General features: G+C 35.6%; 5 protein-coding genes, 1 long non-coding RNA gene and 1 pseudogene across 11 annotated transcripts; 6 read left to right on the top strand and 1 right to left on the bottom strand.

The window, feature by feature from the left end:
• The first annotated feature begins 3,089 nt into the window (after positions 1-3,089).
• LOC132618500 (high mobility group B protein 6-like) lies at positions 3,090-6,421 on the top strand. Of its 2 annotated transcripts, none has more exons than XM_060333535.1 (4): positions 3,090-3,755; positions 4,054-4,480; positions 4,869-5,243; positions 5,604-6,421. In XM_060333535.1, exons 2-4 carry the CDS (start codon positions 4,063-4,065, stop codon positions 5,642-5,644), a joined length of 834 nt encoding a protein of 277 aa, XP_060189518.1. In that variant the 5' UTR covers positions 3,090-3,755; positions 4,054-4,062; the 3' UTR covers positions 5,645-6,421. The 2 variants fall into 2 exon arrangements, with proteins under 2 accessions (XP_060189518.1, XP_060189519.1); XM_060333536.1 differs by having other exon boundaries at positions 3,094-3,755; positions 4,070-4,480.
• LOC132619755 (high mobility group B protein 2-like) lies at positions 5,722-6,024 on the top strand. Its single transcript, XM_060334562.1, has one exon. It carries the CDS (start codon positions 5,722-5,724, stop codon positions 6,022-6,024), a length of 303 nt encoding a protein of 100 aa, XP_060190545.1.
• A 1,180-nt stretch (positions 6,422-7,601) lies between the features above and the next one.
• LOC132619756 (protein FAR1-RELATED SEQUENCE 5-like) lies at positions 7,602-9,730 on the top strand (annotated as a pseudogene).
• Positions 9,731-9,784: 54 nt separating this feature from the next.
• On the top strand, positions 9,785-11,688 carry LOC132618839 (uncharacterized). The gene is made up of 3 exons (XR_009574353.1): positions 9,785-10,438; positions 10,516-10,755; positions 10,847-11,688. It is a non-coding gene; the product is annotated as an uncharacterized LOC132618839 (long non-coding RNA).
• A 3,471-nt stretch (positions 11,689-15,159) lies between these two features.
• LOC132617119 (uncharacterized) lies at positions 15,160-20,732 on the top strand. 4 transcript variants are annotated; one of them, XM_060332039.1, is made up of 11 exons: positions 15,160-15,385; positions 15,480-15,536; positions 15,629-15,680; positions 15,917-15,990; positions 16,070-16,200; positions 16,400-16,511; positions 16,873-18,290; positions 18,419-19,366; positions 19,640-19,756; positions 20,198-20,280; positions 20,371-20,732. In XM_060332039.1, exons 1-11 carry the CDS (start codon positions 15,361-15,363, stop codon positions 20,474-20,476), a joined length of 3,123 nt encoding a protein of 1,040 aa, XP_060188022.1. In that variant the 5' UTR covers positions 15,160-15,360; the 3' UTR covers positions 20,477-20,732. The 4 variants fall into 4 exon arrangements, with proteins under 4 accessions (XP_060188022.1, XP_060188020.1, XP_060188021.1 ...); XM_060332037.1 differs by having other exon boundaries at positions 15,162-15,385; positions 18,416-19,366; XM_060332038.1 differs by having other exon boundaries at positions 15,162-15,385; positions 18,416-19,366; positions 20,198-20,265; positions 20,356-20,732.
• Positions 20,733-31,384: 10,652 nt separating this feature from the next.
• On the top strand, positions 31,385-35,837 carry LOC132617872 (protein HEAT STRESS TOLERANT DWD 1). Of its 2 annotated transcripts, none has more exons than XM_060332942.1 (12): positions 31,385-31,559; positions 31,969-32,132; positions 32,675-32,753; positions 33,153-33,326; positions 33,418-33,516; positions 33,963-34,131; positions 34,238-34,344; positions 34,461-34,600; positions 34,686-34,758; positions 35,065-35,180; positions 35,328-35,445; positions 35,534-35,837. In XM_060332942.1, the coding sequence occupies exons 1-12, from the start codon at positions 31,512-31,514 to the stop codon at positions 35,666-35,668; spliced, it is 1,422 nt and encodes a 473-aa protein (XP_060188925.1). In that variant the 5' UTR covers positions 31,385-31,511; the 3' UTR covers positions 35,669-35,837. The 2 variants fall into 2 exon arrangements, with proteins under 2 accessions (XP_060188925.1, XP_060188926.1); XM_060332943.1 differs by having other exon boundaries at positions 31,386-31,559; positions 31,972-32,132.
• Positions 35,838-36,923: 1,086 nt separating this feature from the next.
• LOC132616772 (enhanced ethylene response protein 5) lies at positions 36,924-44,539 on the bottom strand. The gene is made up of 9 exons (XM_060331422.1): positions 44,180-44,539; positions 42,757-42,893; positions 42,579-42,672; positions 42,137-42,501; positions 41,830-41,917; positions 39,271-39,347; positions 39,122-39,196; positions 37,619-37,724; positions 36,924-37,487 (listed from the first exon to the last, which is right to left on the bottom strand). Exons 1-9 carry the CDS (start codon positions 44,354-44,356, stop codon positions 37,356-37,358), a joined length of 1,251 nt encoding a protein of 416 aa, XP_060187405.1. The 5' UTR covers positions 44,357-44,539; the 3' UTR covers positions 36,924-37,355.
• Between the last annotated feature and the right edge of the window lie 26,270 nt (positions 44,540-70,809).

Consider the following 70,809-nt stretch of genomic DNA (forward strand, 5'->3'; position numbering starts at 1 on the left):
TTGTTTAGGCTCAAACACCAATTTTCAGGTTAAGTTGTGTTCGGATCAAGAACTATGGGATGCAATCCTTTGATTCTTGAATTTTTCTCTTCTTTTTGCTTTTATTAAATACCAGGAAAAATTAAATAGGAACCAAGCATTTTCAGTCACTTCTAATTTTTATGGAGGAGAAAAAGGAAAATGAAAGGCTCCCTCAAAATAATAAACATAATAAAAGACAACCCAGTACACAAAGCGAATGCGTTAGCAGGTTCGGGGAAGGGTTGCACCCCAAAGGGTGTGAATATTAGGGGTGGCAAACGGGCGGGTCGAGTCTGATATGGGTCGGGTCGAAAATGGGTTGATAAAAAACGGATCAACTATCCAACCCGCCCATATTTAACATGGTTAAAAAATGGGTTACCCAACGGATAATATGGATATCCATATTATCCAAAGCTACTTCAAAGATGTTGGCTTCATGTAGCCAATATGGAGAAGATTAATTTACCATTTTGTCCACAAATCCAATCCCTAGTACATAGTTGCGCCTCAACATTTGTGGGAAGAATAGAACTTCGAACCTTTTCAACGACACAACCTCAAAAAAAAATCTTTTCTGGAAGGCTTAATACCTAGATGGACCCTTAAACTTGGCATGTTTTGTAAGATAGGCATATAAACTTATAAGGTGACCAGATAGACACTTAAACTTACTCAAAGTGTATTTTTCAAGTTTTTCAGTTGTTTTGAAAACAAAAACTATATTTTTCAAACACTCACAATTTTCATGGCCAAACAAGCCCTAAATATATCACAATTTTTATTTTTTTTTAAAATGCAAAAATAAGGCAAACGCATATACATGAGACTATAAATGTGCACTTAAACCAATAAATACTCGCTAATCGCAATTTTGCAGCTTTCAATTAACTCGATTTTTTTTTTACACTTGAATAATTAAAAAACAATAACTTTAACCAATAAAAATCCTTAAAAAAAAAAAATCAAATTAAGAAATTTCTAAGTTCAGTATTTCAAGTGTAAAAGAAATTTCAAATTAAGAAAACTGTAAAGCCGAGAAGAAAATCCTTAAAAAAAAGAAATTTCTTAATTTGAAATTTCTTTTTTTAAGGATTTTTATTGGTTAAAGTTATTGTTTTTTAATTATTCAAGTGTAAAAAAAAACTGAGTTAATTGAAAGCTGCAAAATTGCGATTAGCGAGTATTTATTGTTTAAGTGCACATTTATAGTCTCATGTATATGCGTTTGCCTTATTTTTGCATTTTAAAAAAAATATTTTGTGATATATTTAGGGCTTGTTTGGCCATGAAAATTGTGAGTGTTTGAAAAATATAGTTTTTGTTTTCAAAACAACTGAAAAACTTGAAAAATACACTTTGAGTAAGTTTAAGTGTCTATCTGGTCACCTTATAAGTTTATATGTCTATCTTACAAAACATGCCAAGTTTAAGGATCCATCTATGTATTAAGCCTTTCTGGAAACTATCCACCCAACCCCACCCCCCAACACCCACTCCCCAACCAAATCCCTGCCCCACCCAACGACCACCCTCAAACGCACTTCATCTTCACCTACCCACACCAACTCCACCCCATCCCACACCACCGCTCTACCCAACCCTCACCCACCCCCCTCCCAAAGCGTCTATTTCATATATGACTACTTTGCACTTTGAAGACAACCCCAAAAAGTGCTTGTTTGTAAACTAGCCATTTGTTAAAAGTGACACAAAATTGGCTATTTTTGTAAATTGATCATTTCTGAAAAGTGACATAAAATGGTTATTTTTGCAAAAATATATTTCTTGCAAAACGACCAACAACAACAACAACATACCCAGCGAAATCCCATAATGTGGGGTGGGGAGGGTAAAGTGTACACATACCTTACTCTTATCTCGGAAGATTCTTGCAAAACGACCGAAAATGCAAATTTGTAAAAATAGCAACTTTTTTTGTCATTTTTCAAAAAATGGCCACTTTACAAAAGTAGCCATTTTCGTGTCACTTTACAAAATTTACCACTATCTTAGAAATGGCACATTGCAAAAATGGTTATTTTAATACTTTCACAAAGAGGCTATTTTAAAAAATGGCTATTTGGCAAAGTAGTTAATTTTTAAAGTAACTACTTTCACAAAATGACTATTCATGAAAATTAACTACTTTCAAAAGTGACTATTTTTAAAAAGTATCTACTTTCACAAAGTGACTATTTTCTAAAAGTGACTACTTTTACAAAGTGACTATTTTCTTAAGTGACTACTTTTGCAAAATGACTATTTTTGAAAATTAGCTACTTTTCGCAAGTAATATTCTTGAAAAAGCGGCTACTTTTGTAATGTTATTACTTTGTAAAGTTGCTATTTTTGAAATTTGCTATTTTTAAAAGTTACTACTTTCACAAAATGTCTAGTTTTGCAAAGTTCAGAGATAGGGGTGGTGGTAGGGAGGTGAGAGGTAGGGGTTGGGGTAGGTGGTGATAGGTGTATGGGGTGGGGTAGGTGGTTATAGGGGTGGGGAGGGAGGTACTGGGGGTGGTGGTAGGAGGGGTGGTTAAGGAACTTGTTTTCCTAGAGAAAATGTTTTCCAAAACATTTTAACCAACCAAACATGAAAAAATTGAAAAACATTTCCTCCATACCAAACACACACAATATGTTGTGAGTTTTATCCATTTTACCCATTAATTTACCCATAATTTAAGTGAATAATATGGGTTGACTCATATTGGACCCATATTAAATGAGTTGGGTAGCCAACCCATTTAAAATGGATTGGATCGAGTGGATAACCATAATTTTTACTCATTTTGCCACCTCCGTATGATGTAGAGTATAATGTTTATCTTAAACGTTTCGAAGAATTCAAAGAAATGAATTGTAAAAAATAACAAGATCAGTGAGATTAATTGGAAGGAAAACAATAGAGAAGAAACATTTACAACTTCTAACTTTAATATCTATCCTCTCACCCTTAGGGCTTAGCTTGGCAAAGGTTGAGGGATATGATGCGTAGGTCACAAGTTCGAACCCTACGTCAAACGAACTAAACCTAGTATTTTTTTAATTTAAAAAAAAAAAAAAAAAAACTTTCCATCCTCTCAAAAGCATCTATTTTTCGTATGTAACACATCCAATTATAGCTCATGTAAGTTTAAATTCGGATCTGACTCTCTCTGCCCTGCCCTGTTGAAAATTTTGTTGTATTGTCCCTGCCCCGCCTTCTCAGTTTAAGCTTTTCCTCTGCCCTGCCCTGCCCTGCCCTGCCCCACCCCATTCCCGTAACTACTTTCAACTGAGTTTTGCTAATCATGAGACTTTGATTTGTTAGCAAATAACGCCTGCTTTCATCAATGAACACAAGAAGATGTTGGCGAAGACCTGCTTACTGCAAACGAATGAAGGGATATTGCGGGAAGCAAAGATAATAAGAGAGAATTCCAATTTCTTCATCTGTGAAGGAGACTGGCTACAGTTTGTGGTGTATCACAAGCTGAGACCTGGGGAAATCTTGCTCTTCTTACTCATTGATAAATCGACGTTCCTTGTGGTGACCTACACCCAGAAAAGTGGTAAAAACCTTCGTGGGTGGTAACCTTTTCAGGAACTCAGCAGTAGCTCGGAAGAGGAAAATGAAGAGGACACGGAACCTTCAAGAAATTCGAAGGAATCATCAGATTCTGAGGAAGAACGCGTTGATCCATCCAGTTGCTCCAAAGATGGGGAAAATCCTAGCTACTCATATTTAGGTAACTTTGCTTCTTTAGACATTTGACGTCATTAGATTATACCAACTATCTGGTGGATAGAGGAGTCATAATGTTGCCTTTATTAAGTTTGCTATATTTGTTATTGTTTTAGTCTAGTTAGAGACATGTATCTTATCCTGACTATAAGGATGAGATAACCGATGAGTCCCTCACCAAAGCTCTACTCGTTACTTCCCTTTCTATGCGCATACACATACCACACCATGCCACGACAAAGCCAGGGATTATCACTTTGTTTTTGTCCCTATGTCTCTCATTCATTTTCTCAATCATAAAGGTTCTTATCATGACAGGAGTTAAATCCAATGTCAAAGATGATGAAATGATCTGCTTGAAGAAGAAAGTTTCGGAACTAGAATTGTCTGTCAGTGATCTTGACAACCCTAAGTGGCCTCTAGGTTCTTTCTTTGTTTTCATGGATGAGTTTAAGAAGTGGTGCCTCGAGGTGAATCCAAACATCAAATCTTTTGATGCTGTCAAGAAAGCTGGCAGAGGCAAGTGGAAACGGATATCAGATGCTGAGAAGGCTCCTTATATAGCAGAGGCAAAGAAAAAGAACGTAGAATATGCTAAGGTCTTGGATTCTTATAACTGGCGAATGGCTGCTGGATATGCTGAAGAAGGGGAATCTGTCAGACCAAGGTCCGAGTTTGATCCATCCAATGGCTCCAAAGATGGAGAAAATCCTTGCTACTCACATTTAGGTAACATCCATCTCCTTGTACTTTTGATATATCTAATTGTTTTCAGTTTATCTGTAGAGCACAATGAATAGAAATGTTGTCGTTAGATCAAACCGACTAATCTGGATTGGGTCCTAATTGCTGTTTTACCTGTATTAAGTTTTCTATATTTGTTATTGTTTTAGTCTATTTAGAGACATGGATGTTATCCTGAATATAAGTATGACATCCCCTTGGAGTCCCTCGCCAAAGCCCTTCTCCCTTCTCATCTCTTCCCTATCAGCCCACTTACACACACCTCACACGCCACAACAAAGCTATGAAATGTCTTTTTGTTTTTCTCTATCTCGTTCATTTTCTCAACAGTAATGTTTCATCATGAAAGGAGATAAATTTAATTTCAACGCAGATAAAATTATCCGTTTGAAGAAGAAAGCTCGAGGACTAGACTGGTCTAGGATGCTTGTCAGGGATCTTGACAACCCTAATAGGCCTTTAAGTGCTTTCTTCGCTTTCATGGAAGAGTTGAAGAAGCAGTTCTTGGAGGTGAATCCAAACATCAAATCTCTTGTCGCTGTTGGGGAAGCTGGTTTAGGCAAGTGGAAACAAATGTCAGATGCTGAGAAAGCTCCTTATATAAGAAGGTCGAATATGCAAAGATCATGGAGGCACAGGCGAATGGCTGCTGGATATGCCGAAGAAGAGGAATCTGACAAGTCAAGGTCCGACGTTAATCCATCCAGTGGCTCCAAATATAGGGAAATTCCCTCTGACACACATTTAGGTAACATAGATATCCTTATACATCTGGTATATTTATTTGTTTTCAGTTTATCTGCAGAACGCAATGAATACAAATGATGTCATTAGATACCGACTAATCTGGATTGAGTCCTTATTGTTGTTGTGCTTATATTAAGTTCGCTATATTTGTTATTGTTTTAGTCTAGTTAGAGGCATGTAGGTTCCTGACTGTAAGTATGAGATCCCCTTGGAATCTGTCACGAAAGCCCTCCTCTTCTCTTCCTTTTCAGTCCACATACACACACCACACCATATCAAAGTTAGGGAATATATATATATAGTATATCTTTGTTTTTCTCTCTCTCGTTCATATTCTCAACCTAAAGTTTTCCTCGTGAAGGAGATAATCTGATGCCGAAGCTAATTATGTATTCCACATGAAGCCGAAAGCTCCGGGACTAAATAATGTAAGAAAGCTTGCCAAACCTAAGAGGCCTGTGAGTGCTTTCTTCATTTTCATGAACGAGTTCAGTAAGCAGTTTCCTGAGATGAATCTAAGCATCGAATCTATCGTCGCTATCGGGAATGCTGGTGAAGGCAGGTGGAAGCAGATGTCAGACACTGAGAGAATTCCTTATATAGCAGAGGAAGAGAAAAGGAAGCTGGAATATGAAAAGAGAACGAATGCTTATAGTAGGCTCGTGGCTGTTGTAGATACCGAAGAAGAGAAATCTGACAAGTCAAGGTCCGAGTTTGATGACAAAGAGGAAAGTGGAGAGGAAGAGGATGACGACGACTTGTGTAATATATCCTATGTATGACATCTTCTTTCCCCATTAAATTTGGGCCTTTCGGCAGTGGCAGAGCCAGGATTTTCGTCTAGGGGGTTCAAAAATTCTAAAAGGTAAATACACGAAGAAGTCAGGGGGTTCAACATCTACTATATATACATAATAAAATAATTTTAACTTTGAAAATACACTGTAATTTTTCGCCGAGGGCCCCCTGGAGCTAACGTGGCTCCGCCCCTGCCTTTCGGTCTTTAGAGGTTTTGTAGAGAAGGAAAAAGATGGAATTTAGAGCAGCTTCTGTCAAAACTCAATGGCTCTTTGTACTGTTTATTTTGATGCTGCTTAATGATAATTCAGCTAGGCATTTGTCTTTCTTGGCTAGTTTATGGATTTCCATTTAATACTATCTCTTTCTAATTGTCTGTTTTATTGGGAAGGTGTTGATTTGCTCTCTTTACATTCCACTTCTCTATGGACCCCAAAAAGAAGTATGAGATTATATTTCCGTTTGGCCATGAGAATTATTCACTTTTTTCAGGAATACTTTTTCACTTTTTTCACTTTATGGTATTTAGTCATAAGTTGTATTTAGAATTTGGAAAACAACCAACACTTGTTTTTCACTGTTTCCATTTTCTGTTTTGGACCTTTACTTTTGTTTTTTTATTTTCAATTTTTACCCAGAAGTTTTTATGTTGCTCAATTTTTACCCTAAAAATTCATACAACTTTTTTCACTGATCAGAGGCAACTTATGTTGCTCAGTTGTTCTTCACTCCAACAACATTGAACATCATGTGCTCAAAAGCCTCTAAAAGAAAAGAAGCAAATGAGAATTTTACAACAAAATCATATTTAGAGACGCTATATTTTTTGTGTACACCAGTAAACCTCCCAGTTACAGCCTTTTGCTGAAAAGAAACCATCAATTTTGAGCATTCCATAAGCTGATTTCAATACTAAATAACTCGTGCATTCTTTTTTCTACACCATCATGTAATTTCTAAGTAAAATGGTAACTTTCTTAAGTTATTACAGTAATTAATAGTACCTTTTAAATATAATTATAATTTAAAAGAAAAAAGACAATAAAGGCAAGTTAGAGTCCTATTGAATGTTTAACCAAAATTAATTCCAGAGTTGTACCCGTACTCAAACTCTTTCCTTTTTCTAATTTCACGTTTTCTATCAACCTCATCGTTCTGATGCTTTTATGGTTTTCTTACCAACATCATCCAAAGCAGTGAAGTTTTTCCCGGCTCATACACTGTGACTCTGTAGGAAGTAATTTTTCAACGCTCAAGATTAATAGAACTTGGGTAGCTTCTTCTGCTTAACCATATGTTATCAAACATTCACTTTCAGATTTTATTTTTTTGGTTTACAATCATCCAATGACTTTTTTATCTCTGCTTTACATGTTGAAGTATTATAACTTTGCATTTATTTTGTATTTAGAGGTATACTAACCTCAGTGCAGTATATAACTTTTGAAGTAAATTAGTAGACTACGTAATTAAAAGATCTAAATTAATGTTGCACATATTAAGATAGATTTTCTATGTTAATCTAACATCCATAATCATATGCTGCAGAACAAATGGGAATTTCAAATTTAGATGAACAAAATATAGGAGCTGGAGATGCATTAGAAGAAATAGAAAGCGATATGGATGGCGCTAGACAAATTGTTCCTTATTTAGGCGCTGAAAATTCAAGAGAGCCTTATATCAAGTATGGAGTTTCGGTCACTTGATGATTCGTTTAGATTTTATCTTGATTATGCTTATCGTAGTGGTTTTAGTGTGCGTCGAGGTCGTATGACTAAATCAAGAAAAGATAAATCAATAATTGGTCAAGAGTTCATTTGTTCAAAGGAAGGATTTCGCTCAAAAAAACATCGGGAAAGTAATAGACCACAAGATGAAACTAGAGAAGGATGCAAAGTGCTGTTATATGTGTCAAAGAAAGAAGAAGAAAAATGGGTTGTTTGTAGACTTGTTTCTAATCACAATCACGAACTTGCTTCTCCATATAGTCAAAAGTTTTTGCGATCAAAAAGGAAAAAGACAGAGGCTCAGAAGAATCTTATTGATTTGCTTGATAACTCTAGAATTCGTCCAGGAAAAATTGCATCAGTATTGATTAATCAAGCTGGGGGTGTTGACCACCTTAATTTGACAGGACAAGATATTCAGAATTATTTGAAAACTAGGAGACAAAAAAATCTTGAAAAAGGAGATGCCCAATTGATGTTGCACTATTTTCAAAAGCGTCAATAGAATCCAGGTTTCTTTTATGCAATCCAGATGGACGTAGAGGGCCGCTTAGCTAATTGTTTTTGGGTCGATACTAGGTCTAGGGTAGCATATAAGAATTTTGGAGAAGTTGTAGTTTTTGATCCGACGTATCTGACAAACAAATATAGGATGCCTTTTGTCCCATTTACCGGGGTTAATAACCACCATCAGTCTATTTTGTTTGGTTGTGCACTACTTTGGGATGAAACTGAAGACACTTTCGAGTGGTTACTTCGTACTTGGAAAGAAGCGATGTTTGGAGTTGCACCTCGTACAATTATAACAGATCAGGATCATGCCATAACAAACGCAATTGCAAAGGTATTCCCTAACAGTATACACCAGTTTTGTATGTGGCACATCGAAAAGAAGATCCCAGAACATTTGAGTCATGTTTACCATCAGTTTGATGATTTCAAGAGCAAGTTTAGTTGGTGTATTCATGTCACGACCACTCCTGAGGAATTTGAAACCACGTGAGCTGAAATAATCAAAACATATAATTTAGAAGAAAATAGCTGGTTGCAGAGGATATATGCAATTCGTGAGAAATGGATTCCAGCATATGTGCGCACTACTTTTTGTGCAGGCATGTCATCAAGTCAAAGAAGTGAAAGTATGAATAAATTTTTCAAAGATTATTTAAATTCTAGTACTCCAATGAGTGTATTTTTGGTGCAATATGATAAGGCTATTGATGCACGATATGACAAAATAAGGGAGAAAGATTATAAGACTAAATGTTCAAGGCCTATCTTGAAAACATTATATCCAATGAAGGATGAAGCAGCAAAGGCATACACCAGAAAAATATTTCGAATTTTCCAAGAAGAATTGATTCAATCACAAAAATATGTCTCTGAAAAGATTGAGGTTAAGGATGAAAAGCACTTTTATAAGGTACATCAGTTTCAAAAACAAAAGCATGCGTACATCGTTACCTTGAATCCTGCATTAAAACATGCGGTTTGTTCGTGCCACAAGTTTGAGTTCATGGGAATTCTATGCAGGCATGTGCTAATGGTATTTATAAAAAAACAGATTCTCTCACTTCCGATATGTTATTTGTTAGATCGGTGGACTAGAAATGCTACCAAAGAAAAAGTTGGGGACTCTCCAAATGAAACCAAAAAGTTGAAACCTTCAAAGTTGAAACCTTCTACTTTATGGTTTAATAACATTATGATGCATTCCATGGGGCTTTCTGAACGAGTAGCACGGTCTGAGAAGCATTATCAATTTGCACATCAAAGATTGTTGCAATTGTGTGAGGAACTTGATGAACTTCCTTGTGAATCTGAGAAAGATGGTGTACCAGACGCTCAAGTTAGTGAGAAAGATTGTGAAATAAACTCATGTGAAAGTCAAGATATTACTCTGCTTGACCCTCCACGAGTGGTAACTAAAGGGCGTCCACAATCTTTCTCACTAACTTGAGCGTCTGGTACACCATCTTTCTCAAATTCATAAGGAAGTTCATCAAGTTCCTCACACAATTGCAACAATCTTTGATGTGCAAATTGATAATGCTTCTCAGACCGTGCTGCTCGTTCAGAAAGCCCCATGGAATGCATCATAATGTTATTAAACCATAAAGTAGAAGGTTTCAACTTTGAAGGTTTCAACTTTTTGGTTTCATTTGGAGAGTCCCCAACTTTTTCTTTGGTAGCATTTCTAGTCCACTGATCTAACAAATAACATATCGGAAGTGAGAGAATCTGTTTTTTTATAAATACCATTAGCACATGCCTGCATAGAATTCCCATGAACTCAAACTTGTGGCACGAACAAACCGCATGTTTTAATGCAGGATTCAAGGTAACGATGTACGCAGGCTTTTGTTTTTGAAACTGATGTACCTTATAAAAGTGCTTTTCATCCTTAACCTCAATCTTTTCTAGAAATTCTAGAAGTTATTACTCTGCTTGACCCTCCACGAGTGGTAACTAGAGGGCGTCCGCAATCTTTGAGAATGCAAGGTGCTCTAGAAGTTACTCAGAAGACCAAAAAAGTTTCTGCTCAGAAGACCAAAAAAGTTTCCGCTCAAAAGACCACAAAAGTTTCCGCTCAAAAGACCACAAAAGTTTCCGCTGAGAAACCAAAAAAGCAAACGAGAAGTACGAAACTGAAGAGAAACGGAACAAGGTAATTTCAGTTTACACAATGCATATTATTTATATTAGGAGTTACTTCTATAATAACTTCTAGAATTTCATATGCAGTTCGAATTCTATTGCCGAAGCCGAACAGGAAAGTACAACAACATCTAACGAGGCTCATACAATGGTAAAAAATATTATAACAACTTTTGTCAGTTGGCTTATTTTAATGTGCCTTTTTCTTCAACTAACAAATGCTTTCAATTTTTTTGTCATTTAATTTATAAGCAATTTCAGCGATATCCAGAATATTATCAAGGATATATTGAGAACACTAATTCTGCATATGCCACCTCATTTATGGTAAAGAACTACTCTTACCTTGATCCTGTCGTTTATACGTTGTTTAAATATGCTGAGGTGCATGCTGATGAATTCTAACTCTTCCTTTCAGGATTTGATGAAAACAGCTTCAACTCCATTCCAACAAAATTATCCTAGTTAGCGAGTAAGAAGATAGAAGATCTGGAGCTTTAGAATACAAAGGAAACAAGGAGAAAAGAGTTATTTACACTTCAATATTAGTTGTTATTTACACTTCAATATTTTTTTTTATATTTTCTTATTTTGAATTCTGAATTGTCCTTTCATTGTTTATTTTAACGTGTATAGTGGTATAGACAGTTTTGGTATTTGAACATAATAAGACTGCTTGTAATGCAGTTTGCAATCTATTTTTGGGTCACAAATATTTGATTTCATATTATTCGTGAAAATAGATGCATTTTGTATCATTAGAAACTGAACATGGTGATGTAAAGATTCCTCTGCAACTTGATAAATATACTGTAAAAATAGCTGATGTGAAAATAGGTGCTCTCAAAGGTTAGTACTCTCGCAAAAAGAGTCTATATTGTCACTTTTTTTTTATAATATATTGCGAGCACATTCACTGCAATGCTTTAAGAGTAAAGCTAGTATAGATTCTTCAGAATATAGAGCTAAAAAGATAAATCAACTTACTTTTTGTTTCTTCCAGATCCCATAGCTTTATCACACCTGATGAAGCTCTAACAAGCACTAGAACTTCTGCTGAGTCAAAAGCTACAGATTCTATTCGACTCGTGTGACCACTTAGGCTCTGCAAAATTGCACAAAACTAGACTATTCAGTCTTAGATGACTAAGTGATTTAAGATAAATAAAAATAAGAACATGTAGGAGTAAACTCTTCAGTCTTCACAACACAATGAGCCAAAAATAATTTCATGATTCATACTTAGATGAATGATCCATCACTTGACACTCGAAAGGTTTACAGTTTCCATATATTTGTATTCTTTGTCATATCACAGGTTGCAAATCAACACATCCACATGTAACCTATTTCGGATCATTTAAAAGAAACCACAGCACTCTGGCAATTTCAAGTAGCAGATCCCAATTGAACTGATAAAGATTCTTCTAAGGCACCAATAAAGAAACAATGGTAATATAACCTCATTTATAACTAAATGGCAGCATAGAAGGCATGATCATAATAGATCACTCGTTTTATCTCATCCCCCTCCCTAACCAGCTGCTAATAGCATCATGAGTCGATGAGTTTCCTCTTCGTTTCTTGGTTTAAAAGATGACAAAACAAGAGATACATGTGATAGAACAATAAATGTATGTGAAATCACATATCAAATAAGTTTTTATAGATAAACAGTACCAAGATGGAATCACAACAAGTACAAAGATCTAGACTTGTATTACATTACATACTTAGATTCTAACAAGTCCAGCAAGTCTTTCATATTCAGAACAAACTTTCGTTTCATACAACAATACAAATTCTAAATACATTTATATTTGAATGCATTAAGCATCTCCTTTTGCTCTTCGAATCATCTCCCGTTCCTTTTACCCCATATAGCATCCGTGTTGCTTAAAAGAATCGATGTAAGATTCTTCTTGTATGTTCTTCAAGCATAACCTGGCCTCCAACTGCTTAGTCGGAAGTAGACTCTTCATTTGGGAATTTACATGACAAAGGGCTAACTTAAACCCTTTCATGTCCCTCTGAACCCTAATTGGCGCAGCAGTTTCCTCCAAAGAGGGATTTGCATATTAAACTCAAAATAGAAAACATACAATTGTGCTCGCTGCGAAGTTCATTCCAACATGCCAACAGCACTGCAAGATACAACACAAAATTAGAGCAAACATCTTAGCTTCAACTGTTTAATCTCAAGAAATAGCTAACACACGCAGCGCAAATAACAACTTGATGAAAATAAGAGAAGATCATACTCCAAATTTTTGTTTTAAAACAGGATCAAAACACATACATGGTTAAAAAAAAAAAACAGACGAAAATTGTGCTTAGCTGATTTAGTTTAATTCAAAAGATCCAACCAAAAAAAAAATTCCTAAATGTATGATACTATAACTTAAAGAATAATCAAATCAATAATTCTTAATCACCATATTAGACATCGAGGTGCCAAATCGACGCACAGAATCACACTTGTAATTCCTTAATGATATAGGAAACCGTAGGCATTATATGCACATTTAAGCAGATTAGGAATTAATCAATTAACCCAAGTAAATGTATCTAAAAAACAACTAATTCTGGACTCTAGTCTTTGTAGTTAAAATAATGTAAAGCATCTAAATGGGGATTTTAATCAAGCATCCAGAAACCTCAGCGACGACCTACATTCAACGCGAAAACTGCCAGAATATATAACAAAAGGTAGCAAACCCCGCCCAAAAGGCAGTCATAGGAAGTAATAATCAAAGCAGTAACTTAAACAAAAAGCTACACCTCGAACAATATATAGCCAGAGGCCGTGATGGGATGTTTTAAATTCACATAGTTTCAGGAACTTCAATAGTAACATTATGGGAGGCCTAAGATGAGAAGCAATTGAAAGTAGAAACAAAAAAATCCTTTTTACCTGGAAATTTGAGACAATAGATCTTCACAGAAGACACTTCATGATGCCATTGAAATCCAGTCTTCGTCGCCACCATTGCCAGTTTTAGACATGGAAATCCGGTTGAGAATCAGAGGTTTACGGTGGTAGAAGTAGGAGAGAGAAAGCGGATCCTATTTTTGATGGATGAAGACGGAGGATTTTAAGGGAAGAGAGAGAGAAGGTGAAAAAAATTAGTTTTTATATATTAAAATAAAAGAATTAGGTGACCTGCTATTGCAGGTTAAAGTTACCGATAGTGTAAAAAAATGTGCACCACCGATAACCAAACTTAAACTCTATTCTTGTATTTCATACTGTAGCATAGAAATATCTTCTGTTAATATTTGTTTCAGCTTTTTCATGTTTATCCATAAGCTCTTCGCCTTGAAAAGAGGATCATTTCGAGTTCCTATGTTTATGATTGGGGGTCCAATGGAATTGTTAAACTTGAGAATATTTCTCTTACAATTACAGCCACAGAGGTCAATCATCGAAGTGAAGTTTCCAAACTTCGTAATGCCAATCTTTTATCAGTAGCTCTAATATTGTATACAAGTAAATTTATCCCGTGCGGTCGTGTAAAACATCAATGAATTTATAAAATAAAATCAATAAATTGACAAAATAATCATTCGTAAGTTTATCTGATATATAAGAGACATTTTTTTTTTACATTTATGCATACAAATTGATTATATAAATTAAATGGATTACAAATATAAATATTTTCATTTAAAATTCTTTGTTATATGATACTAGACAATGTCACCTATTTTCTCGCCAAAATTGGACTCTAAGGAGATTATAGTCTGTAAAGCTTATTTTTCTCCAAAGTTCTTATTTTTTCCAATAAATGCTTATTTTAAAAAAGTGAGATGTTTGGCTAAGCTTTTGAAAGAAAATAAGTACTTCTGCGGAGTAGCAGAAGTTATTTTTCAGAAGTTAAAAAATAGTTTTTGCCTAAAAATATTTTTGAGAAAAATACACTTAAAAACACTTTTTAAAAGCTTGATCAAACATTAATTGTTGCTCAAAAGTGATATTTTTAAATTGATTAGTCAAACATAAACTATTTTTTATCAATAGTACTTTTTAAGAAAACACTTTAAAAAAATATACTTTTCAAAATAACTAAATTTTAAAAGCTTGACCAAATAGACTATTAAACCCTTATGCAGTTCTACTTCTCTACTTTACACTTCCACTTCCCATTTTCTTTCTTTTCCCTTAACAGTAATTTCTAAAGTAAGTGTTCCATAAACTAGGAGAAAATGGGATGGAAGGATTTCTTTTATAATAGATTGATAAAATAAAAGTTCTTATAAACTAGTGGTATTTAACTTGTGATATCAAATTAATTACTCTCTGCATTCCAATTTATATGGTACCGTTTGATTTGATACAACTTTTAAAATTTGTGGTATAAAACAAATTTTAAATATTTGTATACTTATGAATCATTTCATTGTAAGGGTAAAATGAAAATTTTAAATTTAAGTTGTTTTTAATTATAAAAAATTGATATTTATTTTTGGACAAACTAAAATGAAAAGAGTGACACGCAAATTGGGACAAAGACTACCATTTTTATTTGGTACCAATTAATGCTATTCGTAAAAGTTATTTGATTGGATAAACTATTGCATGAAAAATAATTACTACATAAACTCAAGATAAAAGAAAACAAAAAATCTGTTGTATCACACAATGGCGTAATTGCATAAGTGTCAGATCTGAGGTGGTACATATGAGACAAAAATACAGATTTTGTCAGAAGCCTTTGAGGTGTTTAATGGACCCAATCATCTTTCTTAGCTCATCCACATCCGCATTCTGCTGTCCAACCAAAATATTTCTCTTCTATCCAACACAAGTCATAGGTTACACTGTCACTTACAAAAAAAAAAAAAAAAAAAAAGTACCCTTGAATTATGTAGTACCATTGAAGGGATAATATTTTTATTGTCAAACATAGTTTGAGTATCAAATTCTCTCAAATGCCAGGAACTATCCAAGTTTCAGGTACTAAAAGCTTCCCTTTTCCAAATATTTGCATTCCAAATTAGTGAAATGATTTTGGTTGTTTACTTAGTTTGGTCTTATTTGTTCAACACAGTGTTTGATTTCAAGAATACATCATCTTCAGCACCATCTTCCTCAATTTGCTTATGGGGTCAGTATTTTCTTGTTTTAGTTTGTTACTTTTTTTTAGTGTTGTATAGCTGCATTTCGAATTGATTTCGGGTTTAATATGCTTTCTTGTAGTTTCCATGGGGAAGAGAGCGTACCAAACGTGGGACAAGGGAGATTTCTCTTTGTAATAATTCAATCACCTGTCTATATTTATTCTCGAGTTGATTTCTTGTCATTCAGCTAATAGTATTAACTCAAAAAGTCACTTTCTTTGTTAAAGGAAATTGGAATCAAGAAGAAAGATGACTTTCTAATATAATAACTATTAGTTGAGCCATCTGAGTAATCAATCCTTTATTCTTCATGCTTTCAGCACAAAACATGATTAATGAATTTGGGAACTCAATTGTTCTTTTGCAGTCCATTAACGACATTTCGTGAAAATTTGGTTGTTAGACTTCAGGATGCTGAGGGAAATGAGATATCTCGTACAGGTATATCATCTTTGTGTTCCAGAATTCTTGCTAATGAATGTTTACAAAGGTTCGTGACAATAAAGTTTCTATTTGACAGAAGTTAAGACCTTATCAATAGTTGAGAAGGGTTATTGGGATGACTTTTTTCAACTTGAAGGAGGTGATTATGTCCATATGAATTTGCAATTCACTCTAAGTGAAGATGAGCGCAACCGAATCCGCAATGTGGTAATAATATACTGTTCCTCACTAGTTTTATACAGAATTCATACTGACTGATATAGATACCTAACCTCAAACATGTTCCCACCCTGCTGGTACAGTGAGTTTCTATAAGGATTTTAGAAGCTTTTTCTATGCTTTAAATTTTATTAGCCTTGACGATGCTATCAGCCTATGTATAATGATATTTCGCTTGATTTGGTAGAGAGAATCTGCTTTGAGGAAGAAACTAAAAGTTCCAGCGACAAATATTGAATACAAAGGAACTGCAATCCCTGTGCGAGCATCATCTCTGGCCATCAGAAAGGAGTTTTCAGGTTTGATCACACATTCTAAGAACTATATTAAGGGAAGAAAGACACAGGAATAAAATTTAGGACTAAGTAATATTTGAAGTATTTTCTGGTCCTTTTTTTTTTTTTTTTTTTTTGGAAAAGATTCATGGGTGACACTTTTAGTTATAGATTTTTATTATGTAGTAGTAATTCAACAGTAGGAGAACTCCATTAGGGATTTGCAGCTTAATCTAAGGTGGAAGATGAATGATAAGCTCTGTGGTGACCACACAGAGAATGCTTAGTAGCTTGATGGGGTCAAAATTTGCTTTAAGATAAGAATTATAACTGAGTAAATTGCTAAGAGTTTTGATAGTAAATCTGCCTGTTTAGAATGCCACAGATAGAAGTGAAGCAAACTCATCTTCACCTGTGAAAGAAGGGGTTGAAATACAATATTCTGAACCTGACAGACCATCAGCTAAGAAGCTTCAGACTCAGCTAATACCTGTTTATGAGCAAGATGCACAGTCCATCTTGAAGCTGGACGTAACAGGAAAGAAACAGTCTGTGTCCCGAAAGAAGATTGCCGATCCATCAAACAATCCTGAGGATCAAAGTGCGCAATCTATGTTAAAGATGGATGTGTCTCTGTCCCAAAAGAAGCTTGTCGATCCATCTAATAAATCTGAGGATCAAAGTGAGCAGTCTTTGTTGAAGATGGATGTTGCTGCAAAGAAAGAGTTTGTGTCCCAAGAGAAGATTGTTGATCCATCTAATAAACCTGAGGATCAAAGTGTGCAGTCTATGTTAAAGATGGACGTTGCTGCAAGGAAAGCGTTTGTGTCCCAAGAGAAGATTGTTGATCCATCTAATAAACCTGAGGATCAAAGTGTGCAGTCTATGTTAAAGATGGATGTTGCTGCAAAGAAAGGGTTTGTGTCCCAAGAGAAGATTGTTGATCCATCTAATAATCCTGAGGATCAAAGTGCGCAGTCTATGTTCAAGATGGATGTTGCTGCAAGGAAAGCGCTTGTGTCCCAAGAGAAGATTGATCCATCTAATAAACCTGAGGATCAAAGTAAGCAGTCTATGTTAAAGATGGATGTTGTTGCAAAGAAAGAGTTTGTGTCCCAAGACAAGATTGTTGATCCATCTAATAAACCTGAGGATCAAAGTGCAGAGTCTATGTTCAAGATGGATGTTGCTGAAAAGAAAGAGTTTGTGTCGCAAAAAAAGATTGTTGATCCATCAAACAAACCTGAGGATCAAAGTGCACAGTCTATGTTAAAGATGGATGTTGCTGCAAAGAAAGAGTTTGTGTCCCAAGAGAAGATTGTCGATCCATCCAATAAACCTGAGGATCAAAGTGTGCAGTTCATGTTAAAGATGGATGTTGCTGCAAAGAAAGAGTTTGTATCACAAAAGAAGATAGTTGATCCATCTAATAAACCTGAGGATCAAAGTGCCCAGTCTATGTTAAAGATGGATGTTTCTGCAAAGAAAGAGTTTGTATCACAAAAGAAGATAGTTGATCCATCTAATAAACCTGAGGATCAAAGTGCCCAGTCTATGTTAAAGATGGATGTTTCTGCAAAGAAAGAGCCCGTGTCCCAAATGAAGATTGTTGATCCATCTAATAAACCTGAGGGTCAGAGTGCTCAGTCAATGCTGAAGATGGATGTTGCTGCAAATAATGAGTCCATATCCCAAAAGAAAAATGCTGATTCATCTAATAAACCTGAAGATCAAGGTGTATTGGAAAAAACTCCTAGCAGTGTCAGGAAAATGATAAGTGCGTTTGAAACCGGTCTTACTCAGGTACTTCTATACTCTCCAGCTTATTTTAGGGTGAAATATGCCATGTAGGACTTGTTAAACTGATAACCGTTTTTCCTTTTGTTTACATAAAACTTGGAAAATATTGAACTGACTGCATACATCAGAAGAAGGGGAGAAGATCTCTTACAAGAAATCGAGCATCAAAATCCCAACCAAATTTAGTTGGAATCGGAGGCTCCCTAAGAGATCTGGATCCAGAAGACACTGCCAGGCCTAATGAGATGAGTGCACTAAGACTAGAAAGACCTCTTAATACTGTTGACTTTCCAGAGCCTCAAATAAATATTGGCAAAAGAGGAGATAGTAGTTTTCCAGCGCAAGATATTGTTGGTACGGAAGAGCCCGTGTTTCATGAACAGTTGGAGCAGTCAAATGTACACATTGTCCAAGTTAATGAAACAGGCTCAAGTCAGCAGGAGACCTTAAGATCTGCTAAAAAGGAGTCTACTACTGAAGCTACTTCACCTGTATATAGGATGAGAGGAGAAAGTAGTTCTCATGAGCAAGATATTGTTGGTGCGGGACTGCCCGCGTTCCATGAACAGTTGAAGCAGCCCAGTATGCACATTGCCCCATTTAACGAAGCAGGCTCAAGTCAGCAGGAGACCTTCGGATCTGCTACAAAGGAGTCAAATACTGTAGCTGCTTCACCTGTAGGTTTGATGAGATTATCCGACTTACAAACAGCTACTAGTTCCCAAACAACTAATGTGGCTCATCCAGATATGCTGAAAGCTAATGATTTAGCTGCTGATCAAGATCGTTTAAATGGTCCTTCAGTTGCCGAGAAACGAAACAGAGAAGTTAGATCAGAGACTTTACCAGAAGTACATTTTGAAAGGGCTTCAAATGTGAAACCAAAATTAGTAGCTTTCTGCGAAAATGAGCTTTATGACTCAGAAAATTCTGGTGCATGGATATTTCCAGATAACAAAAAGCTCCAATGTATCAAAACTGCTGGCGAAAACATAGTGCATTTATCAGAAGATTTCAGCATTGGAGTAGATGATCATCAAAGCAATGAGAGACCTTCTATGCAAGAAATTACAGGGAAGGTACTTATTATCCTTTCTGATCTCTTTCAAACGTTCAATAGCTTTCCAGAAGTTAGTCCACTATCCTTAGTTGTAAATTTGATGGAAAACTCTGCATGTCTCTAATAACACATCTGTTTGACCAACAGGTTACTAAAATTTCCTCACACTGATCATGTCATCATTGTGTGATAAAGTTAACTGCTAGAACATTTGGTCCTCTAGGAAGATGCTTTTTGTTTGCTTGTACAAGTTTCTGCAAATGTAACTGTTCTATTGTTTTCATGGAAGCAGCGTGGTTTTTTTCATATTATTGACTCCGTGACAAAGAAAGGAAGAGAGAAGCCACAAAAGCCAAGAAATCAGTCTGAGAGCTCTGGCGAAAATGGCTCTTCTGGACCTGTTAGACAGGTCAAACATGCATCTTATTTTGATTCATGCATTTATATATTACTGCCACTTCATTTGTTTGGTCATGTATATAACTGTCACTTGGATGTCTGCTATCTAACTGTAAACTTAGGGAAGAACAGTCTTCTGCAGCATTTAGATGGTTCGATCTGAATATTAGTTTTGCGTCTTTACCTTTAAACTGAACCATACATCTCATTCTCTTCATATCTAGATGCAAAATTTGAATCCTTTATTTTGCTTCAGTTTTATGTAAATATAAGAAATATTATTTTGATGAAAATCATGGATATATAATGCATGCTCCAGACAATCGCTAATAAAACCATCAGAAGTCTATTTGTTGACCAGGAATTGCAACCATCCTCTTTTGCTTTGATCACAAAAGAACATGAATAATTTCAAAGATGACTAATACTTGCTATTGTTCATGTTTCTCAGGTGATAAAAATTGCACTGATTGTAGGGTTTGGTATATTAGTTCTCCTCACTAGACAAAGAGAAACCAGGTGTGTGCATGACATGTATTCCCCTAAATCTTATCCTGTGTATTCCCCTAAATCTTATCCTGTTTTCTTGTTTCATTGGTGTAACTGAAGAAATTCATTCAACAGGAGAAATGACAGAAAATCAAAGGAGTTTTACAACACCAGTCCAGATTTTATGGATCAGTTGGCATCTTCAGAAGAACAATGGAGTCTAACGGTAAAAGGAGATTGATTCATTGCCTTCTCCCAAGACACAGCTACCTTTCGGGTGTCCTGTTGGCTTTACAAAGGATATATCTGATTGAATTGCTGCTTTGCTAATAGTAATGATCTTGCATTTGGAAATAATGGTCTTTCACTCCGTGACGATGGTCTAAACATGTTATTTTTCCAACTTTAGCATATCATTCTAAATATTCTTTATCTGTACATGTAAGACAAGCAGCCATTTTGGTTTATAATGAATTCATTAAATCTTTTCCCGTAAATGATTAATGTCTTGTTAAATAAAATGAAAATGACAATGTAGATTGGAGTACATTGGGAATGCAAGTTCAAAGCAGGTAAGAGCTACCATACACCAGAGATTTTAGGTTCTGAATATTCCTCCATCCTGGGCACAACTTTTGGATCTTGCCATTATTTCATCTTCTATTCATTTTCTAATAGCAGTAGTGGCAAAAGGAAAAAAAGAATCCAGTTTTTTGGATGTGTTTATGCACGCAACCATTATATTTGAAATGTTGTGATGAAATCGAGCTGCTTGTTTTTCTCCTTCTATGGTTAACACCAACAAATTCCCTTCCAAATCCTCAAATTCCTTGCAAAAAAATAGTAGGAGAAATATACATTTTATTAGCTTTTCTCTCGCGCACTACCAATATCTTACAAGATAAGTTTCTCTCGTTCACCAACGAAAAGATGCCTGCACTTTCTTTCATTAGAAATGTAGGGACTTCAAGAAGATGCATGTAATTGAGTATAGCTACCTTTCACACTAGGTTGTGTAACAATTCGGCACGGCTTAACGCTCTATAATGCGGATATGATGGACACTAGGTCAAAGTATTTCTCTCTTGATTTTCTGATTCAAATGGTTGGATTTACATAGTGTTTATAGAGCCTTGTAGCAGTTGGATTCTTCATGTGTGCAACTCCTAGCTGTTGGGGATAGATTTAGGTGTGTTTGGTAGGAAGAAAATATTTTTCTATCTTCTCTTATTTGGTTACACTAAATATTTCTTCCAAAAGAAAATAATTTCCTGAAATCAATGGGAAATAGCACTAGCCTCGTGGCATCCTGCAAAGTTCTACCCACTCATGCTTCTTAGTACTGATTCGTATGAAATTAGCACGACCCGGCGATCAAATTCTTGGTGGGAATCATCAACTTTATAATGTTTTAATAACGGCTCACGCTCCGTTTATTTCTTTCTTTAATAATGAGCATATAGTGCACAGAAGCTGGGGTATTCATGTTGCTACAGATTGTGTTCTTTGTGAGACCTCAGCAGTGGAAACTCATGACCATATATTTTTTGACTGTGCCTTCTCCCAACATCTATGGAGATCACTGCTACAATGGATGGGATTGAAAAGATAGATACAAGATTGGAGAAATGAGCTATTATAGTTGTCTAGGAAAGTGAAAAATGAGAAGCCTAAGAATGCTATTTTGGGTATCTTGTTTGCAGCAACTGTCTATCACATATGGTTGGAAGGAAATAGCTGCAGGGCCATCATCAGAGATATGGTTCTACAATTACACATAGTAGGGCAGAGACATTGTACATGAGCAAACTGTTTAGATAGTCTTAATTATTTTCCAAGAATGTAAAGCTGCTTCTGGATTTTTCTTAGTTTCCAGATTGTAGCTTTAGTTTTCTATTTGGTTTATTTTTTAGAACGGAAAAGGGCCAAATATACCCCTGTACTATTGAAAAAGGGTCAAATATACCCTTCGTTATATTTTGGGTCTAAATATACCCCTACCGTTATACTATTGGCTCAAATATACCCCTACTGTTATACTATTAGCTCAAATATACCCCTCCACCGTTAAAGTTGTCTAAGTTGAAATCCAATCCCATATGACACTAATATTTTAATGAGGTGGGCACTATGTGGCATGCCACGTCATTAACCAAACCCAATTTTACTCCACCTCCCTCTCCTTCCATGTCATCTTTCACCCTTTAACATCTCCCTCTTACAATTTGAATAGAAGAAAATGGCTTTTTCAAATCTCTTATGTGTTTTTTTCAGATCTCTTATGTGTAAAAAATAAAAATCTCTTGTAAAAAGGTCATAAAACTAAATAAAATTTGTAAAGGACCAAAAATCCAATTCTCCAAAAAAAAATGACTACGTAAGATTTTCTTCTCCTGTCTTTTCCTTTCCTTTGCAGAGTCATTTTTATGATCCCTACTTAATGAATAGCCAAAATGTAGAATATTTAGCGGCTCCAAAATCAGACATGCGACATGTAGTTCAAAATCACAGTTCTGAAATTTTGATTTTCACAAATCGCGGGTCCAAAGTTTGGTTTTGAAAATTCAAACTTTAGATCGTCAGGTATGAAGTTAGACTACGACAGTTCAAAATTGAAGAAGAAGAAGATGTAGTAGTAGTATGAAGTTTACGATGTCGTGCAGCGGATGGGGTTGTTCCTTCCTTAACCAGATGTCTCGGGTTCGAGCCTTGGATATGAAAAAATTCTTGATAGGGAGATCTTCCCCCGAATGGAGCCCTACGTAAGCTCGTCAACCGGTCTGAACCGGCAACCGGTTATAAAATCGGCCGGTTTCCGATCTAAAAACCAAAACCTGACACCGGTTCCGGTTTAACCGGTTTGAAACCCCAAACCGGAACCGGTCCGGTTCAAAATGTCCAAAACCTCTTTTTTTTTTTTTTTGTATAGTATATGTATATTATAGTATTTATTAGTATATTGTAGGTATATTTACATATGTTATATAAGTTTATAAGTAAAGTTTAATTATTTACTGACTAACAGGCTAACAGCAAGTCAGCATATACGTGTATATATATATATTAAGTTATATGCTTAAGTATATATATATTAAGTTATATGCTTGAGTTATACTACATATACATAAAATATAGTAAGAATATAGTTATATATATCAATATACTTAGGTTATATAACTTACATATATATATATATATATATATATTTAAGTTATATTTATACTATATATTATAAGTATATTCTTAGTATATTTTAGTTATTTTTCAAGTATATAACTTTCTAGTTTTTAATTTAAGTAGATGTATATTATAAGTATATTCTTAGTATATTTTAGGTATATTCCTAACTTAATATAAGTAAAAATATGAACACAAGTAAATAGAAGAAAGCTCAATGAGCCATATATTTTATTCATTCTTGGATAACATTTATTTGCAAGTTGTAATTTTTTTAACTTGCAAATAATACATGAGTTGCAAAAAAATAGTAGAATAATAAAATCACCAATTCTCAATCATTTGGTTAATTTCCCCCATATCATATTCGGCCATGGAGATATCTTCAAAGTCTTCCATTTGGTCCGGTCCACTTGCTATCAAATCTTCAATCTCTTCCTCTTCGCCTTCCTCCCTTTCTAAGTTCTGGTTGCGTCGCTCCGATCTAATCCAATCACGAATGCACACTAGTACTTGCAAGCTAAAGCCGGATAATGAGTGTCTATGGTCTCCAATTTGTTGTCTTCCCTAGCTAAATGCACTCTCCGAAGCCACGGTTGATACTTGAACGGTAAGGATATCTCGAGCCATTCTTGAGAGTATCGAATGACTTGCCTTGTATTTCTTTCACCATGCTAAGACGTCCAGCTCATCCAGTTCCTTGATATCCACATTTGGCTGCATCAAATAAAAGTGATATTCATCAAAGTTTTCATTACAAGGAGTTGGATGTGAATGTAAAACTTTTAAACCCGACAAGCCCTTTTTGTTACTTTGAGAAGTAGTAGGGCGTGGAGTAACGGGTGTAGCATATTCTTCCAAACTAGAATAATGAGTAAAAACTTTTCTAAACTCATCATCAATAGCGGTTTCGGCTTCAGCTAAAGATGGTTGAACTCCGTCTTCAATTTCTAAAAATCTATAAATTTGATCAACCAATGCTTTAGTATAAGACACTTTTAAACAAGGATTTAAAAGAGAACCCAATATAAATAAAGTTGGGATGGGAAAAAAATACTTCTTAAATTTTGTTGTCATATCAAAAATAGCCGCTTGATAACCGGGTTTATATTTATATTCTTGTAAAACTCTAGCTATTTCTGCTAAGTAGGCTAAAATTTCGATTACCGTGTGATAGAATTGTCTAGAAAAAGCAAGAGTTGCATCATAAAAAAATTCTAAGAGTTCAACACATTCCTTAACATCTTCCCAATCCGTAAAATTTAACTAATCATCACTATTAATATTATATTTGTTGTGAACTTGTTGTATGGGAATCCTATACTCATATGCTTGTTGTAGCATAATGTAAGTGTAGTTCCACCTATTCTCAATTTCTACTTGAATTTTCCTAGGTCTAAGGTTATTTTCCACACAAGCATTCTTAAAATCTCTAATTCTTCCCCTATTAGCATTACAAAAAATAAACGCAACCGCGTCTCGAACTTTTTGAATAGAATCGTCAAAACGCGTAAGACCATCTTTAACAATTAAGTTTAAAATGTGACAACTACATCTTACATGAAAAATATTTCTTAGCGGAGGGTTTAGTTCTCTTTTTAAAAGACCAATCACCTTTGTATTATTAGAAGCATTATCTAAAGCAATACAAAGTGTTTTTCTATAAATGTTAAAAAATCTCATCATAGTAGACATTGAATCCGCTAAAAATTTTCCATCATGACGACCTTTTCCTTCATCATATAAAAAAGCTATAATTCTTTTTTGCATAACCCAGTTGTCATCAACCCAATGACATGTAATAGCAAAAACATCTAACTTGTTAAGACTAAAACCCAAATCAGCAGTAAGAGAAACATTACAATTTAAAGAATTAAATACATGGCGCAAATAAAATCTATATTTTTTATACAAATCTATAACATCTTGTCACGACCCAAACCCCGTGGGCCGCGACTGGTACCCTAACTGGGTACCCAGACGTACCTACCTGACCGAGTTCGAATCATACAGATTTTTTTTTTTTTTTTCTTTTCAAAACAGAAGTACAGAAATAGGCCGGTACAAATACGGCGTGCGCGTAACATACATATATATACATATACCTGAACACACAGACATTTACAGATAAGCCGATAAGGCTAACATACAGACGGAACCCGTAACCCACATATCTATCTACAGGCCTCTACAGACATACAGAATCATATCAGATCATATGCCATCCTGGCCGCCATCCCCATACACAGATCATACAGACATACAGATCCCGGCCCGTACGCCGAGGGACGCGGTGAACAATGCAGAGAAAACATGCACGATAACAGAACCTGGCCCGGGTCGCAGTGAAAGAATGCATTGAGACAGACACGAATCGATAAATGAGAAACCACCTACCTACAGACTCAACATACAGACTCGATCAATCAGAAGGGTGCCCAACGGCGAGCCAAAATCAGAATATCCAGATAGTATGCATAGCACGCGCTCATATCCTAGTTAGGAAGGCACGACAGATTATCAGAATGGGATGCTCGGATGTTCAGAAATAATATTGTATAAATTACACAAAAATATCCATAATATTCACAAAATAATAGTTCAGAAGTTTTTGGAGAAGATCGGACCAAAACAGAAGTATTTTAAAAATCGTACCGGAAGTATCGGGCCTTGTGGGCCCACCTCGGACCAACCCGAGGCTACATACGTAAATTACTGATGATTGACCTTATGAGGTCACCCATACTCATTCGGAAGTGTTCCGACTCCGTTTGGGGAAGTTTTGTGCAAAATCTCACTTTAAGGACAATTTGTAAGAAAATAGGTTCAATTGAACTGAAGGAATTAGAGCGGTTTTCCGTCTCGAATTCCGGGGAACGGAGTCGGACCTAAGGCTCGCGGCCGAGCCTACCACATCCAGAACATGCCTAGGAACGTAGAGAAGTGCTTCACATACCTCGATGGCGCCTTATGCTCGCTCGGCGTCAATCCAAATTTCGTCCAAAATCTGGAAATGGTCAAGTTTACCATTTGGTTAGTTTCATTCTTTCAATACCCCAAGCTTACACATACTTGCCTACCGAAATTTCGGCAGCATTTCCTCTGTATATACGACATCCCCAAAAGTTAAAACACAGCCAACAACCAACACAACAACCCAGAGAATGATATCAAAACAACAACAAACATCAAGACATACATTAAGGCATCATTAGCCAGCTTCCAACATAACGAAACATTTTTCGTTTCAAACTTACATTTCCAAACCAAACTTATTATTTTCGCATCTATTATCCATCAAGATCATTATAGCACACGTCGGAGGCATATCATACCATTTCCACACACTATACACACGATATACAAACATACAAACTTTCCATTAAAGCCACTACTTATCCAATTTTTCCAACCTTCCACATACAAGTTCATCAACACATTTTTACATTCCAAATTCATTATCCTTAATCATATTTTCAAGAAATCACGATAACGCGACATACTTTCCGACGACAACTTAATCAACAATTTCTTCGTTTTAGCTTAACCATTATCCTTCCGTCTACTTCATAAGGCCATAACAACACAATTAACATGCTAACAAGATTTAACTCACCTTCCAACATCAACACACACACACGGCCACACCCCAAAATTCTCAATTTTCCTTAATTCATTCAACTTTCATTTCTAATACAATCCCCACCATCCTACAACTAACTTACACAAGAATTCAAGCCATTAAAAGCATGCAATACATATATATGCATTCGGCCACCACCCAAGTTGTTCAACACACAAAATTTCCATGTTTTTCCTTCATTCACACATACTACAACATACATACATCATTTTTAACACAACAAAAGCATGAAATCCTTACCTTTCTTCAAGTTCTTCACTTGGGGTTGAAGTTGTTTTCTTGCCACAATCTTTATATCAACTTGAAGAGCACCTTGTGCTTAGTACAAATCTCACAAGAGATGAATTTTTGAACCAAGGAATGGGCTCCAATTTTTTCTTTCTTTTCTTCCTTTCTTTCTCTCCCACCCGAAACCTCTCTCTCTTTTTTTTTTCTTGTTCTTTCTTTATGTTTCTTGAATGTTCTTGATAATTATCCCACTATAATATACCACATAATTAAATTGTGGGCTTGGGCTATTTTTAACCCACTATGGCCGGTTGGGCCTTCCCAAATGGGCCTTGTCTTATTTTTTTTTTTTTGAGCCCAAAATTGTTGGTTACATATTGATCCATAAGGCAAATTTCCAAAATTCCGATTTTGCCCTTGGCCACCTTTCGTAATTCTATACCATTGACTTCATAACTCACACATTCACACCAAGTAGTGTCCAATTGTGGCCTTATTCATCACAAGTCCATTTATCTTGAATTTTTCGAATAAACAAAAATGTCGGATGTAACACATCCGCTCTACAAGTACTTCTAGGAATACCCTCAAATAACGGATTATAACAACGTTGAATGTAAGTAACAAACCTCAAACCCGAAGGAAAGGAAAATGGTAAACAATCATAAGCTACCATTTTAGCTATTTCTACACGCTCTTTTTTCTTGTCGTACTTAAAAATTTTACCGGTTTGTGGGTCTATCGTCATTTGAATACCCCCACATTTGAACCCGTTTGCTCTCCCCAAACATCCATATGTTTCTTTCTCATATGACCATTTAGTGTACCCGTTCCACCATCCTCACTAATTTCTTGCCTAAAAGTAAATATTTGTCCACATAGGGTACATTTAGTTGTTTGGCTTTCCCTATCCTTAGTCATAAATTTTTAAATTTTAGCAGTTGACTTACGAGTTCTAGGCGGTTTGTCTTGTGTATGTGATTGTGCAGGACGTGTATCTCCTATGGGATTTTCGGGGGGTTGTGTTTCATCATCATCATCATCAATTTCATTAAAAGTATCGGTATAATGTTGTTGCATTGCCTCATGACCTAAAAGTGAATTATTTTCACCAATATCAATACCTAAATTAGGTGTTTGTTCCATAAATGTTTCCTCATTAAGCCCACGCCTAACAATACCACTACTACCGACACCACGTCTAAATCTCTTCGCCATTATTAAATAGGATTAATTTAAATCACACTCAAATAAATCACAAGAAAATGAATTGCAATAAATTAAATTGCGTAAATTAAATTGCGAAAAATAAAGATAGAGTTGGAACGAAGGTACCAAATTGCCGGACTAATTTCCAACAAAGTGAAGGCGGCTATAATTGCAAATCCACCAAAGCTACTTCGGATTGTTGCAAAATCACCAACTCCACCAACAATATTATAATTGCAAAATTAATAATTGAAACTATAATAAGACTTTATAATATTTATTTAAGAGAAATTTAAAGTGGTTAATTGTTGCAAAGTAACTATAATTGAGAGATTGAGATTTGAGAGAAAGAGAAGAGTGAATTGGTGTGGATTAAAATGGAAATGGAGAGGGGTTTATATAGGGGTGGGGGATGGGTTAAAGTGTTAAAAAAAAGTTTGGGGGGTTTTTTTTGGGGGGGGGGGGGGGGGGGAGTTGGGGACCGTTGCCCAACGGTCCAATTTGGGCCCAAACCCGCAACGGCTACAAAGTAAAAAAAAATAAAAAAATTCCACCGGTTAACCGGTTTCAAAAAAATTGGAACCGGACCGGTACAAAATATACGGTTAACCGGAACCGGTTAACTAGTTCAACCGATTCCGGTTTTGCCGGTCCAATTACCGGTTTGAACCGGTTAAACCGGACCGGTTGACGGGCTTAGCCCTACGCGGCATGAATCTCAATATAATCGAGTCCCAATGGAGACACCAAACACTGGGTGGGAAACCAAAAAAAAAAAAGTAGCCTGAAGTTTGTCAAATTGGCTGGGTTTTAAATAGTTTCAAAAAACTAAATACTACTCCCTCCGTTTCAATTCATTTTTTTGCGCGGATTGTCCTTCTTTTGGGGTAGTCTTCAATTTTTTCCCCTTAAATTGGTGGTCTTTAATTTTTGCTCTTCGCCTAATATCCCGAAGTTCTGGATTCGAATCCCAACTCAGTGAAAAAAAAAAAAAATCGCAAGGCAGAGGTTTGGATTCGCAAGGCAGAATTTTGCCTTCAAAACTCTGCCTTAAAGCATGTAAAATTTTGCCTCGCGATTGGACTAACAATGTCCAGCCCTCTGTTCTTATTTATGTGGCCAGTCGTGACTTTGAGGCCTGAGTTCCTCTGAAATTCATAAGATGCAATGCTTGATATCTCATCATGAAGCTACGTATACGAACATTCATGCAACTAAATGATAATGCATCATCTCATTGTTAGGATCTCTTGGTTAGCTGAGTGATTGCGGAATTGAATTCGTTCAGCCTTTATCATTTTCGTGATACATATTACCTTGAAGTTCATTCAAAATTTTACCCGATAAGGCAAAATTTTGAAGCAGAGTTTGCCCTGAAACTCTGCCTGAAGCATGCAAAATTATGCTTGCAGGCCTAACTTTGACTCGAATAGGCCTAACTTTATTACAAAACTCTGCCTTGCGATTTTTTTTTATTGAGCCGGGGTTCGAACCTCAAACCTCATAGTATTAGGCGAAGGACAAAAATTAAAGACCACCAATTTGAGGGGCAAAAATTAAAGACCACCCCAAAATAAGGGCACTCCTACAAATATTTATGTGAACCCATTTGACTAGATGTAGAATTTAAAAAGAAGAGAAGACTTTTAAATTTGTGGTGTTAAATGGATCACATATATTTTGTAAATTTTTTTACCTAGCATAACTACCTCTAAGACTTATTTATGGATGATAAATACTATTTAATTAATTAACTATTAGTAGCTAAATGAGTTTTTTATTTACATATCATAGCTACAACAATATACACACGATTATTTCCTCCAACCAAGCGTATTTTACGGCCTCTCTCCCACTTCATACGGTTTCTTCCTTTTTCCACTCCTATTTCTCTTTCATCTCTCATAGGTTTCTCTTTCCACCTTCAATATTCACTGTTTTTCTCTCTCTAGAATCCAATTCATTTTTGCTTCCCCACGATCTCTCTCACGGTGGTTGTCGTGATTGTTATTGTTGGTGGAGGAAGTGACAACAAGGAAAGTAATGGAGGATCTCCAAAGCTCAGCCATAACAATTCGTCTACTAAATCTCCATGGATAGGCCGAAAGAAGAGGAAAATCCTTCTTATGTTTGCTGATCATGTGGTGTTGTTTATCTTATGAGTGATGAAGAATAGTATTGATTATAGAAATATGATATTGTAGCATCATCTAGGAGCAAGAGAATAGGTTGTTAAGTGTAGAAACACCATTGATGAGAGTTGTGGAGCTTTATGCTCACCAAGTGTTTGATAAAATGTTTCATTATATTTTTGTGTATTAACAAACAATATATCTAATTTTCAGTATATTTCAGTGTATTGTTTTTGCCATTGATTATGTGTATTTCAATATATTTCAGCGTATTTCTATTTGGAATGGAGTAATAGGGGGCGAGAAAGGTGTGAGCTGTTATTGAACATCAGCCGTTATGTGTGAAATATGATTGATTTAATTTGACTTAGAAAAAGAAGAATCTATTCTAAAAATATAGCCTATTTTTACTCAACCCGATTTTATATTTCCATATATTTCACTGTATTTCAAAAAAACGAAATACACGCATTTTAACATAAAAACTAGCTACTCTTCGTAATTAACAATTTTATAGTTATATCTTGTTAAAAGCTATTAAAAGATAGTTATTTATGTAAATTTTACTATTTTGTATGACTATAAATCATTACCTAAAAGTAAATTATTTTCAAATATAAAAAGTGATTATTTTTTAAACACGAATTAATAAAAAAATAGGTTCACAAAAGAAATATGTTTTAAGTAGGTGTTACAAGCGGCTACCTGACGTCATCCAGCCCAAAACCCTACCAAAACTCACACCTCTCAAGCCCAATTCTCAAACTCAAAAAAAAAAAAGAAAAAAAAAAGTAGATTGCATTATACAAAACCCTAATTCTAAAACCCTTGCAGCGAACTCTCTGCTTCACCTTCTCTCTTCTTTTTCTGCTTAGTGTAATTTCAAAATGGTTCGAAGCTTAAAGAACCCCAAAAAAGCTAAACGCAAGAACAAGGTCAGATTTTTTCTCTCAAACTTTGTGTTTCTTGTTTTGCAATCAAGACTACTCTCATGACTTAACATTTGTCTCATTATACTTCCTAATACTTTACCATTTTGTGACACTATTTTCATATTTATAGTTTTTTAAAAAATGATATTTTTGTATATAAAAATAATTACAACATACCCAGTGAAATCCCACAAAGTGGGGTCTGGATCAACAGCAACAGCATGCCCAGCGTAATCTCACAAGTGGGTGTATATAGAAATAATTAATCTTTGATTTTTCATTTCACTTGTAACAAGAAGATTTTATAGATACATAAATTTTATGGCATATATTATAGTAGACAAAATACGAATGTTATGTCATGTTTAAGACTATAAGGATAAATTGAAAGAGGAAAAAGAATTAATTAAAGCAGGTGGGGAAGAAAGGAGAAGGATCGTCGGAAACAGTACCATCATTGCCAGCAAAGGTATGGCAACCCGGTGTTGATAAATTAGAGGAAGGTGAAGAGCTTCAGTGTGACGCTTCTGCTTATAATTCTCTTCATGCTTTCCACATTGGTTGGCCTTGCTTGAGGTATTTTCCCTACTTGTTTGGATGATTAGTTTCATAATATATTACTCCCTCCGTCCCAATTTAAGTGTCTCAGTTTGACTTTTGAATCTTGTGGTCTTAGACTTGCCATGTAGAATTCTAGATATAGAAAGAGGCACTCTTTTTGGGACAAACCAAAAAGGAAAGTGAGAGACCTAAATTGGGACAGAGGGAGTATATTGTATTGTTTTGATGAATGCAATGTTTGGATAGATTGTTTCATTTCCTGTCTTTACATAATGCCACACCAGCAATCTGAAGAATAAACTTACAATATTATAAAGAAAATAGGGTGGAGTAGGATTATTACAAAAAACTAGGTAAATGCTAATATAGGTTTATTATTATTAAATAATAAGCAAAGGCAAAATGAGATAATAACATAAAATAACGGTGGGACCATACCAAATTTGTCGTTGTACAAAATGGTACTTTCTGTGGTTACGTAACGATGGATTGACGATACGATACAATACAATAAAATTTTATGTCTATGCAATTTAATCTGGTTGTGGATGCTGCAGTTTTGATGTGCTGCGTGACTCACTCGGCTTGGTGCGGACTGAGTTTCCACATACCGTATACTGCGTAGCAGGAACACAAGTAAGCTCTCTTTTGATGCTCGAGTTGGTGTTCAATATAAATATCTTGTTCATGATAGAGCTGTGGGCATTTAGCTTCTTTTATACTATGAGAAGGAGTATCATTTCTATACACTGCAGAAATTTTTTTGATAAGCAAAAGTAATTCTTTTTTTAATACATTGCAGAAAATCCTTCTTTTTAAAAAAAAAATATTCTGTGCTCCCATTCATTTTTCTGATTTTTTTTTCTAACGAAGGATGATTTATGTGTGACATATTTATTTGCCAATGCTTGTGTTTCTCCTTGTATAGTACAAACTTCCTTTTTATTAGTAGGGAAAAAAGGGAAAACCAAAATTTTATCACACCATTTGAGAGAAGATTTAAGCTTCTGAAGCATGCTTCTCCCATTCATACAGGCAGAGAAAAGTTCTTGGAACTCGATTGGAATATTTAAGCTATCTAATATATCTGGGAAAAGGAGGGACTTGGTGCCAGACAAGACAGGTGATGAGAACTCTGAAATGGGCAGCGACAGCAGTGACAGTGATGAAGAAGAAGAGGAAGCTGGATCGGGGCCACCTGTACTACAGGTACTTTATTTCTAACACCATCTATATAGTTTAATATGACAGCATATACATCACATTTTCCTGCTAAAACTTCTTTTTCAAAATTCCGCAGTTACGCAAGGTGTTTCATGAAGGATGTATAAATCGCATACGTGCTATGACACAAAACCCGCATATAGTTGCTTCTTGGGGTGATACTGGTCATGTTCAGGTCAGACTCTGTTTAATAAAATTTTAATAATTAAATTTGTAGGCCATTGATAATTCAATTCTTTAATTAGTTTTAAACTGTTTGTCATCATTCTATCATAATCATTGTGCAAACATATGAAACATTTATTGAAAACTAGGGAAAATGTAAGATACAATCTTTAAACTTCAAAGTAGTATATTCTCGTATTTGATTAGGTTCTTCTGAATTATTATAGTTTTTTTAAATTTATCTGGTTTATACAACACCATCCCTTGACCAAAAAAGAAACAAACTGAAAATAAAATACCTCTCGAGCATGAGGTTTGTATACCAATTTTTGTTGACTGTAATAGTTACCAAGACTATCTTAAGAAGAAAAGTATGTTCCACTGCTTGTCTAGCTTAATACATCCAGTCACTGGTATGGTTTCTCCTCTCTTATAGTAGGTTTAATGCACTGGCAGGTTTGGGATTTTAGCTCGCATTTAAATGCTTTGGCAGAATCAGAGAGTGATAGCAGCCATGGGCCTTCTGCAGTCTCTAATCAAGCACCCTTAGTTAAGTTTGGTGGACATAAAGATGAAGGCTATGCTATAGACTGGAATCCTCTTGTTCCTGGGAGGCTTGTGTCAGGTATGGCATAGTAATCCTATCTTCGTTGCACATAATTACATTCCGTGATGTTATGGTATGGCCATTTAATTATTCTAACATTTGATGCTGTTACTTGTCTCCTCAGGTGACTGCAGGAATTGTATCCATTTGTGGGAGCCAACATCTGCTGCAACATGGAATATTGATGCCAATCCTTTCATTGGACACACTGCAAGTGTTGAAGATCTTCAGGTGCTCTAGGGCTTGGACCAACTAACTTCACCTTCAGTTATGGGAACAACTCCAATTTAGACATCTTATTAGTTTTGCCTAATTGTAAAGCATTTTTCCAACTTCCTCTGATGCAGTGGAGCCCTACAGAATCTTCTGTATTTGCCTCTTGCTCAGTTGATGGAAATATTTGTATATGGGACATCCGCAAGGGGAAATCTCCTGCTGCAACCATAAAGGCACATAAGGCAGATGTCAATGTTATATCATGGAACAGGTATTGGACTTTTCTGTTGTGTTTCTTTCTACATCTATAGTTATGGCTAATTGGCTATATTGTCATGTCTTTGCTTTTTCACCAGGTTGGCGAGCTGTATGCTTGCGTCTGGAAGTGATGATGGGACATTTTCTATTCGAGATCTTAGATTGCTCAATGTATCCTACGAACACACTCTAAATTCTTGGAATCAATGTTACTTAAATTCATGATTCTCTAGTACTCTCTCAATTTTGATTGTCCCTTCAAAATTTAAATGCTTGGGAAGGGCTGGGAAGTGGGGATGAGGTTAGTAGGAGTACATCTCGCCCTACTTCCAACCTAGTAGCTGAGCTTTTGTAAGGGAAGAAAGTGTGGATTAAAGGGAAAGGAGAGTGAACCAGTTATAGGTGGTCTCATGTTAATTTGCGAATACAAGTTAAAGATGACTGCTTATGCTCCTGTTCACTTTGACTGTTTGACAGGAAGGAGACGCTGTAGTGGCACACTTTGAGTATCACAAACATCCCATCACTTCTATTGAATGGAGTCCCCATGAAGCCTCAACAGTGGCTGTTTCATCATCAGACAATCAGCTAACGTAAGAAACCTTCTGAGACAACAACTCTAATGGGAATGTGGAACAGATTCATCTCTCTCTCTCTCTCCACATCTGCTTCTGTGATAAGTTTGGATGTTTCTCTATGGGTGTGTCTGTCTTGGTGTTTAATGTTTCTTTATTTATCAGAATCTGGGACCTTTCTTTGGAGAGAGATGAGGAAGAGGAGGCAGAGTTCAAGGCTAAAATGAAAGAGCAAGTCAATGCCCCAACAGATTTGCCCCCGCAACTTCTCTTTGTTCATCAGGTTGTTATACTAATATTTTTGTCTGACTAGTGCAAAATTAATCTGCTTTAAGGATATTCTTATGACATTGCTCTTTCCTGCTAAACAGGGTCAGAAAGATTTGAAAGAACTTCACTGGCATTCTCAGATCCCAGGAATGGTTGTATCCACAGCAGCAGATGGATTTAACATACTCATGCCATCAAACATTGAAAACGCGATTCCTGCAAATGATGCGTCATAGTTTGTTAAAGTTAGTGCGCATTTTGAAGTATCTCCTCGGTGATGGCATTTATACTTTTGCTTTTGTAATATAGTATTGTGCCAGAGTTGCAGCAATTTTGTCCAAGTTTCTATTTATGGATCCTTGAGCTATAGCAATACATAAAAGTGAACATATTGCATGGTTGAAATGTGAGCATTTGTTTTCTGTTTCCCAATTCAACGGTTTGCCCCTCCCTCCGGCTTCTCGGAATTTACAATCTTAGTGTTACGAGAGTTCTACAAAGAGGGAAGAAGATAGAATTAGAAAAGTTACATTGGTGAGTGGATTAGAAAAGGGTTCTATTTTTTTATTTTATTTTTAGTTCAGCTGCACATATTCCAGCACTTAATGCTACATTTTCAATATACAAGATGATAAAGTAACAAGAGAAGTCTTCTATGGGTATTTGGAAAAAAAGATGTTCATACATATAGCTCTATAGCGATCGTTAGACTAGCATTATTTTATTATAACGAATGTGAGACCTCTGAAAGCTAATATATCATAAAGATGTTCGTAGTAATCGAATGTTAAATTAATCTTATCAAAGTGGAATAGACTAGAAATGAACATATATGTAAAAGGTACCAGCAGCATACTTGGGAAATAAAATGAAATAAAGATCAGTTGATATAGTTGGATCTATCGTGCACAGCCCTCCAAATGTATCGGTCAACACTATGATGATCAAATGTACTAAAAGGATACGGGCAAACCTAAATGAACGATGGCTCAAAAACTTGTTAACTCGTTCGAATCAATGAAGATTTAACCAGACAATGCATTTAACAATCAAAAGATCCACGTAGATCATACCAAAATAGTTTGAGATATGAGTTAAATTTTGTAGTTATGCTTAAGTCTGGTTTTTGGCACGAGTCGTCTTAATCCATAAGGACTTTATATGTGAAATTCAATAAGCACCTAGTTGTAAAACTTTTTTTTTTAAAAAAAATTACTAGTACTTCAAAGAAACGAATCCAATTAAATAGAAGAGAGATTTTTTTAAAACAAATTATTTAGTAATTAAAAACAACCGAATCCATTTAAATAGAAGAGACATAAGAATTTATACTAACTTTAACAAGCTCAGTTTGGAGTTGGGACGTAGTTGATCGTGGAGTGGTGATGCTGTCCAAAGTCAAATTCAATTATGGGAAGCTAACTTCAACTAGTTTAATTTGGAATTGATACACAACATATTGTAGAGTGGATGCCATGGTGCAGGATCTGATTTATTTATGGGAAACCATATGAGCATTTATTATTGCAAAATCATGGGTTTGGACACCTAGTAGACAAGCTCACCCTACGCTATATAGATCAACAAAAATGATTGTTAGTTGAAGCTGTTGTCTTGCCGCACAGTATCCACTCATTCTGGCACGTGAAGTATAATAAGCAATGTCCAGATTGTCTTAAATCAATTCTACAGCCACCATTGAACATTTTTAACAAAATAAATAAACTGTAAAATTGTGTTGCATCCAGTTTGCCAATCAGGTAGAAGCAGTCCCCGCCATCGTCAAACTTATGTCACGGCATCAAGCGACATCCTGATATAACCAAGGGGAGCCAGCTACAGCGTCATTGCCCGGATTGGTTATCTGCCAGTCCATTTCGAACATAGTTGTACTTGTATAGGTACTGTGGCACAGCCTCATTGTTATGGGTTGACTGCTTTGCCTGTCAATCTAGGGAAAGGGTCTTGCTTGCTTAAAACTACAACTTTGCTTTTGTGAGCAAAGTAACCTTTGACAAGGTTCTTATATATCAAAATGGACATGATGCACTCCACCTGCAACAAAGCATATAAAGCTCCAGTTATGTCAGGAGAAACTAAACCTTCTTTTTTGTAACGGAAGAAGCCAGTTGAAAGAGGAAAATAAAATCTTGAACCAACCAGCCTATAAGAGCCAAAAAGCTTACCTCATCAACATCCATATCAATTTCAAGCCATTTTAGAGCTCTAACAATCAAGTCTAACTTGATTTGGTGGGCTTTATTCTGATCTTTCTGCTTCTGGATAATATAGCTGTATAACCATTAACACAGTAGTTTTAATACTCAATTAGAAAGAAACAATCAAAGAGAAAGCCTGAATATAACGACGGCCCCTCAAACTTTTGCCAAAAATTTTCATTTAGACACTTGATCTAAGGGTTGCATGTAACTATTGAACAGCTGAACTCGAGCTACATTGTGCCTATTGTTAGATCCCTAAATGACAATCTCCCACAAAGATGAGACGTGGAAAATACTGCAGTCAACTTCCCCCCCCCCCCCCCCCCCCCCACACACACACACACACACACACAACCTATAGTCATCTTCTTCATTTCACGACAACCATAACCATAACCATAACCACCACCATCCTCCATCATCTCCGACAACAAATAGGCAAACGAGCACACCATTACTGTGAGTTGAGTTCCCAAAATTGGACGATGTCGTCCCAAAATCAGTTCTGAAGTTAAACTTGAGTTCTTAGAAAATTAGTTACCAAAAGGTCTCAAGATTAGTTTCCAATGTTTTTGTCTTAGTAATGAACTATTCATTGTTTGATATGTTTGCGCTCGAAACCGCATCACCTTTTGTCAAGTTTTGTTAATGGTTATCCAAGTAGTAGTCGTTGATGGAACACAACTATCTCCAGAAAACATTTTTACCTTCATCTTCTGTTTCCTCTCTTGGTCACTACCCAGTGTAATCCCACAATAGTGGGGTCTGGGGAGGGTAAGATGTACGCAGCCTTACCCCTACCTGGGTAGGGAGGCTGTTTCCGATTGACCCTCGGCAACCCTCCTCCTTTATCCGGGCTTGGGACCGGCAATGTGAGCGAGCTCACACAGGCGGAGTTAGCTCCAGTGTAATCTTCTGTTTCCTCTCTCTACCCAAAAAATTACTTAGCTCCAGTCAATTCTCAAAAAAAGGCGTTTTGTAGTTCACTCACAGACCCTGCAATAACCTCATTTCTCACAATTTTCATTCTAAACCCAGATCAAACTTCTATTCTCAAAACCCACAGTTCCTCCATCAAGACTGACCCATGACCTGAAGAAGCTCCGGTCGAGTCCCACAGATTGGAAATGGTTGTCGGATTTTCTAAAAATTTTGGAAATAGAGTTCAGTCTCCACTCAACAATGTTTTTTCTGATCCTGTTAATTTAGATATTAGTGTAGTTTTAGCAAGACTATTTGATGTATTTAGAATCGGGTCTTGCAGTAACTCCTATTCAGGGTAGCCTGTACGGTGGAGGAGGAAGAGGAGGCAGTTGTTTTGGTGGTGGAGATGGTCGATAGGTACATCTTTTACTAATATCAAGTGTTCAATAGGTCGTACCTCAAGATAAGGTGCCTAAATGAAAACTTTTGGGCAAGTTGAGGGGTAGTGTATGTTTTCAGCCAAAAGAGAAGTATGACACTTACATCTTCTTTAGTAACCTCTGGTAAACTTGGAGCTCTAGCTTCTCCAGAACAAGATAAACGCCAGACCTTAAGAACCTGGTAATAGGAGGAGTGTTATTAGGATAATGCAAATATAATGCGGCTCACATATAAAGGAAAATTATACATACTGGTCTTCATGTTCCTGGAGAGCACGTCGAAGAAGTCGTAGATCCCCCCTTCTAAGAGCGAGAACAATGTTGTTGTACTGTAAAATAAATTCAAAGAGGAAAAAGAGTGAGATTGTTTTTTACATCTATTCATCATCAAGTAAACAATCACACCTGATTCATAGGGCATGCACCTCCTAGCATTTAAACACTAGAAAACTATATGGTATTTCCCATGACACCCACCAATTTATCAAACAGAACAACTGTTTCCTCTTCATCTACAGACTATGAAAGACCTAACAAGCTCAAATAAATAAACTGGTTCACTAACTCCTCTTCGTGAAATTACTTTGAATAGGAAGCTCAGTTATTGTACTTTGATTACATTGATCTTCTACATTGGACAAACTTTTCAGAATTTACCCTCTTTAGATGAATCACTAGCTTTAGAATACAGTTCTCGAAAAATCCATAAAAAGAAGGACGAAAGGTCGGAAACAGCCTCTCTACCCTCACAAGGTAGGGATAAGGTATGCGTACACTCTACCCTCCCCAAACTCCACCTAGTGGGAGATATGTTGTCGTTGTAAAGAAAGAGGTTAATGGCACAATGAACTTCACATATGGGACCTAACTTCTTTTTCCAAAATATTTTGAATAGGGAAAAGGATGACTTGTTTTAATAGAAGAAAGAGGACTCTGGTGCTTCTCAAAGAGCAGTGTTGAGGTCTTTCTAAACCAGAAACAGATCTGATGCAAGTAAATAGTAGAATGTCAACTATTCTTTTAACTTTCAGGGATCACCTCCAAGTAAAAGAGTATGGCATGGGGAACAATTCTTTCATGTCACAGAATCCAGGAATAAAAGAAGCAAGAGAACAAATACTAACGAAGGTAAACAAGTATACCAGTAAAGAATAGACAAAGAGGAAAAACAGCAAAGAATAAGGGAAAAAAAGGAAAAAACAATTAACATCATCAGGAAAATAAAAAATATAAAAAAGACAAAGGGAAAAACAATTAATATCATCAAGAAAATAAAAGGAAAAAAAAAGACAAAAAGGGAAAAACAATCTGCATTCAAAGGTGTGGCCTAGCGGCAATGAAGTGGGTAAAACCTTGGACACCATGGTTCAAATCCAGCAGAGACAAAAAAAAAAAAACGCTAGGTGATTTCTTCCTATCTTCTGCCTAAGCCTTGGCAGGTAGAGTTACCCGGTACCTGTTCTGGTGGGAGGTAGCAAGTACCCGGTGGACTAATCTAGGTGCGAGCAAGCTCGCTAGACACCACCATTATTTTTAAACATGGAACGGACAGAAAGGGAAAAATCATTTTTTTACTGGCCAAATAGTTGGTATGCCTCACTGCAGACACTTCCTTCCTACAAACCATCTGCCTGAGAGTATCAATTTTGTTGATGCAACTCGAGTCTGAATTTTATTTAAAAGGAAAACTTTACTTAATAGATGAAAGTGAAACTGATTAATAAATTCCGACTCTTGAAATTTGTGACAGTAGAAGCTACAATTTATAGAATATTGTCAAATGTCATAAAAACATTGAAGAGAATTTTCACACAAAAAGTTGAATTGGGCAAACATTGCTATTAACATATTTGCCATGGGAAATGGAATCATAATCTTCCTGGGCTTATTTCCAACGAATGAAATTTCAAATGTTAGTCACAAAAAGTTATATAATTGAATACCAATATATCTTCTCAATTAATCCTGAACAGCACTTAATGCATATCCGCGACCAGTTCACTTTATAGTAGTTTTATTTTATGACGATAGTGTCCGGCCAACTTGCGAGTCAGCTCATTTATAGTAATGCCGCTACAGAAAGCTCGTAAGTATCTAGACATCTTTAAATAGGTATTAACTGCTAAGTAAATGCCTAACTCCATAGTAGTCGACTAATAGGCTAATCCAAGCTGTTAAACAATAGCAGCTTTTCCATGTTATGAGTAAATGGTACTTCTTGCTTATCCATATAAAAGGGTGCATGGTATTTCTGTTTCTTAACATCATTGCATGTTTATGCACTAAAGGATATTAAAAAAAAAAATATGATGAATAAGGTTGTCCTGAGGAGCAGAGAGAATAGGGCAACTATGGAAGCAAGATACCAGGAATGAGGAGATGACGGAGAATGAAGATAATTAATCCTTGTAGACCTTTAGAAATGGAATATGCGGATCTTCTAAGCTACATCAGCAACTTAACGGATTCTTTTTATCAGTAAACTCAGCAACTTGAATGAATTAACTTCAAATGTTAAGAGTCTGAAAATTAAAAGAAGAAAACAGAATTTTACATCTAGCACTTAAAATTAATAGACAGCAAACCTTTTCATGAAATATTTACGAAGTATGAAACTTCAATATTTCTAGGTTCCATTTCAACATCATAAGAATCTCAATGATGTTCAACCGAAAGCAGAAATCAGCAGCCATACCTCCTTAATATCTTTACACTAGCTATTGTGAAGTAAATGCATGCTATTAGACTAATCTAAGAATCTCAACATTTCAAGCTGAACGAATTAAATATGAATCAGAAGACATGCAATACCTCAGTCAAATTGTACTTCTCCAAAAGCGAAGTTTTAGGCAAGATGCCTATTGAGAGCTTCACAGGTATCAGATATTTTAGTATCATTCTGAAAAGAAGCATAATGTCAATGAGGTGAAATCAATGCAGTCAGTATTAGTGTCTGGTTTGCTGTTTGAAAAAGAAAAATTATTCCTTAAATTCAGCATTTATTGCAGAAAATCGATATCATCACAGGATATTCATTCTTATAAATTCTTTTTTACCATTATTTCCTTTCACGAGTGAAACAGTATAATCCCGAAATATAGCAGGAACCTATACAGACCTCATATTTCTTTCTTTCCGAGGGTTGCAATGGCTTAGAGCGTATGATAGCTTATGATCAGCAGCAGAAAAGTTTTCATTGTACACCTCCAACCGTCCAGTATAATACATGTAAGTAACTTTATCCCTAAGAGGAAACTCCTCGAAATCGAAAATGCGAGCAGTTTCAATGCTTCTTGTAACACTTTTACACAAGTGAACTGTTCCGAGCTTGAAATATATTTTGAAAAGCTGGCAAGTCACATATAAAGCTCCAACACGTTTTGATCCTTTTCCAGCGAGGACTCCAAACACTTTCATGAGAAATGAGCCAGCACCTTTCAGCTTTTCAGGTGTTTTTCCATTAGAAGCCAACTCTCTATCTGCCTACACATTCAAAATCATACATCAGTCAACTTCGACAAACCTTCTGGTATTCCAAATATAACAAGAGTAGCTCTTACCCTTTCAGCTAGAATTCTAGTTTCATAGGCAATGACATAAAGGGCTTCCAGAGCCCAAGCTGATTCCCAGTTGCGGAACTCTTGAGTAAATGCACTGCAATCTCCACAAAATCAATGTTTTCCCAGGGAAGTGGTAAAGGGAGAAGGGGGCAAAGGAGAGAGCAAGCTTATAACTCACTTGGCAGCTTTTTCAAAAGCCTGGTATGATTCAACCAAGTTTTTGAGTCGATAACTTTGTAAAGCACGAAATAGAGGGAGTAGTATCTCTGCATACTGAGAGTATCTATCAGCTTGTCTGATTAATCTGCTAGCATCCTGTTTTAGACACATGATACATTAATAATATATTTTCAGCACTCCGAAACAACAAAAATAAAGAGCAAATTTTAGTTAAGGGGGTTTTGCTATCTACAAAAATATTCATTCATATATCAGCCTGCATCTCAAAACATATCCAACTATGTTACTGTTAGCCAGGAGGCAGCCATTACAACAACAACATACCCAGTGAAATCCCACCGGTGGGGTCTGGGGAGGGTAGAGTGTACGCAGACCTTACCCCTACCCTGTGGAGGAAGAGAAGCTGTTTCCGAAAGACCCTCGGCTCAAGTAGCGCATATCAAAGCAGTTTTTGGCAAAAGAAAGAAAGTACAGCAGTCAAAAGGACATAGCAAATAGTAGAGAAAGCCTTAAATAGAATTCCACAACAACAATAACCGAAGCACAAGTAATAACATGTATTAACAGAAATCGAAGGACAAGAAACTACGAGAATAGTGCTAATACTACCGGTATGAAAGGAGAAACAGGTACGCAGCACCAAACTACCACCACGCCGATCCCTGAGAAAAACGAAACAACGCTCAACTACCTACTAAACTTCTACCCTAATATGCGACCTCCAAAAAATATCCCGCTTCGTTACTGTTAGCCAGGAGGCAGTCATTGCCTCAATAAAATAGAGGCATAAGAAACTCAATGTGAAATTTAGCATACTAGTAAATATCAGTAGCAAAGCAATAAGATGCATACTGCAACTTCATACAGAGAATTCCAATTACCCACGAAAAAAAGCAATAATATTGAAGCCCTAAGATTTAAAAGAAAAACAATAAAGCTATTCAGTAGTTCATATAAGTGGAAGACTTTAGTACACCCTTGAACTCAAAATGGACTTATGAGCTACACTACACCTTTGGTGTTATTTAACTATTGAATGCACAAAAGTGAATATTCCCCCCCCCCCCCCCCCCCCCAATAATCATCAATCTTGAATTCAAGCCCTAACTTTCAAAAGAAAACAATAAAGCTGTTTAGTAGTTCATATGAGTGGAAGACTTCAGCACACCCTTGAATCCAATGTTTTACGCTAACCAGGGCATGTGAACCGATGGTCTCTCTGCAAAACTAGGTATTTTATGTATATATTTTCTGAAATTGGTATAATAATATCTGTTGGCACCCATGTTCTAGAATTTCGCCTCCGACTAAACCCCAATATCAAAACGAACTTATTAGCTACATTTAACTATTGAATGCACAAAAGTGAATATTTTTTCCCCCAAGAAATCTGGAAAGATTAAGAGTACAAGGAAATTAACCTGGAAAGTGAGGAGGGCATGGGATACAGAGAGGAGAAAAGGTGGGTTAGAAGAGATAGAGAAGATAAGGGAGAGAGACTTGGCATCTTGAGATGAAACGGCGTCGGCGAAGCGGTTAAGGAAGTCTGTTAGTCTTCTGTGTGCTTCTCCCATACTTATATACGATGATGACGCCATCCCTTCTTCTGCTCTTTCTTTACCTATTTGATTCCTGTTTCTATTTAAGCTTTTGCTTTTGCCGACTAGAGCAGAGAACAAGAATGATGTTTTGTATTGTAGACAACTTTGAACCAAAAAAGGTTATCTCCGATTTAAGAATTTATTAGTACTGCCTCTTACAAGTCGCTAGAGAAGAAAGAGGCAAAAGGATCATTTTCTTTTTTAATTTCTTCTATTCCAAAATTAGTTAGGAGAGACCACTTGTTGTTACGCCTGTTGACACCTAATTTTGGCTCGACGTGTTTAAAATTAACGTTTTGGGGGCCCTGATTCGTTAAAGAGCACGAAATATATTTTTACATTTTTTCAACAATTTATTGATGATTATCCTTATTTTAGAAATTTTCTCAATTTATTGTCATTTTTTCAAGAATCATTATTTTGCACATGTACAGCGTAATACTACTATTTTTGTGCAATTAATAATTGTTTCTTAATTTTATAGCAATACATTTTCATATCATAGACATTAATGTTTATATTTTATACTTGCGTTATTATTTATACATGCATTAGTTAACTATATTTTAGTACAGTCTGACAGTGCAGAGAAAATCGGAGTAATTATTTTTTTTAACGCAGAGTAAAATCGGATTAAGTCAAGATTTCATCATTTTTTTAAAAAAAGGGATTAAGATAAGCATTGAGGAGACAAAAGGGTGCAATCTTCTATTCTTTGGACAAAACAGGAACCATTTTACATTATAAAAAAAGGGTGGGGTTAATTTAATTATTGGACACACACAACACTTGAACACTCAGATTTTTTTTCCCTCTCTTCTGAAAACCCTAAACATTTTTCTCCCTCTCCCCACTCCCAACAGCCGCCGCTGCCTCCCCGAGCTCCGGCGACGCTCCGCCCACCTTTACCAAACTACCACCATCACCGCACAGCCCCACTTGATCTCCCTCTCCCCATTAACGCCGCCACTACCCCCACTGCCCGACGCTGGAGCAGTCGAGAACCACCGGACAACCACCACAACGCCGCTGCCCCACTCCCTTTTCTTCTCTAGCCAACGCAACCACCAGCCCATCCACGCCGGAGCTCCGAGATCCGGTGAACTCCACCAACACAACCCACACGCAACCAGCCACCAAAATAAACCACCATTTTCTTCAAATCTATACAACAAAAAACACCTTTTTTCCTTCATCTTCTTCCTTCTTTATCTAATAGAGTATCTTTTTTTCAGAACTCAGAAAAAGAAAACAAAGCAGAGAGTAAAAAAAGGAACAAAAATAAGCCCAAAAACTCCATTTTTTATGACGTTTAAAGGCTTTAACATTGACAACTCTTTTTCTTTGTACCCAAGGTAAATTAAAACAGTATTGGGTACACATAATAATGAAACTTTAGGGATTCACATTTCTCAATGACCCAAATCCAAGACCTTTCAATATATTTTGCTTTTCTCATTTTCATTTTCACCTTGTCATCTTTGGATTTGCGTTGACTGAGTGTGTTGACAGCCGATGAAGAAATTTCCGTCGATTTCTAAGGCCTTCCATGTACAAAGACGGGTTTTTTTTATTTTAAGTTTATTCATTATTTCTTTAATTCATCCGATAGTTATTTATTTTCTTACTAACATTTTTATTAAGTCTCATGCAGGTATCCGAAGTTACTTTTTGAAGATGACACTCAAAAGAAGTTCAAATAGCTTTCTTAAATTCTCTGTTTATATATATATATTTTTTTTACATTATTAAATTATACAAGCATAAAATATAGTGAAACTTTACTTTTTAGGGTGCAGGTTGATGGTATTTATTTATGATCTGCTTAGGTGATTTAAATTTTATGTGTTTTAGACAAATTAATATTAGGCAGTTATTATTTTTGTAGCTAATATTCTTATAGTTATCATGTTTTTGCTAGATTTTTAATTCAATAGCTTAGCACACTTAAGTGAATAAATAGGGTGATTTGCCTCAATATTTAGGCTTTATAATATACTTTCATAATTAATTGATTAGGCGTATATACTTAGCTAGTTAAATTAGTTAACTCACTTCGAGTGCAAAATAATTTCATGCCCTTTTTTTTGATACCTTTGTCACATACCCAAGCTTCTAAGTTGCACATAACTTTTTTTTTAATAATTATTATAACACATATGTATAAAATACGTATTGCATGATTATTTATGTGAATATTCATATTATTCTTTAGTCTAAATTCTATTAATTTTTGTAAATAATAAAGCCTTTTTACACATCCCTCGTATAGTTAAATTGGTCCAGCCGGGAACCACATTTATGAATTCTGAAGGATGCCTAACACCTTCCCTTCGGAATAATTTGAACCCTTACCTAGAATCTCACTTATTTTCGTAGATCATGTTAAGCTGCATATATTAATAATTTATAGGTACCCTAGTATACCTTAAATGCTTGGTGGCGACTCTGTACATAATTAATTATTTCAGATCTCCATAAGTTGTGCTTTGTTTAGCCTTGGTAAAAATGAGGTGCAACAACGCCCTATTTTGACTGGTAAAAATGAGGTGCTTTGTTTAGCCTTGGTCAAGATAGTTTGCAATTTTCCGGTTCTTCTAACTGGTTTAAAAGGGTTAGAGTCGCCACCTTATTTTTTAGGAAAATCAGGAAACCTATATGTATTTGTGTGTCTATTCTATTTTAGTCCATGAAACCTATGAGATTCTAGATGAGGATTTTATATACCCCGAGGGGAAAGTATTAAGCATCCCTCAGAGTCTGTCCGAAGACAGTCCTTAAACTTAGTTTAACTGAACACTAGAGAGGGATTATCTATCTGTTTATCATTATTATTACCTGTTTTCAAAATGTTATGACTTCATGAAAAGCCACACTAAGTGATAATATACTAAGTATATACAGTGTATAAAAATGTATTTATATCAAGTATCAGGTATTCATAAAGAATGTATAGTAAAAAAGAATATATAAAACAGTATAAAGAGAGTGTACCTCGTAAGTATAAAAGTATATATGTTAGTACAAAGAGTGTATATATATGTTAGTGTAAAGAATGTGTAACTATATTAAGAAAAAAAATGTAAGACCATGTAAAAAATAAACATATCAAGGATATGAAGAATGTGCATCTATGTAAGAATGTATGGGTATTAAATAAATAAGGAATGTATTTTCAAGAATAAAAGAGTGTATATCAAACATAAAATGTCTAAAGAATTGTATAATTGGGTATATAATGTCCATAAAGAATGTAAAAAAAAAAATCTACGAATATTCATTGGTGTACAGAGTTTGTATAGCAAAATTATTCAGAAAAGTAAAGTCTATTTGACTTGTTTCTACCGTTTAGTTAAAAAGAGTGTTTGTTTAATGAATATCCTATCAAAAGAATAAGGAACAAAATAATTGTAAAAAGTATTAGTAAAAAATAAGTATAAGGGATTGTGGATAAAAAATGAGTGAAAATGTGTAATGCCTCTAAAGAATAAAAAATTTGTGAATAGAAGACTTAATATTTGCCTAGCGTCAAAATGTGAATTTAACTTAATTAAAATATGTATTAGTGTACACGAAACAATATAAAATGTAAGTTGTATTAAGAGTGTATAAATAATATAAAATAAAGGATGGACTAGTATTTTTTGCCTAAACGTCAAAAGTGTAAATTTATTTAACAAAGTATTTATACCAAGTCAATTTAATACAGTTATGAAAGTATTGACGGCCTAAGTCTTGCCTAAAGCGAATGACAATTTTAAGTTCAACAAACAAGGCGACAAGTAAATAAATATATCAACTCGTCATTTCAAAAATAAAGTTTCCACTATACGATGAGTTTATATTTTGTACAGTTATAAAAAATACGGAAAGTAAATACAAACAGTGATTCGATGAAGTCTTCGAGTTCCTTCTGAGTGTCGTCTTCGGATGTATCTCCGGGTACCTGTATAAACACTTAGTAAAATTGTTAGTGAGAGAATAAATAACTATCGAATGAATTAAAGAAATAATGAATAAACTTAAAATTAAAAAAAAACGTCTTTTGTACATGGGAGGCCTTGGAAATCGACGGAAATTTCTTCATCGGCCATTTGGGTTTAGTATTCGCCCAAATAATTTAACTAAATGCGATAAAAAGGTAACAGTACCATTGACCGCCAAAAGTATTTTTTCGGGCACAAAGCCAATATTTATTTAGTAAAAGAAAAATGTAAAATCAATCCGAATACCGATAGTAACAGCGGGCAGTAGCCAAAGGAAGCAAGTCGAAGACGAAGCTAAGCTCATCGCTGGAAAATAAAATAAATGCAAAACCAGTCCCAAAACGAAAGAGACAGTAGCAAACACCAATCATTTAAACGCTGGCCGGAGATCTCAAATAGTCACCTCAAAATTCAACTCCAGCCAGATCTAAAATGGGACAAAATGGATTGGCTGGAAACGCAAAAATAGTCCAACAGTAGCACAACAAACCAACAATATCAAACATTAGCAGAACCAAAAATATACTACAAAATATAACTAAAAAAAAAAAAATTCCACAAAGCAGCGGAAGCAACGGGTCATCAGCGAGCACGGTATGCCGAGAGGCGATGCTCCGGCAGTGTCAAAATTAGCACAGGACGTCGGAGAATGGTGGTGGAGCTCGAAATGGGAAGAGGTTGTTTGGTTCGTGGTGTGAGGAAGAAGAAGTGGACTGGTGGCTGCTCACCGGTGGTTGCTAGCGGTGGAGTTGGTGGCGTTGTTGGTTGCTCCGGCGACGTGAGTTCGCCGGAGAAGATGGCGGAAAGGCGGCGGTTTTGTGGGGGGAGGAAGAGGAAGTTGTGGGGTAGTGGAGGTTCACAGCTGGTGGTGGGGACGGAGGAAAAGGGCTGGTTTTTGTGGTGGTGGACAGCGGTGGTGTGGTGGTTTGCGGTTATGGTTGTAGTGTCGTTTCGCGGCTGGTCTTAGCTCGTCGGAGCAGTGACGGGAAAGAGGGGAAAGGGAGGAACGGGCTGGTGGTGGTTTGTGGCTATGGTTGGAGGTGAAGTTGGGGTTCGCCGGAGCTCCGAGCTCCGGCGTGGTGATGAGCGGCGGCAAGGAGAGAAATGGGGGTGAGAAACTGTTTTAGGTTTTAAGAAAAAAAATTCTGGAAATGAGATGTGTAGTGTGTGTAAGTGTAGGTGAAAAAATAAAATTAAACCCCCCCAACTTCTTTTATAAAACAAAGTGGCCCATTTTATTGTCCAAAAAATAAAAGAGTGCACCCCTTTGTCCCCCTCAATGCTCATTTTAATCTTTGAGTTATTGTCCAATGGGGATTTCACTCTTTTAACCAATGTATAAAAATGTATTATCCAATGGATCAAGAACCCAACCCATCACCTCAAATGTCAACTTTTAAAAAGGTGACGAGACCTTGACTTGATCAAATTTTGTTCTGCGTTTAAAAATTAATTGCTCCGGTTTTCTCTGCACTGACGGACTGTACTAAAATATAGTTAAATAATAATGTAAGTATAAATATAAGTATTAATGTATAAGATATAAATATGAATGTTCAAGATATGAAAAATGTATTGCTGTAAAATTAAGAAACAATTATTAATTGCACAAATATGGTAGTATTACGCTGTACATGTGCAAAATAATGATTCTTGGAAAATGACAATCACTGATAAAATTCCTAAAATAAGGATAATCATCAATAAATTGTCGAAAAATGTAAAAAAGAGCAAAAAATGTATTTCGCGCTCTTTAACGAATCAGGGCCCCCCAAAACGTTAATTTTAAGCACGTCGAGCCAAAATTAGGTGTCAACACTTGGGGAATTTAATTATTGGTGATTATTTAGTTTTTTATTTTAGGAGAGGTGACTCAAGTTTAATTATTAGATAGAGGTGATAATTTTCTATTAACGATTCAGGAGTTTTGAAGTTGCCCAAAAGTTTTCATTTTGACACTTTGACCCTCAATTTTATTTTTAACACTTTACACTCAAGTTTTATTTTTAACACTTTGACCCTCCCCCGCCCCCGCCCCCACCCCACCCCCTGCCAATTTTTTTTTCTTTATTTTTTTACCCCCTCCTCCTCCTCGCAACCCTCCCCCACCCCTACCCTCCATCCTCAAAAAAAAAAAATTTAAAATTTTTGATTTTCTTTATTTGTTTTTTCACCCCCCCCCCTCCTCCTCGTAACCCTCCCCCCACCCCCCAAAAGAAAATTTTAAAAAAAGTTTAGATTTTTTCTTACCAGCCTCCACTCCTCCCCCTCTCCCCCTGACCAAAAAAAATTTAAAAAGTTTTGATATTTTTTTTCGTTTTTTCACCAAGCCCCGCTCCTCCCACCCCCTCACTACCCCCACCCCCAAAATAAAAATAAAAAAAATCACCTCTCGTCCTCCTCCTCCTCGCAACCCTCCCCCCACCCCTCATCAATCCCCCCCCCCCCCCCAAAAAAAAACACCTATCATCCCCCACCCTTCAAAAAAAATGTTTGTTTAAAAAAAATAGTTTTGAAACATTTTTGTTTTTGTTTTTTGCACCATCGCCCTCCCCCACTCAAAAAGAATATTGAAAAGAAGTTTTGATTTTTTTGGGGGTTTAGGAAAAGTTTGGATAAAATTCAGGTTGTTGTTGTAGTGTGTTTGTAGTGAAATAGATGGTTTTTCTGTTGTTGTCCTGGTATGGTTCAAGGTTTAGGAAAAGATATCCAATAGATGGTTTTTTTGTTCTTGTCCTGGTATTTATATGGTTCTGTTTATAGAAGATATCCAACGGATTTATAGTTGTTGCAACAAGTTCTGCACTTGGCAACAAGTAGACAATCTGTTCCAACAACTACAAATATGTTGGACATAGCTTCAGTTATTTGGTTCTGTTTGTAGAAAATATCCAACAGATTTGTAGTTGTTGTCCAAGCCGAAATTCTCCATAGTTGTTAATTGCACTGTGTTGTAATAATAGTTATTTGTTAGAACTTTATGACATTTTAATGTTATTCTTTTTTAGAATGGTAATTTCTGTTCTTGGTGCTTGTGAACTTGGTTTATATGATATGTTGATCGTGTTCAAATCACAAATGTGTGTATTGTTGTTAATAAATTGCTGAACAGTTTTCATCAAGTAATGAATCTGTAGCAACAGCTCTGTAACTTGTTGGGTTTTATCCAACAAGTAACAGGACTTCTTGCAACAACTAGTAACTTGTGTTTTATCCAACTGCTAAAAGATTTCCAGAAAATAAGCAATGTGTTGCAACAACTAACATGCCTTGTTGCAGCAACTAAGTTACATGTTGGGGTTTTCCAACAAGTGGAGTGACTTGTTACAGAAAGTGGGTAACTTGTTGTGTTTTATCCAACAAGAGCAAGGACTTGTTCAACAACTATGTCATTTGCTGCAACAGATACTACAGTTGTTGCAACAGATATTACAGTTGTTCCAACGGATGCTACTCGATTCACTCATATTTAGTGATCAACAAAGAGAATCAATGATATTTAGTGATAAACAAAGGAAATCAATAATAAGTAGTGATCAATAAATAATCCTTAATCAATTTGATTGTAATTTGAGTCAGGAATATGCACTAAATCCAATGATCATTAGAGTGAATTGATGTGAACTACTTGATTCACCCATATTTAGTGATAAACAAATGAAATCAACGATATTTAGTGATCAATATATAATACTTAATCAATTTGATAGTATTTTGAGTCAGGAAAGATGATCTACTAAGTCAGTATGCACTAAATCGAGTGATTATTATGGTGAATTGATGTGAACTTCTTAATTCACTCATATTTAGTGATAAACAAAGGAAATCAACTATATTTAGTGATCAATGTATAATACTTAATCAATCTGATGTATTTTGAGTCAAGAAAGATGATCTGCTGAGTCAGTATGCACTAAATCGAGTGATCATTAGAGTAAATTGATGTGAACTACTTGATTCACTCATATTTAGTGATAAACAAATGAATCAGCGATATTTAGTGATCAATATATAATACTTAATCAATTTGATAGTCTTTTGAGTCAGGAAAGATGATCTACTAAGTCAGTATGCACTAAATCGAGTGATTATTAGAGTGAATTGATGTGAACTACTTGATTCACCCATATTTAGTGTTAAACAAATGAAATCAACGATATTTAGTGATGAATATATATATATCTACTAACATCCTTAATGGATTAGATAGTAATTTCATGGATTAGATGAGCAATTCTAAGTGTATTCTTATAACAGATACTACCGTTGCTACAACAGATACCACAGTTGCTGCAACAGATACTACAGTTGTTGCAAAAGGTACTACACTTACTACAACAGATACTACAGTTGTTACAAAGGATACTACAGTTGTTCCAATAGATACTACAGTTGTTCTAACAGACTACACTTGCTGTAACAGATACTACACTTGCTGCAACATATACTACTTGGTTCACCCATATTTGGTGATCAATAAAGGGAATCAGCCATATTTAGTGATAAACAATGGAAATCAACCATATTTATTGATCAATATATATACTTAAGCAATTTCATGGTGTTTTGGGTCAGGATAGATGATCAACTAAGTCCAATACGCACTAAATGGAGTGATCATTGGAGTGAATTGGTGTGAACCACTTGATTCACCCACATTTAGTGATAAACAGTGGAAATCAACCATATTTAGTGATCAATATATATATCTACTAAAATCATTAGTAATTTGTTGCAACTTCTTCCACAACTGTATGATCTATTGCAACAGATTAGTAACTTGTTTAAACAGATTAGTTATTTGTTGGAACGGATTAGTAACTTGTTGAAACAGATTAGTAATTTGTTGCAACTTTTTCCACAGCTGTACTAGCTGTTGTAATAGATTAATAACTTGTTTAAACAAATTAGTTACTTATTGGAACGAATTAGTAACTTGTTGAAACAAATTAGTAATTTGTTGCAACTTCTTCAACAATTGTATGATCTGTTGCAATCATTTAGGCAACTTGTCTAAACATATTAGTAACTTGTTTAAACAGATTAGTTACTTGTTGGAACGGATTAGTAACTTGTTGCAACTTCTTCAACAACTGTATGATCTGTTACAATCATTTAGGCAACTTGTCTAAACAGATTAGTAACTTGTTTAAACAGATTAGTTACTTGTTGGAACGGATTAGTAACTTGTTTTAACTTCTTCAACAACCGTATGATCTGTTGCAATCATTTAGGCAACTTGTCTAAACAAATTAGTGACTTGTTTAAACTGATTAGTTACTTGTTGGAACGGATTAGTAACTTGTTGTAACTTCTTCAACAACCGTATGATCTGTTGCAATCATTTAGGCAACTTGTCTAAACAGATTAGTGACTTGTTTAAACTGATCCATCTGTTGAAACAGATTAGTAACTTATTGCAACTTCTTCAACAAGTGTATGATCTGTTGCAACAATTAACTCATCTGTTGCGACATATTTTTTAGTTTTTACAATAATTTAAGCAATTGTTTGATTTTTTCCAACAAGGTGAGTAATTTGTTGCAACAACTAAGCAACTAAGCAACTAAGCAATTCTACTGTATGCATTTATTGCAACAATTAGTAAGCAAAATAAATAAGTTCATAAATAGAAATTGTTCAACAGCCACCTTGGCTCCAAATACCACAACTAATCAAAATAAATAAGTTCATAAACATCATTCACAAATAACATAAAGGACAAAAAAAAAAAAAATAGAAATTGTTCAACAACCTCCAAATACCACAATTTAAGTAATAATTTGTTCAGCAACTACCTTCTGGGGTGTAGCAGATTTCCTTGATCTACTTCATCTCCTTCATTTCCATCATCAGTTTCTTCATCTTCTAGTTCTTCGTCACTTTCTTCATTTGTATATACTGCTTCTTGGCCCTGTTCTTCATCTCCTTTTGAGGATTGATTTTCAGTTTGGCTGCCAATTTGACTATATCTTTCCTCAACATTTTTTTATTCATAAATAAATTGTCTACTTGTTGCAACAAATGTAGAATTTGTTGCAACAATTACAAATCTGTAGGATATCCACTTCAAACAGAACCAAATAACTGAAGCTATGTCCAACAGATTTGTAGTTATTGCAACAGATTGTTTACTTGTTACAACAACTGTAGAACTTGTTGGAACAACTAAAAATCTATTGGGTATCTTCTACAAACAGAACCAAATAACTGAAGCTATGTCCAATAGATTTGTAGTTGTTGCAACAAATTGTCTACTTTGTAACAAGTGTAGAACTTGTTGCAACAACTAAAAGTTTGTTGGATATCTTCTACAAACAGAAGCAAATAATTGAAGTTATGTCCAACAGATTTGTAGTTGTTGCAATAGATTATCTATTTGTTACAACAAGTGTAGAACTTGTTGCAACAACTAAAAATCTGTTAGATGTCTTGTATAAACAGAAGCAAATAAATAAAGCTATGTCCAACAGATTAGTAAGTCATTGCAACAGATTGTCTACTTGTTGCAAAAAGTGTAGAATTTGTTGCAACAACTACAAATCTGTTGGTTATCCTCTACAAATAGAACCAGATAAATACCAGGACAAGAATAAAAAAAACTATCCGTTGGATATATTTTCCTAAACCATGAACCATAACAAGACAACAACAGAAAAATCATCTATTTCACTACAAACACATAACAACAACAACCTGGATTTTATCTAAACTTTTCCTAAACCCCCCCCCCCCCCCCAAAAAAAAAAAAAAAAAAACCAAAACTTCCTTTCAAAATTTTTTTTGGGGGGGGGGGGGGGGGGGGGGTTGCAAAAAACCAAAAATATAAACTTTTCAATTTTTTTTAAAACAAAATTAATTTTTTTTGGGTGGGTGGGGGAAGCAAGAAAACAAAAAAAAAAATTCAATACTTTTTTCAAGAAAAATCATTTTGTTGGGGGGGGGGGGTTGCAATAAAATAAATTTTTTCAAAACAATTTTTTTCTGGAAGGGTGGGGGTGCAAAAAAATGAAAAGAAAAACTTTTCAAAAAAAAAAAAAAATTGGGTGGGGGGGGGGGGGGGGAGGGGGGGAGGTGGGTGAAAAAACAAATAAAGAAAATCAATTTAAAAAAAAAAAAAAAATTGAGGGCAAGGAAGAGGAGTAGGGGCTGGTAAAAAAAATTTTAAAAAAGAAAATAAAAAATTTATTTCAAAAAATTGGGGGGGGGGGGGGGGGTTGGGAGGACGAGGAGTGCGGACTGATAAAAAAAATCAAAATTTAAAAAAAAATCAGGTGGGGGGGGGGGGGGCGGGGGGATGGCTGGGAGGAGGAGGAGATGGGGTGAAAAAACAAATAAAGAAAATCAAAATTAGGGGGAAGGGGTGGGAGGAGGAGGAGTAGGGGCTGATTATTTTTTTAAAAAAAGTTTTAAATTTTTTTTGGGGCGCGGCGGGGGGGGGGGGGGGAGGGGTAGGGTTGGGAGGAGGAGGAGGGGATGAAAAAACAAATAAAGAAAATCAAAACTTTTTTTAAGGGCGGGGGGAGGGGTGGGAGGAGGAGAAGGGGGCGGCTCGTGAAAAAGAAAATAAAATAAATTAAAACAATTATTTTTTTTGGTGGGGGGCGGGGGAGGGATAGGAGGAGGAGGGGGTGGCTGGTGAAAAAGCAAATAAAAAATTCAAAACTTTTTTTTTTAAAATAAATTGGGGGGGGGGGGTGTGGAGTGGGGGAGGGGTAGGAGGAGGAGAAGGAGGTTGGTGGGTTTTTTGGATTAAGTTGGAGTCTTTTTATATTTTGTAAAAGATTAAAAAGTTTGAAAAATACATCTTAGACCCCAATTTTCTTAATCCCAAATTTAATTGGATTTTACTTTCAAGTGGTCCCCATGAGTCACCTATACTAATTTCACAACTAAAAGGTCACCTATAGCTAATTCTTCTAGACTACTTAGGGGGTCATTAGCTAGCTGGTAAGGAGCTCGGTATTATGGGTATTAAATCTTGCATAAGTATTATCATGTTTGGTAGCATTTTTTTGCTAGATGTAAAATTCAACACTCTTAACACGTTTTTTTTTTTTTTTTTGGGAAAATACATTAAACCCCCCCCCCCCCCCCCAACGTATAGTCGGATTAATTATGACGCACTCAACCTTTGCGGGCGACCTATTACCCCCCCCCCCCCCAGTTTACATTTTTCTGTATTTTTGTAACATTTTCGGCTGACGTGGCAAAAAAATAAAATATGGCAAGTGAAACGAGATATTTTAATAAAAAATAATTTTGAAAAATTTATTTATATTTCACCCACCCCCACCCTCCCTCTCTTTCTTCTTCTTTCTCCTTTTTCTCTTTCTTTTTCTTTCTCCTCAACCACCGCTGTCGCCACTGCCGCCGCCGCCAGCAGCAGCAGCAACAATATGCGGAGACGTGGCGGTGACGTGGGGGTGGGTGAGATATTATTAATGTGTTAATTTAATTATTAATGTGTTATTTTAATGTGTTAATTTAATTATTAATGTGTTAATTTAATTATTAATGTGTTATTTTAATTATTAATATGTTAATTTAATTATTAATGTGTTAATTTAATTATTAATGTGTTATTTTAATTTGAATTATGTAACACCCCGTAAACTTGAAATAGGTGTGAATATGTAAAAATCTAGTATTAAGATGATATTATATCTATATGAATCCATTCTTGATGAATTCGGGAGGGAGATGGTCGTTTTGAAGTCAAACCAACTAGTGAAGTTCTTAAGACCTCTTAAATTCGCCTAAGTTTTGGTAGGTCTGTCTTCTGGACGATTTTCGTGAAAATGTGTTGAGAATTTGGAACAACTTCGTTCATGAAAGTTGTAGCCCTTTGAAATATCTTTCCAACGGTAGGTCGCCCAGCTCAAACGGAGCTACGTACAAGAAGTTATGTCCATTTTACCGAACACTGTGTAGAACCGACACACTCCGCCTTTTCAGGGGCGTGGGGGGGCGTGCAATGGCCCCGCATCGCGGGCCGATCGCGCAAGTCTGAGTATTGAGCTGCAGAACATTGCGCGATGGTCCCGCATCGCGGACCAATCGCAAATCGGGTCAGATTCGGGTTAAAAATTCGGGTTTACGCGTTTTAAGTTATATTTAAGGTTTGGGGTTTATTTCCCCAGCACCCCATTCACGAAAAACTACCCTAAAGTCAATAATAACAAGTCTCAAGCCTCAATAACCATACAAGGTAAGTGTTACCATGATTCTAGGTTGAATTCAAGTTCCTAATCCCTTTCTAACATGATTATTGTGACCAAAAACTAGGGTTTGCAACATAATTCCTTCTAAAGTGATTCAAACTAGGGTTTGGGTGTTCTTTATTAGAAAAGTGAATTGTTAAATCTTGTTTAACAAATTAAGGTATGTCTCCCTTTTAAAAACCTTATTTTGGATGTATGTCTCTTTAAAAATAAAATCCTTTTTGAATATAAAGGTAGTTTGTATGTCTCTTTTGAACATACTGTTTCTATCAGTTTTTACGAACTCTTTGGTTGTGATTTGTATGTCTCTTTTAAAATAACTTTTGAAACTATTGTTGGAAGTATTAATTTTATTGAAGATTCTTTAATGAATGAAAGGAAAAGTAATTCTTTTCATGGTTCTTGAACTCCAATTCATGTCTAAATGGTGGTTAATGTGTGTGAGGGGACAAACCCACATTAAACCTAGATTGTAACAAACCCTATATATGTATATGATATTATGAATGTTTTCCTCTATAAGAGATGCTTAGTAATGAAGGATAACGATTGGTAATGATATTGGAATTCTCTTGATGGATGATTTAACTAGTTACTTGAAAGGTTGTTGACTGATAAAAGTATGTTATTACGAATTGTGGAAATTGAAACTTTTTTAAAGAAGTGAAACGTTTTCAAGACATTCTTTGAAATGATTTATCTTTACGATATGGCATAACGAACCTTGATGGTAAATGGTGATGTGATTACTTTGAGATGAATTGTAATTCGGCTTTTATGCTATGAACTCTGTGGATGTGATTTTGCCTAGCCATTCGGGAGGATGAGTGGTCACCGGGGTTTTCATATTCCGGTGTGCTTATGCCTAGCCATTCGGGAGGATGAGTGGTCGCCGGGGTTTTCATATTCCGGTGTGCTTACGCCTAGCCATTCGGGAGGATGAGTGGTCACCGAGGACTTCATATTCCGGTGTATGTATGCCTAGCTACTCGGGAGGAAGGGTAGTCACTATGGATCCTAGTGTGGTAATTTCCTAGCCATTCGGGAGGAGGAGTGGCCACTACCGGGTTCGCTACCCGGGGTGTGATTCAAGCCTAGCTATTCGGGGGGAAGGATAGCCACCGCTGGGTTCGCTACCTGGGGTGTGATGTATGCCTAGCTATTCGGGAGGAAGGATAGCCACCGCGTACTACATAGTCCGGTGTGATTTATGCCTAGCTATTCGGGAGGAAGGATAGCCACCGCGTACTACATAGTCCGGTGCGATGTATGCCTAGCTCTTCGGGAGGAAGGATAGCCACCGAGAATTATATGTTCCGGTGTGGTGCGCTATGCGCGATATGATTGATTCTTGGGCCTGTATTGGCATGTGTGATATTCTTATTCTCTCATGGATCTGTTGTTGACAATCATAATTGATGAAAAAGGCATATTTGAAGTTGTAACTTGACAAGAGGATTTATAAATGGGTTTTGATAATTCTTATTGAGGTACATATGCTGAATACCTGTTTTTATATTAATTAATGGCTTTGTAAACTGTTTAACAAATGATATTAAGAATCATAAAGTGGAATGACTGTTTTATACTATCTTTTCAGAACTGATGTCTTTATCTATTATTATATTTTATTTTTATAATACTTGTTGTCCCCGAGGCACTCACTGAGTACTAAAGTACTCATGCATATCATTGTTGTTTTTGATGGTATGTTAGGTCACGGAGAAGAGCAGGTTTGTGATACTCTTGACGCTTAGGAGGACTTGCTGCTGCTGTTGATTTGGTGAGCCCACATCCTTGTTCGTGGGGCACTTCCTGTTTCATTTATTACTCTAGATTTCCGGGCTGCGGCCCGAAGTTAGATGATGGTTGTGTCTCTTAGAAGCTCCATAGATAGTTGTTAGAATTGTGGGTAGATTATCAAAGTCTCGTACGACTTAATGGGTGTTTGCCACGTTTATGACTATTACTTATATTAGACTTCCGCTGATCTTATTTCATAATTATGATCCTGATATATGCAGTTATTCATAACTTTGTTTAATTTAAGGAAAGATTATTAAAAAGAAACTTGACGTTATATTTATTTTATAAACTGCTGGAGGTGAATGTTGAACCTGGCGGGTTCAAGTGTTATTATTGCCTTGTTTTGGTTCTTCCGATGTTGTTCATGACGTCGGATGCCGGTCACGTCTAGGGTGGGTTTTGGGGCGTGACAAATTATTAAATGGAAAAAAAGTGGCGGTGACGTGGCGTGACGTGGTGGAGAGTGTGCAACACTCTCCACTGTGCAACTGGGATTCATTTTTTTTTTTGCCACGTCAGCCAGAAAATGTTACAAAAATACAGAAAAATGTAGACTGGGGGGTAATAGGTCGCCCGCAAAGGTTGGATGCGTCATAATTAATCCGGCTATACGTTGAGGGGGGGGGGGTTTAATGTATTTTCCCTTTTTTTTTTTAAATTCTTTCTTACTACATAGGAGGTAGGACAAGGAGAAATGGGGGAGGGGGTTACAACGTAGGGATTCGAACTTTCACCAACAAGGTGAAAGTTCAGGTAGCCAACCATTGAGCTATTAAATCCCTACTAATACGGTATTTGTTTTGTAATTTAGAAACCTACACAAACAATACATGTATAAGTTATGAGGGAACTTATGTATTATTTTATTCATGATATAAGATGGAATAACTAATACGTAAACAATCAAACCTTGCATAACTAATCCGTGCATTAATTAATACATATATTTCTCATAACTAATTCTTACATTAGTAATACCTGCATAACTCTAATCAGCTACCAAACGACCTCTTAGTATTTCGCACCCCTAATGTAGGTCTCTTTTTATAGTTTGTCTATCCTTCCATTTTCTTTTGTGATTCACCCCCTATACTATTAACTTTATCAAAATCACAAAAATGCTCATGTTTCAAGGGCAACAGTGGAAAAATATAATTTCTATTCGTAAGAGTAGGGGTGGGCATGGTACAGTAGGATACGGTATTTAAAACTTCGGTACGGTAATTTCGATTTTCGATTTCTAATAATACTATATCAATACCGTGCCAAATTAATTCAGTATGGTTAGGTATTTTAAAGTTCGGTTTCGGTATTTTACGGTACGGTAAATCAGTACTATAGTTTGTCCGACTTCAACTTACATATACTCATATCGTGGAGAATTATGACTTCCGCTATCTTCAGAATGTCTCAATTATTATGTAATAAACACCTTACACATGTAAAAATATTCAAAAGAAAGTACAAGCAATCCCCTTCGTAAATCAATTACACAAAAAAAAAAAAACATTTAAATCAAGATATAGTAGTCAAAGTTCCAAGGTTTGAACAATTAGTTTTCTAATAATACTAGTTTATATATTTGTCAGTATTATAATACTAAGATATATGAATTGTATATGTAATATATACTTCGGTATGGTATTCGGTATTTCGGTATTTTCTTTATGAATACCGAATAACCTACCGAAACCAAACTTTTTAAAATGCATATCAAATACCATAATACCAAAATCACAGTATAAAAAATTTCGGTTTTGGTATGGTAATCGGTGTTGACACCTAATTTTCACCTCATAAGACGGGTATTTTAATTTTCAAAATATCCAAGTCCAAAACGGAGTAAGGATACACCCTTAAAAAAAATTAAAATTTCAAAAATCTCGAGAAAATTGCAAAAATTGACATTTAATTATTATTTCATAACATTTGACAATTACAAGAAAATTACGAGTTATTTACTTTCACAAATATGATTTAAAAAGAAGATATGTATCCCCCTCCGTCTAACTCGGAAAAATTATTAATTCAGACGACGTATGAATTATGGCTCATTTTAACCGCATTTTCACATTTTTAAATATTGCTCGGAACTATGTCAATATTAGGCTTGTTTCAAAGCTTGTATTTTAAAACTACGTAATATAAATCTAGTTTTCGTCAAAAGTTATTTTACGAGGAAGTGTCAGACGAATACGTTTTTAAAGAATATGTATTTTTTTAAATGAGTACATTGTTTGGGAAAGGGTTTTCATTGAAAGGAGGGGTCATTTTAAACATTTTAAAAACCTAAAGGGTGGGGATTTATTAAAACAAAAGGGATGGAAGTTTATGAAAAATAAACTTCCACCCCTCCATTTTCATTCCCCCCCCCCCCCCCTCCCGACCCTTCCACCTCTTTGAGAGGCGATTTAGTGTTCCGCCATTGGCGGCTGTTCCACGGCAATTCACGACCATTTTTGGCCGGATTTGAGAGGGCTTTCATGCCCAGTCACGAGTTCTCGTGATTCCCAGGTTTAATTTCATTCGAATTTTATTTTTTAGGCCCGAATTGAACCATTTTTTATGGATGTTGCTCGGGTTACCCATGCATGTGGTTGCCATGGGCGGGACCTCGAGTCCTTTGCTAACTTGTGCACCACACGCAATTACATGGGCTCCTAGGGTAATTTTCATGATGGTTCGTTGGGGTTTGGGTGCGAATTTGAGGATTTTTATCCTCTTGGTACGAAATTGGTACAATTGTACCATTAAGATTGCACAATACACGTGGTTCATCCTGGCATTTATACTATCCTGGTATTTATCTGATTTTTGTGGATTTTATTTGAAATTTAGAGTGCAATTAGTTAGCATTTCATTTTGTCCTATCTGATTTTATTTTGAAATGTAGATAAGCTACGAATTTTGGGAATTTGGGGGGAAAAATAGTAGTCAAGTGTCCTTCTATTTTTGTCCTAGGATTCCTATAGATTTTGTGCTATAAATAGCAAGTTTGGGAACGAGTTATAGGTCCAGATTTTACTCCCTAAAAAAACCTATGTTTCATCTACACTAGCTATACAATTGATAAATATATACAAAAATACTATATATAGAGAATAATATAAAAATATAAGAAGCAAAGGTGATTTTAAGGATTGGAGAAGGGTTTTGTGGCTTGGAGTGTTGAATCAATCCCCTTTTGATCTTTAGGTTGCCCCAGTAAAAGGTAAATTCTTATTTCAATCCTTGTTTTATTTCAAGTTATGATTATCTATTGTTTGTGATGTTTGTTAGTTAGAAAAATGATTACACATTGGTTTGGTTTCTGTTTAAGTGATTAAGTGAGTATTCTGTGTCCTTATAGTTATTTGAAATAGAAAAATGAATTAGGAAGCTTACACTTAGATAATGTTAAGTAATTTTGAGTTGCTTAAGTTAATAAAAAATGAAGAAAAGATAGTTTAGGTTAGGATTCTTGATACTAAGTTAAGTAGAGTTGGTATTTTTGATCTAAAATAACTGCTTTTGATAGTTCTTGTTAGATAACATTGGTTGGTTGAAAATCTGTCCTGGTTTGTGATCTTGTATCTTCTTAAACTTTGTTTGATGGTTTGAAATTATGAGTTAGATTGAAAAACAGTTTGGAAGGAAAATATGATTAAGTGAAAACACCTTTAAGTCCAAAAATGTTTCTTTTGAACCTGCTTTAGTCACAAGTATCAAAAAGGACTTCTTTCCTTCATTGTTGGGTAACTGTTTATTTGTTTCAATAGCTTGATTTATTTAGAACTACATGACTGTTTCTAAGAATGTTAAAACTTGTTTTAAATAAGTAAGTTTCTTTCTGAAAATAGATCCTGGAGTCTTGTTTGAAGTTTAAATGCAATTTATGAAAATTTGAATGTCTTGTATGAGTTTGAGTGTGAAAACAGGATTTGCAAGTCATTCTTGACTTTAAAACTACTAAACTTGATTGAAGGACTTATAACTTGATGTGTGGCCTTGTTAGCTTCTTGTTTTGTAAAAAAAAAAAAAATGATTTTAAAGAAGTGGGAGTTGTTCTTGAGATGTACTTTGAGGATTTGAAGCCTAAAACTGTCTAAGTAAGAATTATGGTTTGAAAAATGAAACTTGGATGTCTCACTAGCTCTTAACTCTGTCAAAATAAGTAAAAGAGATGGTTATAAATTTAGTCTTGTGTGTAGATTATAAAGTGTTGAGATGCTAGACATAACTAGGTAATGCTAAGCTTAAGTTTTTGGAACCTGTTTTTGCTAAACTACAAGTCTTATAATCCTGTGCAGTTTTCTAGTTGTTCTTGTCTTGAAACTGTGGAAGTATTAAAATGAAGTAGGCCAGAAATACCCTTGTTTTAATATTTGTCCTGTTTTGAGGTCATTTATGTTATAAGAAGTTTGAAGTTGAATTGTGTCTTTCAAGAAATAAGTGTAAGAGGTTCAAACCAGTTTTTTAAAGTTAAGTGAAGTTCCTAAAGCTGTAGAAGTTGTTTTCCTTTCTTTGTAAGTCATAATTTGTGCAAAACTGTTTGTTTTATGGCTTGAGTCCTTAAAAACCAATTTGGCTTAATCACATATTCTAAAGCACTCAGTTTTAGGAATTTTAACAATCAAAAGCTTGGGAAATAAGTAGAAACTGACTTAAAACCATGTGACACTTTTACTAGTTCAGTTTGTCCTCTTTTGTTCCAAATAAATCTCAAAGTGTGCATTGTCTATTTTGTTCTGTGCTGTCTTGCTGTATTAATCACTATCTACCTTGTTGATTCTAGAATAAGTGCCATGTATCCTCTACGAGTTCCTTCTAGTTCCTTTTGAACTGTTGAATCTTTTGTTTGTGACTGCCTTTGTTGTGTGACTTATAATGTGAGAAATTTGACTTGAATTTTTTCTAGACTAGACTAAGTCCCTTATTAGCCTTAATTAGACATTGCCAGATCTTTTGAAACCAACCTAGTTTGGAATACTTCCTTATGTGATAGTATTTGTAACTAATACATTGTTTAGAGTAGTTTCACCTATTTTGAAGGAAACTAAACCTTTTAAACAACAGGAATCTTTAAGACTGATTTTGAAAGAAAAGAAAAGGTGAAAACCTGTTTGGCTTAAGACTAGTAAACCATGATGCAATTGTGCTAAGTTGGCATTTTGTTCATTTTTTCCAAATCAGGAAGGTTGAGTAAAACTGTTTTCTATGTAAAATTGCTTTTGTGATTCTTGTTAATTGATTAAGGTATACATTGAACCTAGTATTAGCTACTTATACTCAAAACTTGTGAGTCTCACCTCTACTTACCATTTGATTACCATTTTCTGTTGAACTAGTAGACCAAAAGCTGTAAAACTGGAAGATATGAACCTATTATGTACAAACTGTGTGTTCCATGATTCACTTGGATGGTTGTCTTGACTTTATACCTGAACAAATCCCTCTAATAGTGTAAAACTTAGTCTATGAACTTGGTCTTGGCAGATAAACCCCTAATAGGACTTGGAAAAGGTTCTTCCCCTATTGTTTCCTTGAATTCCCTTTATTTGAAGCCATGAGGCATTCCTGTTAGTTGGAGTATGCATTAAAATTTGATTTTGAGACTAGAAACTGATTTATATGGGAAAGAAAAATCTTGTATTAGAGCTTCATGTGAACTGTTCTTTCTTTTCCAAAGCTGAGCTCGATTATTTGTTTGTTTGCCCATTTTGTTTCTTCCTTCTTGACTGCCTTTGTGATAGTGGGAACTTTAAAATTGCTTGAAATATGATTGAAGAGGCTAAATACAAAGACTGTTAACTTGTTCTTTTTCTGAAATGTGATTGTGTTAATTATAGAAGTTTAAAAAAAGTCCATGAATATCTTTCAAAGGCTAAACTGCATTTGTTTGTTTTTTTAACTTGGCTGTTTTCTCTTTTCTTGACTGATGTATGATCCCCTGTTTGAACCTCAATAATATTGCTGAGATTCCTTTCTTTGGACCTTGTCTGAATTGGTACACTTAACTGGTTAGGGAATGGATATGAGGTTGTTATAATTCTACTCTTCTCTTTTCCTTTTCTTGATGAATATTACTATGTCCATGAGTATAAACTCTTCATGATCATCTAAGTCTAGACTTATAATTGAAACCACTGCCCATGTTCACCTGGTTCATATTTAAAACTATTTAAAATCTGTGCAAGATGTCTTTGTCTGAAAATTGACTTCTAGGACTAGGTGTGTAACTGTCATTTGCTCCTACTAGTTTAATAAGATAATTGGAAAACAAGTTGAGATTTGAAATATTATTTAAAGGCCTTTGAATCCCTCACAGAATTTGGCATTGTTGGGTTGTTTTTAACTTATCTTAACCTATGTCCGGAGACCATATCTGTGCATCACTTTAAACTTGTCAACTTCTTTGTGTTTTTGGGGAAAAATGCAGGTTGGAATCTTTGTTTTTAGCCTTGGTTTAAGACTTGTTAACTATCAAAAATGAGTTTTCAAAAACCCGTTGAAGTGTGATTTGAAAAAACTGAAAACTGAAAACTGTATTGAGACTAAATTGATACTGTTTTATCTTTCTTGAATCTGCAATGTGTTGGTTGTAGTTTTAGGTGGTGTTTCATCTCTATGCTACCTTCTTACATTAACACCTCTTAAAAAAATGTTGAACTTGGCCCATGTGTAACTTGTTTGCCTAAAATTGCTTGGTATTCCTTCTTGAATTAGTTGAGTCACTCTGTGACACATTTGTTGATAGCTGGCCTTAAAACTGTGTATAATAGAGAACTTAAGACTATTTGTTTAGTCCTAATTGATAATTGAATACTTGAGTTTGGGATTGTGGCATTGCTGGGTAGATTTGAAGTCTTCTATGTGACCTAAATGTGGTGTTTGAGAGTTGATATTAGCTGAGTATATAGTGTATATTGAGGTGTATAGAAGGTATGCCCTTCATGGGTTTTGCTCTCTATTTTAGTGAGTATATCAGTAGTATATCGTGTATATCATAATCTGACACTTAGAAAATTTTAAGGAGAGGATAAGTTTGGGCCACAATTCTAGGCCTGCCCTTAGAATTAGTGATCTGATAATTGTTACCTTTAGCCACTGATGGGTTTTTGCATAAATTATCCGCTATTTTTTTTTTTTAGTATAATAATTGTGGGCTTGGCCCAAAAGCATTGTAATTCATTTTTTGGCTGTGTGATCTAATTACCATCCTCGGTTACATTACTAATACTATGTATACCTATTTGTTGTGATTACCCCTATACGTTGGTGGGTCCATTGAGGCCCACTAACAATTCTAGATCGAGTCTACCCTTAGCATGGACGGCATAAGCATTGGAACGCATTATTGGAGCGGAAAATATTAATTTGTGCATTCTTCTGTTGGGCTTGGTCGGCCCAACTCCTTACTCTATTCAGTTTTTTGTATTTTAATTGGACCTTTAAGCTTATCACATATTTAGAGTCGCAAAAACTATTTTTGAAAACTTAAAAAACTGAATTTTGGAAAATTCTTGTGAAAAACGGCCCTTTGACTAATTATACTTGTATAAAATCGAGACATCTCTGAATTTTAAATAATGATCTTTTTGGGACAAAAATTGGCAAACTCAACCAAATTTTAAAAATAACCTTGGACCCGTGGACTATTGGACCGTTTGGACAAGATTTGAACTCATTTTTTTGCCCGGATTGCCCTTCTTTTGGGGTGGTCTTTAAATTTTGCCCTTCAAATTTGTGGTCTTTAAATTTTGCCCCTCATATTTGTGATCTTTAAGTTTTGCCCTTTGGTTGGAAAGGTGGGCGAATACATGAAGTTCTGAGTTCAAACTCCCGCTCAGCCATAAAATAAAAAAATAATTTCACAAGGCAGGACTGGGGGAGTGTATGCCGGATCCAGCATACAATCTTTAAGGAAAAGCTAAAGTTATACCGAATCCGGCATAACTGAAGTCTGCCCCATAAGGCAAAATTTTTCCTAAGACATAGTTTAGTTATGCCTTATGGGGCAGAATTTTAGTTAAGGCATAACAAAATTATGCCCCATAAGGCAAGAACTTTTTTTAAGGCATAGACTTTGCCTTATAAGGCAAAGTTTAAATTATGCCTTAAGGAAAAGTTCCGCCTTATGGGCATATTTTTAGTTTTGTCTTTGGGGCACACTTTTTAGTTAAGGCATAACTAAAAGTTTATCTTGAAAAGTAAAAACATATATATATGCTTCAAGGCAAAGTCTGCTGGAGGGGGCAGACTTTTAGTTAAACACAACTAAAAGTCTGCCCCCTCCGGCAGACTTTTAGTTAAACACAACTAAAAGTCTGCCCCCTCCGGCAGACTTCTAGTTAAACACAACTAAAGGTCTGCCAGAGGGGGCATAGCAAAATTTAAACTTTGCCTTATAAGGCAAACTTTTAGTTATGCCTTAAGGAAAATTTACGCCTTATGGGGCATACTTTTAGTTATGTTTTATGGGGCACACTTTTAGTTAAGGCATTACTAAAAGTTTACCTTGAAAAGTTTTAAAAAAAAAACGTATATATGCTTCAAGGCAAAGTTTGCCTCCTCCGGCAGACTTTTAGTTAAACATGACTAAAAGTCTGCCGAAGGGGGCATAGCGAAATTTAAACTCTGCTTTGTAATTTGTTTTTAAAATTTTTGACTGAGCGGGGGTTCGAACCCGAAACCTATGGGTTTTAGCCAAAGGGCAAAATTTAAATACCACCCCAAAAAAAGGGCAATTATGCGAATTGCCCTTGGACTATTTTGATTAATTTGGACTAAAAATAACTAAAAAACCCAAAATATGGAATATGGTTAAAATATGGATAATAATAGTATGCCAAAAAACGATTTTCTTAAAAAAACTTAACTTAACTAAAAAATCTTTTTTAAAACTCGGGTGGGCTTACGTAGTGTTCTACTTAGGTTAACGCCTTCGGGTTTTAACCTAAGTGTTCTAGTCCGAAACCCAAAACGCCCAATTTTGAGCAAAATTTTACCACTTTTATTTCTTGAAAGTGTAGTATTTTGCGTGAATGACTGACCTTTTAGTGCCGGAATCTAAAACAAAAGCATTTTTTATCAAAAAAATAATTTATATTCACAAGGCATACTATTATAACCTGTAGGTCAACCATATTTTACGGATGCTTAATACCGAGGTTCCTAACACCTTTCCCAGGGATCACCAGAACCCTTACCCAAACTTTGGTACGGATTGATTTCTTTTAAAACTTAACCGTTTTAGATGAACCCTTTTAAACTGGTTTTCCTAACTTACCTATAAGTTAGTTGGCGACTCTAAAAAATATTGTCCATTTAGAGCACCATCCACGTAGAAGTATATTTTTTTGCTTTTTCCCGGTACGATTGACAACTGTACTTTCCCGGGACACCTTCCTTTTTAAACGAGGCAAGTGCAAATCCGAATTGGAAAAAATACGACCCGCTACATTCAATATCTACCATACCATGCCCACCCCTACGTAAGAGTGTCTTATTGACCCTTTGTCTTAGTAGTAATCTGTCTTAAGACATTAAATTCACAGTGGAATTATCACAAAAATAGCAACTTTTGGACCAAGTAACGTTACCTTCTTCTCATACCATTTGCCATCCTTTAACAAAAGGAATAATAACCTTACAAGATCTTGAAAAGATTCAAAAGAAGACAACTATCCGTTCTTCGTATGACAAGAATATAGCGAACATTATATATGTACTTAAAATTGAGTGAGTTATTTGATGGTAATTGTAGAGCCAAAATTCTGCCCTACGGCGAGACCTATAATGATGCACGTAATGTAAAGACGAACATTAAAGAAATGGTAGATTACAATAAAGTAGAGACAATGGACAGAGAATTCTTATTGATATCCGTCGAGCCTGCGAAGTACAATATAATACCCGAAGGTGATCCATTTGTCCTCCAGTATGACGGTCTTCTAATGAAGTTAGGCTTAGAAGTCCTTTCTCATGTCTTGCTTCACCATTCCTTGAACACCTCTTCAGCTTTGGCTATTACATCTTTGAAGCACCGCAACCGTTTTTATTATTAATTTCTTGTACAAGGTTCCGGCATTACATCCACGTCTGAGGATTTCATGGTATGTTAGTCGCTGAAATTGGGAATGGAAATTTTCTCTCGGGTGAATCGCTGCATATTTTCCCTAATTAGCTTGCCAGAGCGCTGGACAATGTGGTTCAAGTCCGAAGGATGTTTCTCTCTCTTCCAAGGGTGACTCAAGGGGAGGCTAGTAAAGCCTTTAATTCAGGCCCCATAAAATTTGGGTCCTCAACTTTTTAAGGGCAATTCGCCCTTTTTTGGGAGGGTATTTAAATTTTGCCCCTCATATTTGTGGTCTTTAAATTTTGCTCTTCGGCTAAAACCCATAGGTTCTGGGTTCGAACCCCCGCTCAGTCAAAAATTTTAAAAAAATTTGCAAGCAGAGTTTAAATTTCGCTATGCCCCCTCTGGCAGACTTTTAGTCATGTTTAACTAAAAGTCTGCCGGAGGGGGCAGACTTTGCCTTGAAGCATATATACGTATTTTTTTTTAACTTTTCAAGGTAAACTTTTAGTAATGCCTTAACTAAAAGTGTGCCCCATAAAACATAACTAAAAGTATGCCCCATAAGACCTAAGTTTTCCTTAAGGCATAACTAAAAGTTTGCCTTATAAGGCAAAGTTTAAACTTTGCTATGCCCCCTCCGGCAGACTTTTAGTTGTGTTTAACTAGAAGTCTGCTGGAGGGGGCAGACTTTTAGTTGTGTTTAACTAGAAGTCTGCCGGAGGGGGCAGACTTTTAGTTGTGTTTAACTAAAAGTCTGCCCCCTCCGGTAGACTTTGCCTTGAAACATATATATATATATATATATATATATATATATATATATATATATATATTTTTTTTTTTTTACTTTTCAAGATAAACTTTTAGTTATGCCTTAACTAAAAAGTGTGCCCCAAAGACATAACTAAAAGTATGCCCATAAGACGGAACTTTTCCTTAAGGCATAATTTAAACTTTGCCTTATAAGGCAAAGTCTATGCCTTAAGAAAAGTTCTTGCCTTATGGGGTATAATTTTGTTATGCCTTAACTAAAATTCTGCCCCATAAGGCATAACTAAACTATGTCTTAGGAAAAATTCTGCCTTATGGGGCAGACTTTTAGTTATGCCGGATCCGGCATAACTTTAGCTTTTCCTTAAAGATTGTATGCTGGATCCGGCATACACTCCCCCAGTCCTACCTGGCGAAATTATTTTTTATTTTATGCCTGAGCGGGGATTCGAACCCAGAACTTCATGTATTCGCCCACCTTTCCAAGCAAAGGGCAAAACTTAACGACCACAAATATGAGGGGAAAAATTTAAAGACCACAAATTTGAAGGGAAAAATTTAAAGACCACCCCAAAAGAAGGGCAATCCGCGCAAAAAAATGAC

The sequence above is a fragment of the Lycium barbarum genome, chromosome 11, assembly GCF_019175385.1.
Source record: "Lycium barbarum isolate Lr01 chromosome 11, ASM1917538v2, whole genome shotgun sequence".
NCBI classification, from domain to species: Eukaryota; Viridiplantae; Streptophyta; class Magnoliopsida; order Solanales; family Solanaceae; genus Lycium; species Lycium barbarum.

What these genes read in the sequence shown, in the direction of transcription:
- LOC132618500 (XM_060333535.1), top strand. Translation starts at nt 4,063, where the DNA reads ATGACAGGAGTTAAATCCAATGTCAAAGATGATGAAATGATCTGCTTG. An exon ending in TCCTTGCTACTCACATTTAG is followed by an intron (nt 4,481 to 4,868) that starts GTAACATCCATC and finishes ATTTCAACGCAG; the next exon opens with ATAAAATTATCCGTTTGAAG. An exon ending in TCCCTCTGACACACATTTAG is followed by an intron (nt 5,244 to 5,603) that starts GTAACATAGATA and finishes TTCCTCGTGAAG; the next exon opens with GAGATAATCTGATGCCGAAG.
- LOC132619755 (XM_060334562.1), top strand. Translation starts at nt 5,722, where the DNA reads ATGAACGAGTTCAGTAAGCAGTTTCCTGAGATGAATCTAAGCATCGAA.
- LOC132617119 (XM_060332037.1), top strand. Translation starts at nt 15,361, where the DNA reads ATGCCAGGAACTATCCAAGTTTCAG. An exon ending in GCAACCGAATCCGCAATGTG is followed by an intron (nt 16,201 to 16,399) that starts GTAATAATATAC and finishes TTGATTTGGTAG; the next exon opens with AGAGAATCTGCTTTGAGGAA. An exon ending in TTGAAACCGGTCTTACTCAG is followed by an intron (nt 18,291 to 18,415) that starts GTACTTCTATAC and finishes TGCATACATCAG; the next exon opens with AAGAAGGGGAGAAGATCTCT.
- LOC132617872 (XM_060332942.1), top strand. Translation starts at nt 31,512, where the DNA reads ATGGTTCGAAGCTTAAAGAACCCCAAAAAAGCTAAACGCAAGAACAAG. An exon ending in ACTGCGTAGCAGGAACACAA is followed by an intron (nt 32,754 to 33,152) that starts GTAAGCTCTCTT and finishes CCATTCATACAG; the next exon opens with GCAGAGAAAAGTTCTTGGAA. An exon ending in AATGTTATATCATGGAACAG is followed by an intron (nt 34,601 to 34,685) that starts GTATTGGACTTT and finishes CTTTTTCACCAG; the next exon opens with GTTGGCGAGCTGTATGCTTG.
- LOC132616772 (XM_060331422.1), bottom strand. Translation starts at nt 44,356, where the DNA reads ATGGCGTCATCATCGTATATAAGTATGGGAGAAGCACACAGAAGACTA. An exon ending in GCTTTTGAAAAAGCTGCCAA is followed by an intron (nt 42,673 to 42,756) that starts GTGAGTTATAAG and finishes TGGAGATTGCAG; the next exon opens with TGCATTTACTCAAGAGTTCC. An exon ending in CTAGAATTCTAGCTGAAAGG is followed by an intron (nt 42,502 to 42,578) that starts GTAAGAGCTACT and finishes TTGAATGTGTAG; the next exon opens with GCAGATAGAGAGTTGGCTTC.